General features: G+C 35.7%; 1 pseudogene; it reads right to left on the bottom strand.

The window, feature by feature from the left end:
• Positions 1-507: 507 nt before the first annotated feature.
• On the bottom strand, positions 508-31,910 carry LOC120131288 (annotated as a pseudogene).
• Positions 31,911-60,948: the final 29,038 nt, after the last annotated feature.

The raw sequence follows: 60,948 nt of genomic DNA, 5'->3' as shown, positions 1-60,948 counted from the left end.
GGACTGTTATAGCCAAAAGTCGTCTTTATTCGAATTTTGGAAAAAATAGAAAAATCCCGAAAATCACTCTAAATTGAAATTCGATATAAAATAAGCAATCTCCAAAAATCCTGCCTAAATCGGATTTAAACTGACTTCCTAATTGACAATCGAAATATTACCATAAATAGTAAAAAATATCTAAATCTAGTGATTCGGAGGGGAAAACGGCAGAATTTGAGGTTGAAAAAAAGACCACATGGAGCGTAGCTCATGCGGAGAGCGTGCGCGTCGAAAAGAGCTTTCTGGATTGGGGTCTTAGGCGCGATTCTGACACCTGTAGCCAAAGTTATGGCCAAAAGACTGAAATACTTAAAACGACTCAAATGAAGAACATGTCACAATCAATTCCCGCCTTTGTGCTGATCTGTCAATTCATGGCATCTCAGCGCCATCAAAGTGCAATCTGACAGCTCAACATCATCTGTCTCGGATCCCCTGCATCAAAAAGTAAAGGCGTTATAATATTCAACTATCGGGCATCGATGATCCAAACCCGCTGCTAAAATCAAATCCAATGCATGTCAACTCATTCTCGTTTGCATTGAACATCTTCATCTTCAGCGAGTATGAACCCTGCATGAGGTTAAAGATGTTCAGAGGTATTGTTCATAGGGGAACAAAAAGATGAAGGTGTCATTTCGTTTTGGTGATTATTAAAATGGATATCCCTGTTAACTGGTGTTATCCGCTTTTCCTATAAACTCTTGGATTACTTGTGATTGTATATTCAAGCTTCTTATAAAGGGAGAGGCCGAATTATGTTGCTGGTTTAATAGGACGCAAATAAAATGAAAAAGACCCTATGATAATGAATCAATTGAAACTTCGTATTCTACCAGAACCACAATAATCAATAAAACCTTCAAATTAAGTCCAAGGATCTTCAAATGAGAACCATTTATCATTACTTATAGAATAGATGTAATAAAAAATACAAAGAAAATAAAGGATTTTCTTTAGATAAAAATAATTGGGTAAACAAAGCGTTTAGTACCTAAACTAACACTTTTGGTATGTTTTAGTACCTAAACTTTCATTTTTTTAAAACCACACCTAACGTTTAGTTTTTATTCATTTTAGTACATATAAAAATTTATCGTTAAGTTTTGAAAAAAATTGAAAGTTTAGATACTAAAACGGATCAAAACTGATAGTTCAGATACTAAAGAGTTAAGTTTTTAACGACGGGTACTAAAATGAAATAAAAACTAAATGTTAAGTATGATTTTGAAAAAAATGAAAGTTTAGGTACTAAATGAACTAAAACTGATAGTTTAAATACTAAACGTGTAGTTTACCCAAAATAATTTAACTCCTTGAACTTTCTTTTGAGTTTGGAGGGAAGAGAAATTAAGGGATTCTGATGAGTGTTCAGAATCAGTAGTATTTGCTCGTTAATTCTTCGATCTTATGGATTTATTATTGTTGATTTGGTTGTGTTATGCTTGTTTTTGTGTAGGATCTTACTTTCCAAAATTAGTGGTAAATTAGACACATTCTGGATTTTTTTATTATTTGGTCACGGATGGAGACATGGGCACGACTCTGGGCATGACACGGTCTGACGTGGCATTTTCTAGAAGATCTAGTCAGTGCGCCTTCTGGAAGATGGACGAGCAAAGTTGCATTAGGAGACTTGTTTAAAGTTTGAATTTAGAAAAACAATTATCTTTAGGATTATTTTATTTTAATTTCTTTGTTTATCTCTAGGTTTTTAGAGGCTATAAATACCCTCTTGGGGTAAGCCTAAATTCACAACTCAGATTACAATCTTCTTGTCTTTATAGTTTTATAAATGTTCTCTCCTTTATTTTATTTTTTCAAGTATTTCGGTTTTTACTTTATTGTTTTAAGCTTTGTTTTTAAATATGCTAAGCATGGCTTTTTTCATGCTTAGCTAATCTTCTCATAAGCCGAGAGCTAAAACGATGACTCAATTCCAATGGGAGAATTGAAAAAGGCCCTAATAATTTTGGAATATCTCTCTCAATCTCTGCGCTTATTTTTCAAAATCAAAATAGTTTTCAAAATCAAAGATTGACTTTGGTCAAGAGGTTGTTGTGATTAAATGTGTGGGAGGAAGATTCGGCTTATACAAAGCACATTCGACTTCCTGAGAACACACTTGGCGAGATAGCCTTGCCAAGAGCGAATTGAGATCGGAAGTAGTGGTTATTGAAGCAACAATCCGAGTCGGTCTTCACGAACTTAAACGGTAATTGATCTATGACAATTGATGTTGATTAGATTAGTTTCCGAAGCCGGAATCAAAAATTTCCTTGGGTATTCGGTATACAAAATAGAGTCACGGGGATTGCCCTTGTAGACAAGGTAACCGACGTGAATCCCAAAGGAAAAATCTAATTCGATGATCTGAAAGCAATTTAGTCAAAGCGAAGCTTGAGGCTGATTTTACCATATCCATTTTCAACTTTAAAAATATTTTCTTTAATTCACTTTTATTATTATTTAAATATCTTTTTACCAAAACCCGCTATTTATTATTTCACGCCTGGTATAAACCATTAAGACAAAAATTTGGAATTTTTTAAGTCCTTGTGGAATCAATCCTTATTTCTCTTTACTATGTATTTCCTTATTTATTAATTAAGAAGAAGAAATTTATTTGACATCAAAACGACAGTTGTCAGATTGGCGCCGTTGCCAGGGACTTTGCCAAAGTTACTAATTTTTGTTTGTTTTCTATTTATGAACAAGACTAATTCGGGCGCATTAGTGGAGTATGACCCGGAAATTGAAGCTAGAGTTAGGAGACTTCACGCACAGACGCTTCGGGAAAGAATGAGACAACAATCAAATCTAGAATCAGAATCAAATTCAGGTGAATTCGTTAATACAGAACCAATTTCGATGGCCGATCCTACTATCAGGGAGTTAGCCGTGGCACCCACTGAACAAGAGCCTTTATGCATTGATTTTCCCCAAGGTGAAACTTCATACCAGTTAAAAACTATCCTTATTCATCTCCTCCCTACATTCTGTGGATTGCCAAACGAGAATCCACATAAACATCTAACGGAATTTCACATGGTCTGCTCCAGCATGAGACCACAGAGAGTAACCGATGACCAAATCAAACCTAGAGCTTTTCCTTTTTCCTTAGCTAATACGGCTAAGGAATGATTATTTTATCTACCCCAATTCTATTACTACATGGGCTCAAATGACTCGTCTTTTTCTTGACATGTTTTTCATGCGGTGAAAGTCAGTGAACTACGAAAGAGAATACTTGGAATCAAGCACCTTAATGGAGAGTCGCTTTATAACTACTGGGACCAGTTTAAGAAGTTATGTGCTAGTTGCCCACAACATGGGTTAACTGAACAAACACTTATTTAATACTTTTATTAAGGATTAACTCCCCTGGAAATGAAGATGATCGATGCTGCCAGTGGTGGAGCCTTGGTGAATATGACTCATACTCAGGCTAGGGACTTAATTTCCACAATGGCGTAAATTCCCAATAGTTTCGCACAACTAATGAACCTGATTGAAGGGTTTATAAGATAATTTCATCTTATTTAGAAAATAAGATAGATAAATTAATTGAAGTCGTCAACTCTCTTGTAACAGGAAAGACAGGACCAAACAAATTATGTGGAATATCTACATTACCTGATCATTGAACAGACGGTTGTCCACTGATCCAAGATGACACATCAGCTCAAGTCAATGCAGTCGGTAACTTTCCAGGACCTCCCCAAAGAGCTTATAATCCCTACGGCAATACTTATAACCCAAGATGGAGGGATCATCCGAATTTTAGTTATACTCAAAACTCAAGACCGAATAAAGGTTATCAAGCGAGACCACCTCTACCACCACAACAGCCACAAATGACATCATTAGAGTCAATTGTCAAGAGGTTAGTACTTTCCCAGGAAAAATTCCAAATTCGTACTGAAGCCCACTTAAAAGAGATAGACAAGAAGATGAGCCAATTGACTCAAACCGTAGGCCTCTTGGAATCACAAGGTAAACTTCTATCCCAAGGTAAACCCAAGGGAGAATGTCAGGGCCATCACTCTTCGGAGTGGTACAGTAGTGGCGCCACTTGTTCCATCAAATGAAGCAGTCCAAAAAGAAAATAAGACTGTTGATTCAGGATCCCAGAATAAGAGTGACAAAGAAAAAACAGATCCAACGTCATCTCCCTATGACGTGCCACCACCTTTTTCATCGAGGTCAGTTAAAAGGGATAAACAAGTTGAGGAAAATGAAATACAAGACATACTTCAGAAGGTGGAAGTTAACATACCTCTCATTAATGTTATCTGAAAGGTTCCAAGGTATGCCCGGTTTTTGAAGGATCTTTATACGACAAAAAGGAAGCTTTCTAGGGTCTAGAATGTGAATTTGGGAGAACATATCTCAGTTGTCTTCCAGTGATAGTTACCACCGAAACTAAAAGACCAAGGTATATTTGCAATACCCTGTAAAATTGGTAAAGTTAGGATAAAACGAGCCATGTGTGACCTTGGCGCCTCTATTAATGTAATGCCTCTATCTGTTTACAAAATGATTACTAACAAGCCTTTGAAGAATACAAAGATCTCAATTCAGCTTGCCGAAAGATCGGTGATCTATCTAGAAGGACTCTTAGAGAATGTACTGGTGGAGGTAAACAACTTAATATTTCCCACTGATTTTTATATAATTGACATAGAGAATGATCGCACAAACACATCCTATGATATCCTGTTGGGGCATCCTTTCCTAAGTAATGCACACACGAAAATCAAAGTAAGAAGCGAAATTTTAACCATGGAATTTGACGGTGAGGTCGTTAAGTTTAACGTGTATAAGGCAATGAGATATCCTGACAAAGTGGAAAGTATAAATTCTGTTGATATAATTGATCCTTTGGATGATGAATTTTTAAGGACTAATTTTTCCTTTGATCTATGCAGGGAGCTAGAAGTTCATGATGAGAACATATACTCTGATTATGCCGAATTGAATTTGATTTCTTCTAAACCTAAAGTTTTACCCTCTGTTTTGCAGGTGCCTGAAGTTGAAATGAAACCGTTGTCGGATCACTTGAAATATGCCTTCCTCGGAGAAAACAATACTTTTTCAGTGATCATATCGAAAGGATTGTCCGAGGAGGAAGAAAAAGATTTAATAACGATTTTACGTGCATACAAGGAGGCTATAGGATGGACCATCACTGACATAAAGGGGTTGAGTTCATCCACTTGTATGCACAAAATTAAAACCAAAGAAGGCGCAAAATCGACTAATGAAGGCCAACATCGGCTTAATCCACCAATGATAGAATTGGTAAAAAAGGAGATACAAAAACTCCTTGATGCAGATATTATATATCCAATTTTGAATAGTAAATGGGTAAGTCTGATACATGTAGTTCCTAAGAAAACAGGAGTTACTGTGTTGAAAATTCTGAGAGAGAGTTTGTAGCAACACAAGTTCAGAATGCATGAAAAGTCTGCATCGATTACAGGAAGTTGAATTCATTAACTCGAAAAGACCATTTTCCTCTTCCATTCATAGATCAAATGATAGAACGACTAGCCAATAAATCTCACTATTATTGTCTCAATGGATTTTCAGGTTTGTTCCAAATTCTAGTAGCACCTGAAGATCAAGAAAAGACGACATTCACATGCCCATTCGACTTTTTTGCTTATCAACGAATGCCTTTCAGACTTTGCAATGCACTAGCCACATTCCAAAGGTTTATGATTAGTATTTGTTCTGATTATATTGAGAAATGTATTGAAGTCTTCATGGATGACTTCACTGTTTACTGTAATTCATTCAATGAGTGTCTATTAAACTTGACAAATGTGTTGCGTCGATGCCTAGAATTTAACCTTGTTTTGAAATATGAAAAGTGTCATTTTATGGTTGATAAAGGTTTAATTCTAGGCCATATTATTTCTTCTAAAGGAATTACGGTAGACAAGGCAAAATCGATATAGTACGTTAACTTCTTTACCCCACTACGGTGAGGAAAATTCGTTCTTTCCTTGGTCATGCAGATTTTACCGTAGATTCATTAAGGATTTCTCCAGGGTGGCGCAATCATTATACGAGTTGTTACAGAAGGATAAAACCTTCAATTTCGACCAACAATGTAGAGAATCATTTGACATTTTAAAGGAAAAGTTGGTTTCGACACCCATAGTCCAACCGCCAAATTGGGATTTTCCCTTCAAAGACATGTGTGATGCTTCAGATGGAAATGTTGGAGCTGTGCTCGGAAAAAAGATCAGGAAATAACCTCACGTTATCGCCTATGCGTCACGTACCTTGGATTTTGCACAACGGAATTATTCAACAATCAAAAAATAATTATTCGCTATTATTTTTGCATTAGATAAATTTAGATCATATCTTCTTGGCACTAAAGTTGTTGATTTCTCTGATCATATAGCCTTGAAGTACTTGTTTAGCAAAAAAAATGTGAAACCACGACTAATCTGTTGGATCTTAATCCTCCAAGAGTTTGATTTGGAAATCAAGGATAAGAAAGGATGTGAGAACCTGGTGGCCGACAACTTAAGTCGGCTTCCAATCTCTACAGTTGATCCTCTCGTTCGTGAGGAATTCCCGGAGGAAAGCTTGATGTTGGCGCAAAAGGCAATGCCTTGTTTCACAGATATAGTTAATGACTTGGCTACAGGTAAATTACTATATGATTTGACTAGAGCCAAAGTAAACCGTATTAAAAGAGAATCTCGCTTCTTCATTTGGGATGATTTATTCTTTGGAAGCATTGTTCAAACCAGGTATTTCGACGATGTGTTGTTGAAAGCGAGGTAAGCTCAATTTTAAATTTTTGTCATTCTTATTTGCGTAGTGGACATTTCAGACCGAAGCGGACTGCTCATAAAGTTTTGAAATGTGGTTTCTTTTGGCCTCATATTTTCCGTGATGCTTACTTATTTTGCAAATCCTACAATAATTGCAACGTGCAATTACTTTAACTCGAAGAAATTAAATACCTCTTAATCCTATTTGTATATGCGAAATATTTGATGTTTGGGGACTCGACTATATGAGTCCTTTTGTTTATTCCTTTGGTAATTGTTATATAATTCTTGTGGTTGACTATGTTTCGAAATGGGTAGAAGCTAAAGCCACTCAAAACAACGATGCAAAAACTACTGTTCAATTTCTAAAATATTGTATTTTTTTTCCAGGTTTGGCACATTGAGAGCGATAATAAGCGACTACGGCACACACTTCATTAATCAGATAATCGATGCACTTATGAAAAAACATGGAGTAAATCATAGGATTTCCATGGCTTATCATCCACAAACGAACGGACAAGCATAAATTTCAAACCGTGAAGTAAAGATGATTCTTGAAAAAATAGTCAAGTCAAATCACAAGGATTGGAGTTTGAAATTGATTGATGCTTTGTGGGCTTATCGAACTGCATATAAAGGACCTATTGGCATGTCGCCATATCGCCTGGTATTCGGTAAGCCATGTCATTTACCTGTCAAGCTGGAACACAAGGCATATTGGGTTGTCAAGTAATGCAATATGGAATTAGAAGTGGTTGGCAAAACACGGATGTTACATATACAGGAGCTTGAGGAAATCCAGAGAGATGCTTACAAAAACGCCATAATATATAATGACAAAACAAAAGAATTCCATGATAAAAAATTTCTTTTAAATCTTTTTCTATCGGACAAATTTTTTTCTTTTTAATTCAAAGTCAAAATGTTTTGCAGGTAAACTTCGAACGAAGTGGAGCGGACCTTATACGGTAACTGAAATTTTTCTCATGGCACAGTCTAACTTGAAGATGGTTCGGGTACTCGATTTAAATTCAATGGACACAGGATTAAACCATATTATGTGAATATCCATGCTTGCATAATTAAAGATCTTGACTTAGAAGAACCTGTAGTCTGAATTAGGTCGTCAAGCTAACGATGTTAAACACAAGTGCTTCATGGGAGACAACCCATTGTTTTTTAATTCTGTTACATTTTCAATTTTAATTTTAATTTTTAATTTTGATTAAGCATGTTTCATTTAATTTTTATTATTATTTTGCATGAACCGAATGTTTTTTTAAAATTAAACAACAAAGATTTGGAAAATTATCATCCGAACAACACCAAATTCGGACACCAAGATCAGTGTAAAGTCGTGCAAAGTAGTGTAGTACCGATATTGCTAAGGCAATATCGATACCATGGAAACATAATAAAAAAATGGTACTGATACCATTAAATGGTATTGATACTACTCTATATAGTAGTATCGATACTCCTTTGATAGTATCGATATCGTTGTTTTTCTACGGCGCACGTTAGCAAAACCTAAATTGTTTTCCCCATTTTTTGTTATCTTTCTGCCGCCCCCACTTCATAATCTTCTTTTCTCTTCCTATTCTCTTTTATTGTGGACCTCACCCCTTTCCCTATCACTTTACCTTTTTAATTTTAAACACATCTTTTATCTCATCAAAAACTAAATTATACTCAAACTCTACTACTTCCACCACATACAACATAACCAAATTAAACAACCCCTTTACCTCTTCTCCAAGAACCGTTTGCCTCTCCCCCAAAAATACACATCCATCGTCCCTTTCCTCTCCTCACCGTCGCCAGCCTCAACGGATTACTCTACTCAAACTAACATATTTCAAACCATCCGCTTATCTCTACTCCACGAGGATGAGCAAAAGAAACCATTCGGACAACGCCAACGCTCCTCCACCCACCGTCCTTGGAGGACGTCGCGACTCTAATACGCCAGAGTTTGTCGAGTTGCCTAACGATTCCGACTCCGTTCCACCACCATCCCCTATTCGCCCAATGCGAGGCTATGGCCACGCTCTAACCACTCTATTTTCGCTGTATCATTCAGCGTTTACACCGACCGCTTTGCTATGCCCCGGGTTAAGCACCTCTCACCATCCGTCACCACCGCGCTCCCCATATCCATCATTCTACTTAATGCCGACAGTAGGAACGTCATCATCTCATCAACAACAGACGGGCTTCCTATCGTATTCGATTCATTAGGCGGCATCGAACAACGCTCTAGAGGTAATCTCTAATATTATTTCGGTTTAACCTTTGTTGATGTACCATCCGATTTATGGTTTTACAGAGGACTTCAATGCTGGTTTTCCACTCCCGGATCCTTCTTCTACGACATCGAGCTCTCGGCAGCAGTCTGGGAAGCATGTTTTACCGACCCGATCCCCTAGCCCGGATGATTCCCCTGCTCTTGACAGTCCACCACCTACCCACAAAAATCCTAAGCACAACCGAAGAGATTAGTCGTACGTCCCTTTCGAAGAAACTCTGCATGGGTACTTGTAATTTTCGGATGATGAATTGGAACATTTTGAGTCGATAAAACCTCATCTTTTCCATGTAAGTAAATATATTCTCTCTCAAAATTTAGAAACATTGCATTTACATGAGTCCATCTATACGTATTTTTCTTTCATTGGTTGGACTTCATATCTGATGATTAATTGTGGCACGTTTTATGAAGTTGTTTTTGAATTTTACGCCACTTTCAATTTTTCACCAAATTGTCTTCTTAATGTTAATTTGCTTGATGTCGTTACATTCTGACTATGCGAAAATTATTTTTCAATGTCTATTTTGGAGTTTAATCTTTCTATGGGGTTCATGATGGATGTCATGAATCATGCGTATTTGACAGCTTTACTTGAGATTCCGCAGGACTTCGATGCCGATATAGCCTATGAGACACTTACCGGCTTGGCTGGCCATACGTTTAACTCTCGTTCGACTCGAGCTCACATTATCCACGGTCCGGCTTTACGCTACATACATCGCTTCCTCTCCTACAATTATTCCGGCTGGAATGACTCGTCTTCATCCTTGAGCCGAGTTGAACTTTTGTTTTTATGGTGTATATCAGCCAGCCACCGGTGAATATAGGATTTTTGTTTGCTCGGGCTTTTGAGTTCGTTATTTGATCCAATCGCCCACTTATCCTTGGCTCTTAAATTACTCATTTAGCCTCTCGCATTGCTAATTTCGATGTTACAAGGTTTACTTATGCTTTTTCTACAGATGCTTTAGATGAACGATGTTTGAATTCAATGCGCCTACTTGCTGGAACCCCGAGCACACCATACTTTGTCCACCGGGTGTCATTACTCCTCGCACGAGCAAGTTTTTGTTCACCGTAATGCACCATAACCATCACCTACAATAGCTCGCCCGGATATGCAATCTCAAATTGATGAAGTCTAGAACCGCCTCCATTCCATTGAGACAAATATTACTGAGATTCTTTCCTATCTCCATCCCAGCGCCTCTCACTGTGGTAGAGGCCTTGGCCGTGGTCGATATTAAATCTAGAGAGCACTCTATTCCTTCTATAGTACTTTAATTTTTCGTTTTGAGACAAAGCATTTTAAGTGAGAGGAAGTAGAGTGTAGGTTGAATTTCCCTTTGCTTATCTTTATGTTTTGATGCTAGTATGTGTTGGTTGAATTTGTGGAAATTTCGTTGAATTTGTCTTGTTGTGCTTGTTTGGGAACACATACTTGTTTAGGTTAGGATGTTCTTGATAGTGGATAGCATGAATTATGATCAAGTTGGTATTTTTGTGATATTCCATGATTTTATTGGTTTAAATTTGATTATCTCAATGCATGAAAACAATTTGGTGAGATTTAAGCCTTTAAGAGCATATCATTTTGCTCTCATTTTGTTTGATTGAGTATGTCCAATTTGACATTGGTATTCTAGAACATGCATTTTCAATACTGTCAAGATTACACATGAACATGGTGCTTAAAATGATCTGGGCACCTTAGGATTAACCTTTCCGTTCCCCCCCCCCCCACTAAATTGCCTACCTATGTATTTTCCCTCTAGTTAACCACTTTTGAGCCTATTCCTATTTCTTTGTTTTCACCACATTTATAAACCTGAGCCTTTTATTTTATATCTCTTTTCTCCCATTTTCAGGGCAAGTGAGCAGTTTAACTGATGTATGCTCCATGTAAAAAAACAACAACAAGATTTCTAAAAAAAGAAAAACAAGAGAAGCTGTTTGAAAAAAAAGAAAAAGAAAAAAGACATGAAAAAATGGAAAATGAAACAACAACAAAAAGAAAAAAAATTAAATTCATTTCGAAAAAGGAAATTGTTGTTTCATAGGTTGTCTTTTAATCTTGTTCTGCTTAATGTTTTGAAGGAGTTGAACTTGTTATTTGTTAGTTCCTTGCCTTGAATTATTTAGCCATTTATTTAGCCTTTTCCCCAGCTTTACCTAAGCCCCATTACAACCGATAAAAGACCCTTTGATTTATGCATCGTGTTCTCATTAATAGTGGAGATTTGATTTACTTGCTGGCCTATGGTAATATTGTGTTGGTTCTGACATTGAGTGATTTGACTGAATCTCGGTAAGGTGTTGAGTTATGGGCATTAAGATTGATGAATGAATGGATGTTAAAATTGTATTTGACTTGTTCTAATTGGTGATGTTTAATTGATTGATTTTTTGACTTGAATAATTATTAAGGTGTCTACCTTGCTTCCTTGAATGTGAAACTTGACAAAGAAAGGTAAATGGAGTTTTTGACTTTTTTGATTAGATCATACTTGAGGACAAGCATGAGATAAGTGGGGGGGGGGGAATTTGATGAGTGCTCAGAATCGGTAGTATTTGTTCGTTAATTCTTCGATCTTATGGATTTATTCCTGCTGATATGGTTGTGTTATGACTGTTCTTGTGCAGGATCTTTCTTTCTAGAATTAGTGGTAAAACGGTCGCACTCTGCATTTTTTTATTATTTGGTCATGGCTGGAGACATGGGCATGACACGCTCTGACATGACAGTTTCTAGAAGATATAGTCAGCGCGTCTACTAGAAGATGAACGAGCATAGTTGCATTAGGAGACTTGTTTAAAGTTTAAATTTATGAAAAAAAATTATCTTTATGATTATTTTATTTTAATTTCTTTGTTTATCTCTAGGTCTTTAGAGGCTATAAATACCCTATTGGGGGTAAGCCTAAATTCACAACTCATATTACAATCTTATTTTCTTTCTAGTTTTATAAAAGTTTTCTCCTTTATTTTATTTTTCAAGTTTTTCGGTTTTTACTTTATTTTTTTAAGCTTTGTTTTTAAATATGCTAAGTATGAATTTTGTCATGCTTAGCTAATCTTCTCATAAGCCGAGAGTTGAAGCAATGACTCAATTCCAATGGTTTGAAAAAGACCCTTAATAACTTTGGAATATCTCTCTCAATCTCTGCGCTTCTTTTTCAAAATCAAAATAGTTTTCAAAATCAAAGATTAACTTTGGTCAAGAGGTTGTTGCGATTAAATGTGTGGGAGAAAGATTCGGCTTATAGAAAGCACATTCGACTTCCTGGGAACACACTTGGCGAGATAGCTTTGCCAAGAGGGAATTGAGTTCGGAAGTAGTAGTTACTGAAGCAACAACCCGACTCGGTCTTCACAAATTTAAACAGTAATTGATCTACGACAATTGATGTTGATTAGATCAATTTCCTAATCCGAAATCAAAGATTGTCTTGGGTATTCAGTATACAAAATAGAGTCAAGGGATTGCCCTTGTAAACAAGGTAACCGACGTGAATCCCGAATGAAAAATCTAATTCGATAATCTGAAGGAAATTGAGTCAAAGGGAAGCTTAAGTCTGATTTTACCATATCCATTTTCAACTTTAAAAATCATTTCTTTATTTTTACTTAAATGCACTTATATTATTATTTAAATATCTTTTTACCAAAACCCCCTATTTACTATTTCACGTATGGTTTAAACCATTGAGACAAAAATTTGGAATTTTCTAAGTCCCTGTGGAATCGACCATTTTTTCTCTTTACTACATATTTCCTTATTTATTAATTGAGAAGAAGGAATTTATTTGACATCAAAACGACAGTTGTCAGATTCTAAATTGTTTCAACTAACAAAAAATCCCCAAAGTGTCCATGCATGAGGTTAAAACTAAAGGAATTAGTTTTTTCAAATCGGCATAATGTTAAAATAATGTACTACATTTAAATAAATAGTCATTTTAACCTTTATTTGTTTTGGAAGCATTTTGGCCCCAACGTTTCATTTTAGGATTAAAAATTCCTAATGTTTGATTAAACAATCACTTTAATCATTATTCTTTCTTTTTAGAGAATTTTGACCCTAATGTTTCATTTTGAGGCAATAAAGCCCCTATTTTAGAGAGTTAACCGTTTGTTAACTAATATTTTTCATCAACGGAAGGACTTTTTACCTCAAAATAATGTATTTGGGGCCAAAGTGCTCGGAGGTGTAAATAAACTTAGATTGAAAGAACAAGGTTATGTTCACGTTCGTTTTTTTATTTTTGAAGGTGTTCATGTTTGGTTCATGTTCGTTTAAAATTTTAATATCATGTTCTTGTTCGCTTATTTATTTTTGAAGGTGTAGTGTGTCGAAATGGTTTCCCGAAGAGAAAATGAGGGTCTCATTTCAAAATAATTTTTTATGATGGGTTAAAGATAAAACATGGTTCGAGGAGTCAACACCAATATTTTATTAGGGTGTGGTTGGGCACCCAAAAAGTAATTTTCATTTTAAAAATATTTGCTTTAATTAAAAAAAGAAATTTATGGTTTACCTTACCAAAATTTGAGATTAGGAGTCGGTTACGTGTGGAGAAGGATTAACACCCTTACAACACCCTAAATCAGTACCTAGTCGATTAATTAGTTGTCTTTGAAATGAAATTTAAGAATTTGAGTCTAATTTAAGTTAAGATCCCCTACAAGTAATATTCTTTGAATTTTTAGGTGAAACATAATAACATTTAATTATTTCCTATCGAGAAGAATCAACCTCTTATACCTTAAAACAATTGATTCTTACTCCAATCGAAATAAAGAAATATTAAAATTCCATTCAAAAGTTTATTACTAATTCAAAATAAAAAACACCCAAAATAATTTTAAGAGAGAAAACGATAATATCTAATTATTTCCAATCGAGAATAAATGATCTTTCATGCCTTAAAACATTCATTTATTACTCCAATCGAAATGAAGAGATATTACTACTTCATCTTAAAATTCAATATCGATTTGAGTGAAAACGATAATATCTAATGATTTCCAATCGATGATAAATGACCTCTCATACCTTAAAGCAATCATTTATTGCTCCAATCAAAATGAAGAGATATCACTATTCTCAATATCGATTCGAGTATTATTATTTTGAAACTCATTGGAAAACACATGAAAAAAATTAAGCAAATTAAAAGCATATATCAAGCAAGTATAATTCATTTTTTAATTTATCAATATTTAATGAGAATAGGGATGTTCAATTATTGAAATATCTCGAGACGTGACCTTAGATTCGATCTAATAGTCTTTTCTCAGTGAATTTAATTAAAATGTATTCGATTTAATTCATGCCACTAATGTGATATACTTTCATTTTAAAATTATCGAAAATAACTTTCTTATACGTTAAGACATTACGACAATATTAAAATGAACAAATACTACCCTTAGTCAATTTATTTCGGTTCGAGTCAAGAGAGTTTATGAGGGTTTCATGTAATTTAATTTAAAATTATATCCTAGATCTATATGCAACAAATTACACATACATATAGCATGCATAAAAAAGAATAATAATCCAACATACATGTACGGTTATCTCATTGAAACAATATAAAATACGTTTACTACATACACATATATTTAGACCTCAATCTAAATAAAAACATAGAATAAATATATGATGGTATCTAGAACAATGGACAAAAAAATATATACATACATACATATATAGAACATTAGAATATAAACATTAACTTAAACAAACAAAGATCCTAAAATATAAAGTTCACATATTTTAAGTGCCAACATCGTAATAAACCCAAAGCTAAATATGAACCAAAATAAAAATTAGAAAAATTACATGCCAAATGTATAATCACGCATAAACCAAAAAACTAAGCCTAAGGACTAAAATAAAAGTATTTAAAACTACATGCTAAAATTGTAAGAAACAAAAACAATTAAGCTATGGTGGCCAAACTGTAACATGCACAAAAATTATAGGGACTAAATAATAAATAATTAAAGAAACTAAACAAGTGACTAAATTAAAATAAACATAAAATTAAACATGCGGTGTTGTAAATAAACGTCGACTAATATGCAAAAACGCGTGAAATATAGGAGGATCTGAAAGAAAATAAACCAAAAGTTAACATAAGAATATTAAAATGGTAAAATCTCAGAATAAGCACAAAATATTTAAATTTAAGTGAAATAAGCTAAAATTAGGGCCAAATTGCACACGATAAGAAGATTAAGGGACTGCGCGTGTGATTTGAACATTGAGGACCAAAACGCAAATCACCAGGGGATTAAACAACTCTCTCTATATTTTTTCAGAAATTGACGATGAGCGCTGTCCCGACCACCATCCATCACCATCTCTGGTGCCTAAAATTTTGGGGTTCATTCATCTCATCATAAGGATTCTGGATCGGGCCACGACTTTGCGAGATCCAGAGATCGCTGCAAAAATGGTCGACGACCTTTCGGCTTTTGAAGCTCTAATCTCCTATGTCCACCGTCGGATCAAGCTGGTTTCCAAGTATGTTGTTCCCCTCCTCCATATGCTTCTCCTCACTCTCCGGATTAGGCAACGGAGGCCCCAATCACCGGGGAGAGATCCAACCGAGAGGCATTTTCCTAATTTCTTCTTCTATTGCTTTGCGTTGCTAAAAATGACTTGTATTTAAAATGAAAAATTTTGTTGCTCTAAAAATATCTTTCCTTTTTTTATTCCTTTGCTCGAAAGAAGATAGGGTTGAGTTCCCTTTTACAAGTTTTTATTAAATTGGGAGTCCTCTCATTTTTTTACAAAACCAAACCCCCTATTTACATTGAGAACCTGACTTTTTTATCCTCGAATAAAGTTCCTTTTCCCCATTTTTCTAGATCTTACATGTTCATTTGTATGAGTTGTTGCGGTAGGGAGGTGATGATGGTGGAGTGTTTGGTAGGGAAGTCCCAGACTTTTTGGGATTGACCTTCTTTTTCACTTGATTGATCAGTTTGATTGATTTGATTGAATCTTGTTGATAGATGCCTGGCGAATGGAGTTAATGACGACACTGGACTAGCGAAATAGTGGTAACGATGAGCGACTCTGACTGGTAGTGGAGGCGATAGCTGGTAGAGACTAGGGTTAGAAACCCTAACTGGTTAAGGCTTGGGCTAATTGGACCCTCTTGTAATTGGGCTCATTATATGGCCCAATTGGGTCCGTTGTAATTTGGGGCCCTGTTTTGGGCTAGTTGTACAGGCATGCATAAAAAAAATAATGAAAATAAAAATAGTAGAAATAATAATAATTATATAATTAATATTAATGAAATCTACAAATGCCCCGGGCGAAAACAGATATCGACAGCTGCCCTTCTTTGTCAATTTTTGTGTTAACAAGAATAAGGCAAACACAAAGAGATAATGAGTTTTAGTTCGGTCGACTTCGTGCTTTGAAATCTGATAAGGGATTTGTTCCACTGTTTCTTAAGGGTAGATCATATCGAGAAATGTTGATTCATTCCACTTTTCTTCAGGGAGGATTGAATAGAGGTAGACTTGTTCCACTACTACTCAGGGAATATCAAATCTCGAAAGAAGATGGATATGCTCTATTTCTTCTTAAGGGAAAATCATATATGGGAATGTTGATTCATTGCACTATTCTTCAGGGAAGATTGAATTAAGGTAGACTTGTTTCAATGTTCCTCGGGGAAGATCAAATCTGGAAAATAGAAAAGAAGGACATGTTCCGCTGCTTCTTGAGGGAAAATCAGATCTGGAAATGTTGATTCATTCCACTATTCTTTAGGGAAGATTGAATCGAGGTAGACTTGTTCCACTGTTCCTCAAGGAAGATCAAATCTGGAAGAAAATAGATCTGTTCCGCTAATTCTTGAGGGAAAATCATATATAGAAATGTTGATTCATTCCACAATTCTATAGAGAAGATTGAATCGAGGCATACTTGTTCCATATTACTCAGGGAATATTAAATATTGAATGATAGGGATTTGTTCCGCTTCTTATTGAGGTAAATTCAGATCTGGGGACATTGATTCATTCCACTATTCTTCAGGGAAGATTGAATCAAGGAACACTTGTTCCATTATTCCTCGTAGAAGATCAAATCTGGAGAAAAGATGGATTTGTTTTGCTACTTTTTTAGGAAAATCAGATCTAGAAATATTGATTCATTTCAGTGTTCTTCAAGGAAGATTGAATCGAGGCAGACTTGTTTCACTGTTCCTCAGGGAATATCAAATCTGGAAAAAAGGATGGATTTGTTCTGCTGCTTATTGAGAGAAAACCAGATCTGGAAATGTTGATTCATTCCACTGCTCTTCAGGGAAGATTGAATCGAGGAAGACTTTTTCCACTGTTCCTTATGGAATATCAAATCTTGAAAAAAGGGATATGTTCTGCTGCTTCTTGAGGGAAAATCAGATATGAAAATCTTGATTCGTTCTATTGTTCTTTTGGGAAGATTGAATCGAGGAAGACTTGTTCCACTGTTACTCATGGAAGATCAAATCTTAAAAGAGAGGGAGCTATTCCACTTTTCTTGAGGTAAAATAAGATCTGGAGACGTTGAATCATTCCACTGTTCTTTAGGGATGCTTAAATCGAGGCAGACTTGTTTCACTGTTCCATAGGAAAAATCAAATCTGGAAAAAAGAGGAATATGTTTCATTGTTTCTTAAGGGAAAAATTAGATATGAAAATGTTGATCCATTCCATTGTTCTTCAGGAAATATTGAATAGAGGCAGACTTGTTACACTGTTCCTTAAGGAAGATCAAATATGGGAAAAGAGGGATCTATTCCACTTTTTATTGGGGGAAGATCAGTTCTAGAAATGTTGATTCATTCCACTATTTTTCAGGGAAGATTGAACCGAGGAAAACTTGTTCCACTATTCCTCAGGGAAGATCAATTCTTGAAAAAAGGGATATGTTCTGCTGTTCTTAAGGAAAATTAGATCTGGAAATGTTGATTCATTTCATTGTTCTTTAGGGAAGATTGAATCGAGACAGCCTTGTTCCACTGTTACTTAGGGAAGATTAAATCTTGAAAGAGAGGGATATTTTACACTTCTTCTTGAGGTAAAATCAGCTATGGGGATATTGATTCATTCCACTTTTCTTTAAGGAAGATTGAATCGAGGCAAACTTGTTCCACTATTACTCAGGGAAGATCAAACTGGAAAAAAGAGGGATCTATTTCACTGCTTTTTGAGGGAAAGTCATATCTAAAAATGTTGATTTATTCCACTACTCTTCAGGGAAAATTGAATCGAGTTCGATTCGCTTTTCTTATCTTCAAGAATATCAAATATTTTAACTTATAAAGTGACTTAATGGTCGGGAAACATGCCCCACTTCAAAGTAATACTTTCTCTGTGGATTTAGCCCACCATGTTCTTCAGGTTCTGCCTCCCTAAAAATGATTCCCTGTATTTGAGGTTGAAATTCTAGCTTCCATTTGTTGGGATTTTGATACCATGAATCTTTTCTTTTTATTGGAATATCTATAAAAAAAACATATGTTTATGTGTGAAATGCGAATGCAATGTAATTCATTTTCTTTTATGCAAACGATGTTCTTATGCATGCATAAATGTTGATTCAGTTTTACTTTGACTTTAAAGTGGGGACCTAGGTATTCTTCCATTTGATCACTAATATCTAGGGTTTACTCAGATATCAGTGTAGTAACTTATAATTTAAAGCTTGCCTTTTTGAAGAGCCATCTGATCATCTTATGTCTTTGCGTCTTCTTTGCCTCTTATTTATAATAAAATCTCATAAGAAATGTTTCACTTCTTGAATTATTGCAACTGTTATAAATATGATCTTGATGCCCTTTTCTGTCTTTGTCTTAATTGCGTAATCAGAGTTGTTTTTTCGAGACTCTGCCATTAATTAATGCTCAAATGGTCTGCTTTACAAGGTAAGCTCTGCTCAAATTCATGGTCTTCCCCTAGCACTCCAATTTGTGGGGTTTATTCTCAATGTCTTTTGGTATGTTCCTTGTTATCTCAACATGATTTGGGTTCTTTATCATACCCCAATGTGGTTACTTTCACGACTCATTCCTACTTGGGCACCAAAAATTCATCCTTAACTGGTATCACTCTTACTTTTTTGCTATATGCTGGGATATGTGCCCCTTTTAAATGAGGTGATCATCTGCTTCTGGATAGGTTACCGACAATGTCACAATGAAGTGTTACAAGTTCTATCCTCCAGTTCTTCTATTCTCTTAGACTATTTGCTTTCAAGATTGTGGAATGCTTCATTATTCTGGCATCGTTTATTCTTTTTCTCCAATAGAGACAGAATGGGCCTCACCAGCTTCAAGGACATTTTGCATTTGAGATTGTATTGTTTGAAAATATTTTTCTCCTTTCTTTTATTTTAAAAATCAAAGAAAACAGAATTTTGTAATGTATTACCCCCTTAATTCAGGCTCACAATTGAAGCAAATCATAAACATGAGTTCACAGAATATCAAAAGAATTAACAACTCTTTTAATATTTTCAAAGTTATTGCTCTTTGACAAGTGTCAAAATTGATGGGTTGGCTTCAAGTTGGCTTCCTATTTTCTAAGGTTCCAGTTATCAAAGATGACATTTCTTTCTCGGTCCTTGTGAACATTATAACATGCCTCTCTTTCTTGGCTTCGTATTTTAATCGGATGCGGACAAAATGACGCAACTAGCATAATCAATTACTATACTTTCTAGAACACTTCTATTTGGTTCTCTGAAATCTTCCATTTTTCAAGCTTCATAGACTTCCTTAGCAGAGGTAGTGCAGGGACATCAATCTAAATATAAAATTCTTGAGTGATTGTGTGAGGTCGACTTGACAATTGCAGTAGAGAAAACACCGAAGTGCCAAGTACTCGAACAATTTCATGGTTTGAATGCAATCTATTCATAAAGTCAGGGCTCTTGAGTTTCCTCTATAAATAATTGCTTTAGTTGAATAGCCCAACTTTATTGTATAATCTATAGTAATAATTTATTAACCTTTTGAGTATTCAGATTTAAATTACTTAAGCTCATCGAGAAGAATATGTTATAGTCTGCGTGTCCTTGATGGTCAGAAAATCCCATATTTAGAGTTCAGCTCCCAAACAACTTACCTATAGTAAATTCATCCACTCCACCATTCCATTTGTGAAGATTAGGATCATCATTGAACGTCCTCAATAGTAGTGTAGTCTAGCCAGTTTTGTAATGTCGTACACAAGAGATGCCCCACATTGTCCTCTCCTAAGCATACCTGAATACCAAGCCTATTGACCATTTCTTCATGTGAGAAGAAGGCTATATTGGTCCCTACATAAGAAGGGTATGGTGTTCGAGCGTATCTTCTGGGTAAGGTCAAGGGTTCTTGTTTTTATCAGTTTTTCATCTTGTCACTTTATCAAATATCCATAATTTTAATCATTTAAGGAGTTTTTAATTTAGTTGATATTCAAAGAACTACAAGATTAAAAATTTTGATTAAATGTTCGCCATATTTAAAGTAGCATAAATTCATTTGAAAATCCTTATAAAAAACTGAGAAAGAACAAAAAACAAATTCAAACAAGATACTGCAAAATGAAATAAAGCTTCATGATGGATGAAATGCTCTCTTCCTAATTATGATACCCAATTAATCATCTAATGTAGTAGCACTTGACTCAATCAGATGCTACATATTATGCTTTGACGCCCCACTTGATTTCGTCATCCACTGTTCCACCAATTCTTGTGTCAATGTTCCATTTTCAACAAGCATTTCCATCTCCTTTAACAGTAGCCTATATCTCCGTAGAATGCTCATATACCCTAAGTGGAAATCACAAACACTATCTTGATCATAACTGTGTGTAGAAGGGTTTGGTGGCACTTTCGTTGGCCTCGATATGAGGTATTGACCTTTAATCAAATTGGGGTACAAATCTGAGATAGAAGTTTAGAACACCTTCAAAGTACTTCTAGATCATGGTACTTTCTTTGGTGGACTCGAACGATTAGCTGCTCCTTTTCTTTTACAGTTGCAGGGGCTCTGGACGTAACATTCATTCACCTCATCAGCTTTCGCTTTTTGATCGGTTGGGCTTTTGGAAGTGACTTTTTAGCTTTCTTTGCTGATTGCATTTTCAATTAACTCCCCATTTTTCACAAGATCCTTGAAGTACTTTATTGAGTTTGCCAGTATTAACTCGAAGGATCTGGGAGAGAATCATGTAACATATATGATATTTCTTCTTCTAACAAGGGAGGTTGAACTTGTGTTGTCACTCCTCTCCATCTTAGGGCATATTCTTTAAAGCTTTTAGTGGCTTTTATCCTTATTCTTTGAAGATATTAACGTTTTGGGGCTAAGCATTTAATATATCGATATTTCCCCACAAAGGTTTCAACTGGATCGACCCACCTCTTGATCTGCTCTAGGTACAAATAGTTATAATATACTACAGTTAGCCCAACAAGACTATCATCGAAGTAATGAATCAACATATTATAATAATTTAAGTACACTTCCATCTTTCTACAAAACATTTTTAGATGAATTAGGGGATAATTGATGCCATCATATTTCTCAAAATTAGGCACCATAATTCATATGGGATGACCAAATCAGGAACCAAGCTGAGTTCTCTCGGTTCTAGTTCTTTATGGGAGGCGTTAAGATTTTTCATAGACCTAATTGCTTCCTCCAACCACTTGAATTTATCTTCAAATTGCTCATGATTAATGAAGCTCTTCCCTTGGTTTGAGTGGGATGCTCTAGGATAGGTTGTAAATCTCGGCGTATTAGTCTAATAACATTAATATCCTTATCAAATATTTTCTCTCTATAAACAGCCTTGGTTGCCATCACCTAGATCATTTGGTTTGATACGTCTTCTAGAGAACTCGATGTTTGATTCCTCATACCTTGTTGTAACCCGATCAACTACTCTTGCAACCGACCTTCCGATCCATTATGAGATTGCTCTATTATTTCCATTTGTTTGTTCATGATGACGAGGAAGTAGTATGAATGAATGATCTTGATATTACTTCACATAACCCTATATGTTTTCATAATCTATGCATGTAAAATGCTTAAATAAAATTCTATGCAAATGCATGTATGCAAAATGTGTCATTCTAGAGTGACCATGTTAAGACAACTTTCATTGAACACAAAGGTTTTGATACATCAAACAACTGTACATATAAGGAATATCTTTAACTCTTAATTCTCTATCTCTCTCAAAAGCCAAGTTAACTTCCACTCATGTTCGGGTGTTGAGTTGTCAATTTGCTTCAGTTCTCTTGCAAAGCCAGTTAAATCAATCAACTTGTGAGGCACATTGCTTTCTTGGGTCATAGCTTCTTTAATGACGTTGTCTTTTTCATCAATCTTATTTGTTAATTTTTGGAGATGTAGACAATGTTGATCATTATTCCTTGTAAAAAAGACTTTGTTGTTATTAAGTTCTCGTGCAAGATCTCTATAATCATTTACAATCTTCATCAATGTCTTGTTCTTGGCTCTAGTGGCTTCTAGCTCAGCATCATTCTCACGTTTGTGGAGCTGATATAAATGTTCCATATTAGCTATGGATATATTCAACATTTGATTTTAGGCTTGAGATCTTCCTAAATCATTAGCTGTTGTATTACGCCTTTTTTTGTAATCTGTTAATCATAAGAGAACTTCTTGGCTTGTCCTTAATGCACCTTGCAATTCTTCCTCCATTGTTCAACATCGTTTTTCAATTTAATGACCCCTTTTGCCCACTCCTCTGGGGCATTTCCTATACCAACATTTTTAAATGCTTGACTCATTCTTTGAAAACCATGGTTTCCATCTCTCTATTCAGTTTATAATTTTTAATCATTAAATAATGCACTTTTTCCTACAATCTACAAATCATTAACAATTATATTACCCCTTTTTCTGTAATCTATAAATCATAAGAAAACTTCTTGGCTCGACCTTCATGCACCTTACAATTCTTTCTCTAGTGTTCAACATCATTTTTCAGTTTAGTGACCCCTATTTTCCACTCCTCTGGGGCTATTTCCTATACCAACATTTTTAAAGGCTTGACTGATCCATTAATAACTATCACGCATGGCTTCTATCTCTCTTTTCAGTTTATCATATTCATTTCTCAAATGACAGACTTGAGATTCGAACCTTAATTATTATTGTTCCTCATGGATGATCCACACTGATATCCTTACTTTTGAACACTTTTGGCTCTGACCTAATAGGATAATCAGTTACCAAACTAGGTCAAACTTTCATCTCGAACTCTACGATTCCATGATCCAAAAGATGTTAGACTCGATCCTCGAAGGCAGTTCAATTCTTAATGGGATGTCCTTGAGATCCGACGTGATATTAACAATGAACATTGACGTCATATAAATTTGGATATGGAGGTTGCCAAGGTTTCACATAATGCGGGACCACCTCTCGACCTTCTAAAAGCTTATCATACAACTCCTTATATGATATAGGGACATAATCAAAATGAGAACCACCTCTAGGCTTGGATTGAACTGGAGTCTTCAAGTTTATTTCTCCTGGCGTTGAGAGTAGACTCTCAAATGTCCACGAGTTCTAATTGCCTAGATTCTTTTCATCCTTCTGAACTTCTACAGTTGTCACCATTTCCTTGGTGTCTCTAGACAACTTGTTGATGCGAATGGTGATTGTGCGTGATTTCTCATATTGGCTAGGCTTAGCTTGTTCTAAAGTAGTCCTTTGTGTACTTGACATCATAGGATCATTTTCATTGAGTTATTTCCTTTCTTTTGCAGCAGTCTCTTTTTCTTTGGCCAAAGTAACTATTCTATCCATCATATTGGACATTTTCTCTCTCATCTCTCTTATCTCATTTTGCTCTTCGTCACACATTCGATCTTTGGGTGTATAACTCTTCACTATTCTCGGAGTCTCCTCAAGATTCCATTCCCTAGCTATGTTATAGTTTACTTGATCATAAAACCCTTTGTCCATAATGAAAACATTTTACTCTAATGACCACTCACAAATCAACACCTTTTGATTATGTCATGATCATGCAATGCAAGCAAAAAGAAAAACAACATAAAAACTAGTTCAAATAAGATAACAAAATGACAAAAATTATTATAAAAACAATAATAGCAAAATAGATAAATTAATAAGCTAATACTAAACAAGAATGAAAATTCAAATGCACAAGGTGTTAATTCCAAAAGCGACTACCATAAAACAACCTTCGTTAGACCATAAGTTCTCTTTACAATAGACAGAAAAGCTTCATTTTCTTCATTTACTCGATTTACGCCTTTCTAATGATCTAATATTGTATTCATAGCTGTTGTTGGACTTCACAAAGTGTTAATCCTCTTTTCTTCGTTTTAAATCACCTACTGTGATTATTGGATCTCTGGGCCTCCATTTCCGTGGGATTTTCTAAGAGAAAAATGACCTTGATATCTCGTGAGGGTTCTTTACACTCTTGACTCAAATGGCATCTGACTATTTGGTATCATCTTGATCTTTCTTCATTTAATAGGAGTCTCTGATCAATCTTTGAGCTCTTCTCTTATCGATCAACTTTGTTCTTAAGTCATCACCCTTCTGATTTGACTACCTGGTTATGGAATTCTTATGCCGATGTGAAGACCTTATAATTTAGTCAATCACTTGCTAATTAACACCTTCTTTGGTTATTATGTGGAAATGCAAATGAAAACATAAGACATATAAAATCAGATAAAACAAAATAAATTATCAGTACCACTAAACCAAAGAGCAGAAGAAATATTTACGAAGGAAAAAGTTCCACTCAATATGGTATCTACCTGACATGCTTTTATAACAGTTCTACCCAGACATGTTTCCTACCCCATACTTGTTCAACATATAAATACCAACCTCATGCAAGCTAATTCGCATTCTTGTTTGAAAAAAATGAACCTAACAATATGATCTCTAGTTCGCATGCATTTATTCAGAAATTAAAATTACACTACAAAATTAAAATTCTCAAAAAGGATTTTCCTTGTGTACTCTTCTTATGAGACTCCTAAGGTCTGCGTAAGGCTCTATCTAGATTCTAGGTTAATTATATGTTGGTTTGATTTTAAAGTAAGAGATTCTCAAATTATCCTTATTAGTGCCCCTTGGGCTGCCAAACCCTCATTCCTGGCCCATCATAGGCTTTCAGATCAAGTTTAATTCAAGGGGACACACCTCATTATGTCCATACAGAGGTGAAAACCATCACGAGGATCATAAGGTGTGAGCCCCAGGAGCGATCTACTATCCCATATAGAGGTGAAAACTACACAAGGGAGTAGTTTCTCACTCTTACTTAAATAGGACGGAGAGAGGTTTTAGCTCATGTTATGCAAATGCAGCTGTGTAATGTGTGAGGAAAAGCAACAACAAAGCAAAAAACACCAAACAGAAGTCCCAAAAACATGAAAATTTATTTACTTTGAAAACATTAGCAAACAAATCAATAAAACTATTTAGTGGTTAATCAAATTGTAAACAAAAATCTATTCAAACCACGCAAGGGATCAAAAATCAAATTAGAGCGAACTTGTAATTTTCATTTGCAAAGACAATTAACTAGTCGAATAATGGCCTGATTCTCTAAAAGAAAACCCCAGCAGAGTCACCAAGCTGTCGAGATAATTTCCCAAGAGAAAATGGGGGTCTCGTTTCGAAATAATTTTTTATGATCGATTAATGATAAAATGTGGTTTGCAGAGTTGCCAGCAATCTTTGATTAGGCTGTTATTGGGCACCCAAAAAGTTTTTGTCATTTTAAAAAACATTTGTTTTAATTAAAACAATAAATTTGCGGCATACGTTACCCAAATTTGAGTTCGGGAGTCAGTTACGTGTGGGGAATGATTAACACCCCCAAAGCACCCTAAATCGGTACCTAGATGATTAATTAGTTGTCATTGCAATGAAATTTAAGAATTCGAGTCTAATTTAACTAAGATCCCCTACAAGTAATATTATTTAAATTTTCATGCAAAACATAATAACATTTGATTATTTCCTATTGAGAAGAATCAACATCTCATACCTTAAAGCAATCGATTCTTACTCCAATCGAAATAAAGAAATATTAAAATTTCATTCTAAAGTTCATTATTAATTCAAAATAAAAAAACACCCAAAATAATTTTAAGAGAGAAAATGATAATATCTAATTATTTTCAATCGAGAATAAATGACCTTTCATGCCTTAAAACATTCATTTATTACTCCAATCAAAATGAAGAGATATTATTATTTCTTCTTAAAATTCAATATCAATTCGAGTGAAAATGATAATATCTAATGATTTCCAATCGATAATAAATGACCTCTCATACCTTAAAGCATTCATTGATTGCTCTAATCGAAATGATGACATATCACTATTCTCAATATTGATTTGGGTGTTATTATTTTGAAAACCCATATGAAAACACATGCAATATATATATAAAGAAAGTTAAAAACATATATCAAGCAAATATAAATCATTATTTATTTTACCAATATTTAATGAGAATAAAGATGTTCAATTATTTAAATATCTCGAGACGAGACTTTAGATTCGATCTAACAGTCTTTTCCCAGCGAATTGAACTAAAAGCGCATGATCTTTTTCCCAATTTCCGAATTTTAAAATGGATTTGATTTAATTCGTGTCACTAAATGGAATATATATTCATTTTTAAATTATCGAAAATACTTTCTAATACGTTAAGACAGTCACTGTACGACAATATTAAGATGAACGAATATTACCCTTAGTAAATTTATTTCGGTTTGAGTCAAGAGATGCTTATGAGGGTTTCATGTAATTTAATTTAAAATTAGATCCTAGATCTATATGCAATAAATTACATATTTACATATAGCATGCATAAAAAAGAATAATAATCCAACATACATGTACGATTATCTCTTTGAAACAATATAAAATACATTTACTACACACACATATATTTAGACCTCAAGCTAAATAAAAACTTAGAATAAATATATGCTCGTATCTAGAACAATGGACTAAAATAAAATATATACATACATATATAGAACATTAGAATATAAAAATACAGAAACTTAAACAAACAAAGATCCTAAAATATAAAGTTGAAATATTTCAAGTGCCAAAATCCTAATAAACCCAAAAATAAATATGAACTAAAATAAAAATTAGAAAAATTACATGCCAAATGTATAATCACGCATAAACCAAAAAACTAAGCATAAGGACTAAAATAAAAGTACTTAAAACTACATGCTGAAATTGTAAGAAACAAAAACAATTAAGATATGGTGGCCAAACTGTAACACGAACAAAAATTATAGGGACTAAAAATAATTAATTAAAGAAACTAAACAAGTGACTAAATTAAAATAAACACAACATTAACCATGCGGTGTTGTAAATAAACATGGACTAATATGCAAAACCGTGCGAAATATAGGAGGACCTGAAAGAAAATAAACCAAAAGTTAACATAAGAATATTAAAATGGTAAAATCTCAGAATAATCACAAAATATTTAAGAAAAAGTGAAATAAGCTGAAATTGGGACCAAATTGCATATGATAAGAAGATTAAGGGACTGCGCGTGTGATTATCCAATTGGGGAAAAACGCCAATCACTAGGGGATTAAACGATGACATTTGCTTTGGGTATAAATACCCTTATTTCCCTTATTTCCTCATTTATGCTTTGCCACTCTCTCTTCTTCCCTAAACATTCTCCCCTCTATCTATATTTTTTAGGCCTAAAATTTTGGGGTTTGTTCGTCTCATCCTGAGGATTTTGGATCGAGCCACGGCTTTACGAGATCCGGAGTTTAACACCCCAAAATGGCATGTGACCTTTCGACTTTTGAATATTCGATCTCCTCCGTCCACTGTCGGATCGAACTGGTTTTCAAGTATGTTGTTCTCTTCCTCCATATGCTTCTCCTCACCGTCCGGATTGGGCAACGGATGCCCCAATCGCTGGTGAGAGATCCGACAGAGATGTGTTTTCCTCATTTCTTCTTCTATTGCTTTGCGTTGCTAAAAAATGACTTGTATTTCGAATGAAAATTTTGTTGCTATGAAAATATCTTTCCATTTTTTATTGCTTTATTTGAAAGAAGATAGGGTCGAGTTTCATTTTACAAGTTTTTTTTTGAATCAGGAGTCCTCTCCCTTTTTTTTACAATACTGAACCCCACTCTTTACAGTGAAAACGTGACTGTTGTATCCCCGAACGAAGTTCAATTTCCCACTTTTCCTTGGTCTTTTGTGTTCATTTGTATGAGTTATTGTGGCATGAAGGTGATGATGGTGGAGTGTTTGGTGGGGAAGCCCTGAATTTTTTGGGATTCACCCTCTTTTTCACTTGATTGATCTATTTGATTGATTTGATTGAATATTACTGACAAGTGGCCGGCGAACGGAGCTGATGTTGACAGTGGACAACCAGAATAGTGGCAATGGTGAGAGACTTTGACTAGAAGTGGAGCTGGCGGTTGGTAGAGACTAGGGTTAGAAACCTTAACTAGTTAGGGTTTGGGCTAATTTGACCCCTTATAATTGGGCCCAAGTTTAGGTTGTTTTGTTGCTCGAATTGGGCCTATTGTAATTTGGGTCCCATTTTTGGGTTCATGTATAGGCATACATAAGTAAAAAATAAAATATAATGAAAATAAAAATAGTAGAAATAATAATTATTATGTAATTAATATTAATGAAATCGACAAAATCCCCGTACGAAAACGAGTGTGGACGTCGTGAACATGTTCGTTTTATGTTTGCGAACGTGTTTATTTATATGTTTATGAACGTGTTTGTTTAGCGTTAATGAACATGTTCGTTTAGTGTTTGTTTATATGTTCAATTTTTAATTTTACTCTTTCATCTACAAGCTAAAGAAAATGGTAAAATTGTACCGTTATTGCTTAAACTCTTTAAACTTCACAGTTTAAATTTCAACTTTTACCACGTGTTCAATTTAGTCTCTATTTTCACCAATATTTAAAATGTAAAAAAATAAAAGGAAATGGAGAACCAGGTAAACGAGCTTGTTCATGAAAATAAATGAATGATTCCATAAACGAGCTTATAAATGAGCTTGTTCGTGAACATAAAGGAACTGAACATGCCTCTCTTGTGTTCGTTCATTTATTAAATGACCCTAAATTTTTTTTTGTTCAAACTTATTTATTTAGTTTAACAAACGAACATAAATGAATGTTATATGAACAATTCACAAACAGTTCACTAAGCGCTCTGTTAATTTACACCCCTAAGTGCTCCAAAAAAAGAATAGAGACCAAAGTAACTAGTTAATCAAACTTTATATGTGTTTTTTATCATTACGTCTTTCAAATTTTGGGTCTTTCCTTTTGGTTGTAACCTTTTTATTTACTTCCTCCTAATTCCTTTTAGTTTTGGTCCTAATTCCTAAACATAAAGCAAACTTAGCCAAAACTAGACAAATGGGATAGAAACAAGACATTTTAAACTCTTTGTGCTATGCAAGAACATTGATGCGAACAGATATATAAAAAGAAAACTCTAACCATTCAGCAACAAATTAGTAAAACATTAAGTAGGGACTTACAGGTGGGTGTATAACCAGGCAAAACTTGAGAGTGAGCAACCATGAAATCACCAGTAGAAACAGGGCAAGATGTCTCATCACAAAGGTCATCAGTCTCACCGTGAATGTGCAATCCAAAGTACGACACCTCAATCACCAACTTCCCCGGCAAAATTGCTCGTGTGGGGGCGTTGGAAAAAATAATTGGCTCGTGTAGGGTCTCAACAAAATTATTTCCTGAGATGGTGTGATTGTTACAGTGTCGAGAAAAGTGTCAGGAACACAATGCGTTTTTTATTTTTCATGCAGTTGGAATGTCAAAACTGTCAAGACTACCAAAGGAACAAAGTAGGAGTCGCACTGTGGTCGTCGTGTCTTCTAGATGATGCATTCTGTTCTTGGCGTCTTCTGACGTTCACTGTCTCACACGAGCAGTTTTTCCGATTCCCCCTCGAAAACAGATATTGGATCATCTGCATTACCATTAAAGAAAAATACAACCCTCCTTCAGTCAAAAGCTAAAAACACCATTGATTTGGGATGCATACTTCAAAAAACATCAACAATTATCGGACGAGACACGAAACTATCATATAATTAGCCAATAATAAATGGCATCGTGCTCCGGAACTGCAAGACACCCTGCAAACCAATATTGTATATACAACAAACACATACAGTTAGATGGACTGAGGAGTCGTCTGATACAGCGATCCCTAAAAATTTCAAATTCTAATATAATTTATATATGTTATTTGTATTTTATATTGGTAATATGTTTTTGTCTTCTAAAATTTTATAAGTTTGGATCTTAAAATTTTAGAATAAAGCACACATATGGTCCCCCGGCTATAAAATATTATTTAATTAAGTCAATCGACTATTAAAAGTTTCAAAATGGTCCCTCGACTATATGATGATGCTTTGTTGAGTCCATCGACTATTAAAAGTTACAAAATGGTCATTCAACTATTCATTGTGTTCCAAACTCGTCCTTTAATGCTAAAAATTTACTATCATCTGAGCTGGAAGTTAATATGCTAACTGAGATATGATAGTCGTTTAAGATTATGAGATCAAATTTATAATATCTTAGTCATCATGTTAACGTGAAGTTCAGACTTCCATCAATTTTTTAACGGAAAATGACGAGTTTGGAACATAATAAATAGTGGGTGTCAATTTTGTAACTTTTAATAGTCGAGGGATTCAACAAATCAATTCCCTATAATCACGAGATCATTTTGTAACTTTAATAGTTGAAAACTCAAGAAAACTACATCCTATAGTCGAGGACCATTTGTAATGTTTATCCAAAATTTTATAAAATCGATCTTAAACATAAAATCTCTATGTACTTCCCTTCGTACAGTCCCACCCTCCAGCCTCAAATTTTAACACTTAACCTCAAATAACGAATAGATTTATTGGCAAATGTTGATTAGTTTACCTGTTGTTGCAGAAATACTGAAGGTCGCAGGCGCCCCCCTAACGATTGGATTAGTCGAAATCTCAACTCCATGAACTTTTACAGCATACTCAGCGTTATCTGCGTTCGTAGATTCAGTGGCATGTTTAGAAATATTTTTTAGGGTTAGCGTACATATAATAATAACATAAATTTTTTTATTAAAATGGGATACAAATAAAATTTTAGGATAAACACAATTAGTTAAACAAGTAATTAATTGAAGAAAATTTGAATTTTACGATGAATACAAATAAATTTTCAACCATTAGTAAAATAGAAAATTAATCCAAGAAAATTCAGATTTTAAAAGTAGTACAGGTCTACTATCAGTCCTCAATAAATCCACCACTATTATTGTTTATTTTCTAAAGCATCAACTCAAAAGAAGAATTTTTCAAAAATGTAAATCAAATCAGATTCTAATATGGAGAGGTAATTTCAGAACAATCAGTGAATAAATTTCTTTCTCAAGAAAAGTAAACATAATGGGCGTGAGTTAATAATATAATTCTCAGCCATCGACAAAATAAAAAGACAATAAAAGAATATTAATAGAAGCGGCGGAGGAAGACTAACCGCTGTATCTGACGTCGTTGGCGAAGGTCAATGAACCAGACACAACGATAGGAGCAAGAGAGTTGCGATGAGCCGGTTTTACTGGACCAATTCCATCCGCTTTCGATTTTACGGAAAACAATTAGATTATTGGCAAACTACACATTTAGTACATAAGCTATCAATTTTGATCTATTTTAGTACATAAACTTTTATTTTTTTTAAAACCATGCCTAACTTTTAGTTTTAGTTTCATTTTAGTATCCCGCCATTAAAAACTTTACGGACAGGCTGACATGGCATAGCTCCAATAGACGAACGACCAATTTGAACGGTAGACCACGAGAGAATGATTAGTCGACCAACATAGTTTAGTTTCAGGCCCATCGAGGAGTGGACTATGGAGATCAGAGAATGAATAAATCGAAGAATCCATCATCAATTTGGGGAGATTGAGACGTTTTCCGATGAAATTTGGGCACAACTTTGGAATAGGAAAAATTTAGAAAATTTTGTTTTAAATTCATTTTTTTCTAGTGATAGAAAAAGATAAGATTTTATTTACTGATCATTGTTGTTGTGCTTAATGCTATGATCGTTTGTTGTTGTACTCTTGGAGACCAACATCCACTGTTACTCAAAGCATTGAGGAGAGGACGAATCTATCTTAAGAAAAATGTTTATACAAGTCTTGATGTGACCCAAATCAGCATCATGAATGTCCTTGCATCTCAAACCTTTCACAATAATCAAAGGGGGATTTTCCCTAACTTATTCTTTCTTTATACCATAGTTATGATAATAGTTTACATACATTACATTTATAGTTGTGATGATGATATTATGTAATGTATGAAGTTACTATTATGAACCACATATTTATATGATTATTTCTTATATTACTTAGCTTATATTATGCTTTCTTTTATAGGTGCATAGGCGGCCACAAATGGGAGCTAACTTACAGCTAGCATTGGAGTCCACGAGCTATGAAAACTTGACTAGGACAACTTCGGGACAGCTCAAGAACATTTTGGGACAAAGTTGCAAGCTACTCTTCGAGCTCATAGCTGACTTGAGCTGGACTTTTGAGCTAGCTAAACCTCTTATTTCAGCTGGAGAGTTGCACCATCATCACCACTTCACAGAGTACTTCAAATATGGTCTAGGTCAATTTTTTGGATTCGTACCTTTTAGCGAATAGTTTCCATTCCAAGAGGTGCCTTTTCACAAGGAGCTGTCCAAAGACTCATCTTCATGTAATTCATCTATGGCCAACTCATCTTCAGCTCATACACATGGGAAGTAGCTAAATTGATGAAAGGTTACCTTACACACAATGTGACCTTTCATAACAAGTTGCTGCCCAATTGATGCCATGTCACCTAGACGCATGATGGATGCCAAGTCACACCTACATTGCTGCCTTTCTTCATTCCATGGACAAGCCTATACAACAAGCATTATACGACCCCATTTGAGTGTCTCATGACCAGCCCACCCAGGTGCCATGCGTGTGTATCATTTAGGCACCAAAGTGAGGGGACACATACCTATTTGACCAAGCATGAGAAGACATCAAAATGGGCGGCAAATATGAACAAGCATGGGTGGCAAAATGAACCAACACTTACCTATTTATTCAAATCATTGTAACCCCTTTGTAAAGGCACATAGCCTTGCCGAAACACCACCTAAGTATTTGGCCAAACCCCTTGTAAGCCTATAAATAGGCTTTGGAATTTCATTTGTAACTCAACCCTTTTGATAATATAAACTCTTTGTGAGATTATTCTCTCTTCAAGTTCTTTAAGAACTATATCGATTAAGCAAGCTTTCTAAGTTTGTGGCATCAACCCCTTCCATTGATACTTTGAGTTCCTAATTCTTATAACTAGAGGGTTCAAGTCCCAACATACCACCCCTTACTTAAGTTTATAGTGAACGGGGGTAAGCTTTCTATAACTTTTCTTCTTCTTTGGCTTATTTAAGATACTACTTAAACCATCACCATCTCCCTTCACCTTCACGCCTACAACATCATCATCTCCATTACCATTCCATCACTATAAAGACATCCTTCAATCATCATCAAAGCAAGCATCCAACAACATCATTTGGAGCCAAATTTATGATTCATTAAAGGATATTTCTTCAACACTTCCGCAACCTACCTTTGATAACATCTCTAACATTTCATTTCATTTTCATTTCATTTCATTCATTCATTTCTTATTATATTAATCATTTCTTCCCTTTAATTGTGCATATTGCTTATTAATTCAATTGTGGCATTTGGTGTCTCTCCTAGATCGCGAAACAACAAGGCTACCAACTTCTCCACCATTGAAGAAGCTTGGATAGCCTTACATCAAGTGGTATCAGAGCTTAGTTGGATTGACAATCAAAGTGTTGCAACAAAACAAAAAGAAAGAAGAAAAATAAAAATAAAAGAGTCCCTACATCAAATTTTGAGTACAAAAAGAAAGAAAAGAAAAAGAAGAAAATTCAAAAGTAAAAGAAAAGTGAAGCAAAGTTGCAAATTACATTCAAGGAAAACACATTACAATCTTCCCAACATCAAACTTGAAAGAGGTATCTTTGTTGTTTCTTGTGAAGGAATATAGTAAGTGTTGCAACTTGGGTTATAAGTTATCTTCATCATTTTCTTTATTTAATTTCCTTTGCTTTCATTATTTTCCTTATCTCTTCTTAACCATTCTATGCTACCTTTATCATATCTATTTCTATACGCTAACCATTTCCTATAGTCGACGCAACAAACAAAGAAACTTGTTTAATCTTGAGTTAGTTCTCTAAAGGACCCACAAGATAGATTTGAGCGGAAAATGCAAACGAGACGGTGAGATCAGAAGGGGATCAGAAAAAGCTAATAACATATCCCCGAGTGCAAACACAAGTGTGAGTGGAGTGAAGTCTAAATTTTCTTTGGAGTGACCAAATGAGGCTTTTGTGAGCGTGCTGGTAAGGTTTTAATTTATTTTATTTTACTAATCATATCTCAAAGTCCCAAAGAAAATGCAGGGCAACCAAACTTACAAATGCAAGCACTCATTGTGAAATGATATGAATGTTTAGTGAAGAGTTCGATGCTCAACAGGAAAATATATATCAACGTCAGGATCTACCACCAGCCTAGAATAATGGGGTTCTAGGAGACAACAACAACTGCTCCCAGAAGAAGATGTTCTAGATAATATTGAGGATGGAGAACAAGCAGCGTACCAAGGACCCAGACGTGCTATTGTTGATGACAACTTAAGTAACATCGAGATTAAAATTCCTCAATTCCAAGGAAAGACTGATCCTGAAGCCTATATCGAATGGGAAAGCAATCTGGAACATGTTTTTAGTTGCCAAAACTATTCTGAGATAAAGAAAGTGAGATTAGAAGCCATGAAGTTCATAGACTATGCATTAATATGGTGGGATCAACTTACCCTTAACAAAAGAAGGAATGGAGAACGATCGGTCTCAACTTGGTATGAAATGAAATGTATAATGAAGAAATGATTCATTCTTTTTCATTATCACCGAGACTTGTTTAAGAAGTTACAGAATCTCAAGCAAGGCCAGAGGAGTGTGAAGGACTACAATAAAGATATGGAAGTGGCAATGATTCGAGTCAACATTGAGGAGGATCGTGAAGCAACTATGGCTGATGCCAGATACTACTTAAACCATCACCATCTCCCAACAACTTAACGCCTACAACATCATCATCTCCGTTACCATTCCATCACCATGAAGACATCCTTCAATCATCATCAAAGCAATGATCCAATAACATCATTTGGAGGCCGAATTTATGATCCATTAAAGGATATTTCTTCAACACTTCCGCAACCTACATTTGATAACATCTATAACCCATAATTTCATTTTCATTTCATTTCTTTCATTTATTTCTTATTCCGTTAATCATTTCTTTCCTTTAATTGTGCAGATTGCTTATTAATTCAATTGTGGCATTTGGTGTATCTCCTAGATCTGGAAACAACAAGGTTGCCAACTGCTCCATCATTGAAGAAGCTTGGATAGCCTTACATCAAGTCTCAACAAAAAATCTTCTTATGTTTATCGAATTCTACTAATATGATTTTATATCTAAATATGAATAAATAATTTCGTCCATCAATTCTTTATGCATATTACAAGGGCCAGAAACATTTCTAGCTAAAATATCAAATAAATCAGTTGGGGGCGAAGTAGACAATTTGACTATGTAATAATCTAAAATATGGTTTCTCTTCGAATTTGAATGAAGTCAACAAACCAAGTTTTATTGCAGAGAGAAGTGATAGATCGAACGAGAGAAAAATAACTCTCAGATGAAGGAGGAGATAAAAGATCAAATACATCTGCATTATCGGTCTAAACCATTATTCTTTCAAAATCATTTGACCAGGTGAGCTTCAATTCGTCATAGATACTGTTGACACCCGTTTTCGCCTGGAGACCGTTATTATTATTATTATTATTATTATTATATTTATTATTATTATCATCATCATCATCATTATTTTATTTATAAATTTATATATTTTATTTTATTTCTTTTACAGGCTCAAAATTACAACAAGCCTAATCGAGCCCAATTACAAGTGACCTAGTAGGCCCAAACTGAAGCCCAACAGCAAACCAAAACCTTATCCCAACAAAAATAAACCACTAGGGTTTGAAAACCTAGGGTTCCAACCGATGTCGCTGACGACGAGAGAAAACCCGTCACCGTCACTGTTTCGACGACTCAACCTCGTCATCTGAAAGTTGTCGCTTCAACAATCATCATCATCTAGTATCAATAGTAAAAAAAATATCAAATCAGAAAAAAAATCAACCAAATACCTAAACTCATTAAAAAATTCAAATTAAATCCTATAAAATATGGGTTTTAAAGAACGGGTTTAGGGAAATCATTCCCTCGGTCGTAGTCTTTTTGTGTCATCAAATCCATCTCCGATCAACATACAAAAGGGGAGATAAAAAGCAAGGGTTTTGGTTTTGAAATGATAGTTTTAGGAGTTTGCAGAAAAAATGGCAGAGAGTTTTGAGAGAAAAAAAAGGGGAGGATTCGGGTTTTTGAAAAGATAAAAAAGATAAAAAATAGACAGAAAAAATCAAAAAAAAAAGAAAAAATAGAGAAAAGAAAAGGATAGGATAGGAAGCTTACTTAAGGTTTGATTCATTTGGCTTCATCTGAGTCGTGGGGTCTAAAAAACACCAAAGGTAACCCCTTCAGTTTTGGTTTTCTGTTTATGGGGAAGAAAGAGTCGGAATAAGGCTTTAAATAATTGTTTAGGTTTAGGGGTTGAAGGAAAATGGAAAAAGTGGTCATCGGCCCCTCGTTGGATTTGTTTAGGGGCGGTCGGAGAGACCTTCATTCTCTCGTCAAAATAAAAAAGGGAAATGAGTGAGAGAAGAAGAGACAACGACTGAGTTGAAAATGAGGAAGGTTAGGGTTTTCTGAAAGTTAAAAGGGGTATTTAAGTCCCCCAAAATGACATCGTTTTAGTGTTCCAGTGTTTAAATTTTATGTGTATTTTATTCTTGTCACCATTACTGACTTTTGCTTACTTTAATTTCCTGCATATAATGTTAAGTATTTTCATTTTAGTCCCAATTATATGGGTTTATTACACTGTCAGTGCTTGTAATATATGGTTTTTACACTACATGCTATGTTATTTATTTGATTTGTTATTGTGAAACTAAAATTTCCAGTTTTATTTTTTTATTCCTATATTTTTATAATATGAATAATATGTGATTTGAATCTTGTCCGTGTATAAAATATATATTGATATCATGAAATAAATATTTGTGTAATTTGTTGAATATAGGTTTAGGATTTAATTTTAGTTAAATTGTATGGTATCCTCATAAGCATTACTTGACCCGAATCAAAATAATTTGACTAAAGGAATATCCATTTATTTTGAGATTAGGGGAAGTGATTGTCTTAAAGATAAGAGGTCGCTTTCAATAGTCTTAAAGCCTAAGAGGTCGCTTTCAATAGTCTTAAAATAAAAGGGTATCCTATCAAGAGAAATGAATAAATTGATTACGTTTAAAATTTGGGACTGAGAAAAAGAGTATGTTATTTTAATTAAATTCACCGAGAAAGGATTGTTAGATCGGATCTAAGATCCCATCTCGATGTATTTAAATAATTGAACATCCTTATTCTCATTAAATGTCGGTAAAATAATTAATTAATCGTATTTGTTTAATATATGTGTTTAATTTTCGTTTTATTTCGTGTGTGTTTTAAAATGATTTCAAAAATAAATAACACTTGAATTAATATTTAATTTTAGGATTAAATAGTAATATTTCTTTATTTCGATTAGAAAAATAAATGACTTCTTTGAGGCATAAGAGGTTATTTCTTATTTATTGGAAATAATTAAATATTACAATTTTCCCTCTTAAAATTAAAACAATATGTTTTAAAAGGAAAATCTTAAATTTAATTTTTTTATTTATTGTTATTTTGCATTTAAATTTTGAATTAATAATGAACTTTAAAATGGAATTGTAATATTTCTTTATTTCAATTGGAATAGGAATTGATTGTTTTAAGGCATGAGAGGTCGATTCTTCTCGATAGAAATAATTAATATTATGTTTCGTCCTAAAATTCAAGGAGTATTATTTGTATGGGATCTTTAATTAAATTAAATTTGAACTTGCAAATTACATTGCAAAGACAACTAATTAATCAACTTAGTACCGATTTAAGACGTTGTGGGGGTGTTAATCATTCCCCACGCGTAACCGACTCCTGAACTCAAATTTTTGGTATCACAGACCGTAAAATTGTTGTTTTAATTAAAATTAATATTTTTATTAAAATGAAAAATATGTTTATTTTGGTGCCCAATCACACCCTAATCAAAGATTGATGGCACTCCTCGAACCATGTTTTATTTTAAAAGGTCAACAAATTATTGGAGAAATCTTTTAAAAATCAGATTTAAAAATAATTTTTTTAAAGGAAAAACATCGTTTCAACAGCTTGGCGACTCCATTGGGGAGTTTTTTTAGAGGGCCAAGCCGTTAGTCAATTAATTAATTGTCTTTATAATGAAAATTACAAGTTCGTTCTAATTTAGTTTTTGATCCCTTGTTTGGTTTAAATAAATTTTATTTATAATTTGATTAACAACTAAATAGTTATACTAATTTGTTTGCTAATGTTTTCATAGTAAATATGTCTTAAAGGGATTTGAGAACTATGCTTTGTGTTTGTTTTTCATTTTTCCTCATACACTGCACAACTGCATTTGCATAACATAAGATAAAACCCCGCTTCATCCTATTTAAGTAGGAGTGAGAAACTACTCCCTCGTGATGGTTTTCACTTTCGTATGGACATAAGGAGGTGTGTTCCCTCAAATTGAACTCGATCTGAAAGCATATGATGGGCCAAGATTGAGGGTCTGGTAGCCCAAGGGGCACTGACAAGGATAATTCGAGAACCTTTTACTTTAGAGTCAAACCCAACATATAGTAAACCTCGAACCCAGGTAGAGCCTAACCCAAACCTTAAGAGTCTCGTAACGAGAGTACACAAGGAAAAACTCTTTTGAGACTTTTAATTTTTCTAGTTTAAATTTGTTTTTTGAATAATGTATGAAAATTAGAGATCATGCGATTCGGTTTATTTAATTTCCAAATAAGCATGCAAACTAGATTGCATGAGGTTAGGTTTGTATGTTAAATAAAGCATAGGGTTAGAAATCATGTTTGGGTAGGATGCTAAAGCATGATTGGGTAGCCAGCATGTGGAGTAGGTATTATTAACAAATTATATTATGCCTGATTAATTTCTTTATGATTACTTACAAATTTTCTTTTATGTTTTTTTGTTTTATTTTGTTTTCATTTTTGTATTGCACAATTCATTCCATGGTGTTGATATGTGATTGATGTCCGTATAGAAGGATAGTAATATGGAACGAAGGATTCAAAAAGAGGTAGAAGACAATGAAGATGTTTTGAGATGGTCCGAGTAGTCCCAACTAACCAATGAAGATAGCTTACAGTCTGTATATGTGTCAGATCTGGTTGGTACACCATATCAATGTTCATCAAAATGACCTGAGTGAGCTGAAAGAGATCTGTAGAAAATGGGAAGCAGTCGATAAACAGTTGTTTATTAGCTCTATGGTGACATATCTTATCTCCTAGATGTTTCGATTGACCAAAATATGTTTAGGGCTCTTTTGATATTATGGAATCTCTCTTAAAGTTTCTTTACTTTTGGCCGCGTGGATATGACATTTGCCATAGAGAAATGCTATGTTGAAAACTGTCGTTTCGGTGTCAAAATAAATTCCTTATTCTCAATAAATAAATAAAGGAAATACGTAGTAAAGGTCGATTCCACAGGGACTTAGAAAATTATAAATTTCTGTCTGATTTATTTATACAAGCGTGAAACAGTAAAAATGAGGGGAATTTTGGTAAAAAGATATTAAAATAATAAAAACGATTAAATAAATAAAAGTAATTAAAGTAAAAATAAGAAGATGAAGATTGTGAATAAATTCGGTAAAAGTAGCCTCAGGCTTCGCTTTGATTCAATTTCCTTATGATCATCGAATAAGATTTTCTCTTCGGTATCCACGTCGGTTACTTTGTCTACAAGGGCTATCCCCGTGACTCTATCTTGTATACCGAACACCCAAGGCAATCTTTGATTCCGGTTTCGATAATTGATTCTAACGACATCAATTGTCGTAGATTAATTACCGTTTAAGTTTGTAGCGTCCGACTTGGATTGTTGCTTCTATAACCGTCAATTCCGATCTCAATTCCCTCTTGGCAAAACTATCTCGCCAAGTGTGTTCCCAGGAAGTCGAATTGCTTTCTATAAGCCGAATTTTCCTCCCACACATATAATCGCAACAACCTCTTGACCAAAGTCAATCTTTGATTTTGAAAACTGTTTTGATTTTGAAAAATAAGTGCAGAGATTGAGAGAGATTATGAAGATATTAGGGACTGTTTCAATTCTCCTGTTGGAATTGAATCATCGTGACAACTATCGGCTTTTGAAAAGTTTAGCTAAGCATGACAAAAGTCATACTTAGCATTTTGAAAACAAAGCTTGAAAATAAAAGAAAAAAGGGAAAAACTTGAAAAGTAAAAAGAGAAAACTTTGATAAAACTAGAGAGAAAAGAAGAATGTAATTTGAGTGATGAGTTTAGGCTTACCCCAAGTGGGTATTTATAGCCTCTCAAAGCCTAAAAGATAAGCAAAGAAAAATAATAAAAATAATAAAAAAGATAATTGTTTTTAAATTTAAATTCAAACTTAAACTAGTCTCCTAATGCAACTCTACTCGTCAATCCTTCAGAAGGCGTGCGGATGAAGTCTTCTAGAAACCGTCGCTACTTGACCTTCTATAACTACCACGTCAGCCGCGTCGTGCCCAGAGTCTTGCCCATGTCTCCAGCTGTGACCAAATAATAAAAAATGCAGAATTCGCCCTTTTTATCACTAATTCTGGAAAGTAAGGACCTGCACGAAAATAGGCATAACACAACCAAATCAACAGTAATAACTCCACAAAATCGAAGAAATAACGAGAAAAGATTAACTATTTTGAACACTCATCAAATTCCCCCTCACTTGTCGCATGCTTGTCCTCAAGTATGATTAACCAAATCAGTCAAAAACTTCATTAAACGCTCTTTTTTCAAGTTTCACATTCAAGGAAGTAAGGTAGAGACCACAATCACCAATTGGAACACGTCAAGTGCAATTGTAATATCCATTCATTCATTAATCTCAATGCTCATAACTCAACACCTTACCAGGATTCACTCAAATCACTCGATGTGTTTGGGGTAAAGAAACTCTCAATGTTAGAATTGACACGGTATTACCATAAGCCTGCAAGTAAATCAAATCTCCACTACTAATATGCATAAATCAAAGGGTCTTTTATTGGTTGTAACGGGGCTTAGATAAAGGTGGGAAAAGGCTAAAAATATGGCTAAAAATTCAAGGCAAGGAACTAACAAATAATAATCTCAACTCCATCAAAACATTAAGCACAACAAGATAAAAAGACGACATATCAAACAACAAATTTCTTGTCGAAATGCATTTTTTTCACACTTTTGTTGTTTTGTTTTCCTTTTTTGTCTTTCATGTCTTTTTTTTCTCTCTCTATTTTTCTTTCGAATAGCTATTTTTTTTCTTTTTCGAACTGCTATTTTTTTCTTCTTTCTTTCATTCAACATTTTTTTCGATGGAGAATACAACGGTAAAATTATTCACTTGCCCTGAAAAAGGTAGAAAAGAGAGATAAAATAAAAAGGCTCGGGTTTTTGAATATGGTGAAAACAAAGAAACGGGAATAGGCTCAAAAGTGGTTAGCTAAGGGGAAAATGCATAGGTAGGCTTTTTAGTGGGGAAACAGAACGGTTAATCCTAAGGTGCCCAAATCATCTTTAAGCATTATGGTCATGTGTAATCTCGACAGTATTTAACATGCAGGTTCTAGAATACCAATGCCAAATTCGACACACTCAATCAAACAAAATGAGAACGAAAATGATATGCTCGTTAAGACTCAAATCTCACCAAATTGTTTCATGCATTGAGCTAATCACATTTCAACCAACGAAATCATGGAATATCACAAAAACACCAACTTATCACAATTCATGCTATTCGCTATCAAGAACATTCTAACTTAAATAATCATGCGTTCCCAAACAAGCATTCCAAATATTTTCAACAAGACAAAGACAATCAATGAAATTTTGACAAATCCACCAACACATACTAGAATCAAAACATAAAGATAGTCAAAGGGAATTCAATCCTACACTCTACTCCCTCACTTAAAGCGTTTTCCTCAAACGAAAATTAAAGTGCAAGAGAAAAAATTAGAGTACTCCCTGAATTTATGTCAGTTTTGCGTGCGCACAATCGTGGAGTAGAGAGGGCGGATGGCGTGGAAACTCGTTAGTAAAGGTGTAGGGGTTCAGTGATACCGTCGGCGATGAGGAGAAGAAGGGGCGACAGTTTTGCGTTTCTTTGGGGATGGCTATCGAGTTGATGGGTTTAAGTTTGTTTTCTGTCGTGGGGTGTCTGAATTGGAAGTAAATGGGGTTTTTATTTTTTGTATGGATAAAGGGGAGTTTCAAAATTAAAAGGTGATAGAGATAGAGATGGTGGGGTTCATGGTAAAAGAAATTGAAAGATAAGAGAGAATTGGGGAATGGTGGGTGGCAGAAAGATAACAAAAAGGGAAGAATTTTTCATATGGGTTTTGCTAACATGCGCTGACCTTCAAAGGGTTATGCTAACATGCGTCGTTTAATGAAATGGTGCGCACGAGTCTTTCCTTGTTCCACTATTTTGTGTTTTTTTTACCACTGCTCCTGGGGTTTAGAAATTAACACTATTCAACCGAAATTTCTGCAATTCTTCGTCGTTTAAGTTTGAATAAAATTATTCGGTTCCTGCAAAAATAAAAATAAAAATTAAATTAAATTAAACATGCTTGAATGAATAAAAATAAAATGAAACAAAAAGTAAAGATAAAATAAAATATAACGGAATTGAAAATAATGGGTTGCCTTCCATGAAGCGCTTTTGTTTAACGTCGTTAGCTCGACGACCTGATTCAGACTACAGGTTCTGTGACAGACACTTTCACTTCATTCGCTTTTTCCAACTAAGAAGTTCTTTATGAGGAATTTGAAAATTCTCACAAATATTTCTTCGGATATTTCCCAATTTTAAAATCTTGTCCAAAAAAATGGCCGTCAAAACATATTTTTACCAAAAAATGATTTCTTCAAACGACTCCTTGATGATTTCGACTTAATTTTTGGTTCCTGCAAAAAGGAAGGTAAATCTTTAGTTTTTAAAGGAGTTAAGATCAAATTTGAATCAACAACTGAAATATTTTCAACTCCCTTATGTCGTCTTTGTTATCATCCGACTCCTTGCATAAATCATCACCAAGTTAGATTTACCATCAACAAGTTACAAAATGCCAACAAAATTAATACTATGAACGTTATCCGGATATCTCATTGCTTTATAAAATCAAATTTTACGATCTCACCGTCGAACTCCATAGTAAGAATACCGCTTCGAACATCAATTTTTGCATTTGTCGTGCTCAAAAAGGGACGACCGAGGAGGATTTCAGAACCAATGTTGCTACGATCGTTTTCCATATCAATCACATAAAATCAGCAGGGAAAATTAAATTTTCTACCTCTACTAGAACATTCTCTATGAGTCCTTCAGGATAAATAATTGATTTGTCGGCGACTGAAGTGTAACTCTCGTCTCTTTCAAAAGCTTGGTGGAAATTAAATTATAGACGGAGAGGCATTACATTGATAGAGGCACCTAGATCATACATAGCTCGCTTGATTTTAACCTCACCAATTTTACAAGGTATTGAAAACATACCTTGGTCTTTATACTTCGTGGAAGCGGTCGTTGGAAAACTGCTAAACGTTCGCGCCTAAATCAATTTTCTTGACCCAAGTAAGCTTCCTTTTAGTCGTACAGAGATCCTTCAAAAATCGGCAATACCTTGGAACTTTTCGGATAACCTCGAGGAGAGGTATGTTAACTTCCACCTTCCGAAGTATGTCTAATATTTCCTTTTCCTCAGTCTTTTTATCCTTTTTAACTAACCTCGATGGAGTTCGAATCTTCTTCTTTCTTCTGGGATCTTGAACTTACCTCCTTTGGGTCTGGTTGTTCAACAATTGTACCGCTTCGGAGGGTGATGGTGCTAACATTCTCTATTGGATTCGGTTCAGTTTGTGATGGTAGTCTCCTTTGTGACTCTAATCTCCCCATGGCTTGAGTCAATTGTCTTATCTGTTTGTCCATCACTTGGAAGTGGGCTTCAGTTCGAGTCTGGAATTTTTCCTGGGATAATGCTAACCTCTCGAAAATCGATTCTAATGATGACTTTTAAGGTTGTTGCGATGGTGGAGGTCTCTCTTGATAGCCTTGATTCAGTCTCGGGTTCTGAGCATAACTGAAGTTCGGATGATCCATCCATCTTGCCATCACTTGGAAGTGGGCTTCAGTTCGAGTCTGGAATTTTCCTGGGATAATGCTAACCTCTCGAAAATCGATTCTAATGATGACTTTTAAGTTGTTGCGATGGTGGAGGTCTCTCTTGATAGCCTTGATTCAGTCTCGGGTTCTGAGCATAACTGAAGTTCGGATGATCCATCCATCTTGGGTTGTATGTATTTTCGTAAGGATTATAAGCTCTTTGGGGAGGTCCCGGGAAATTTCCGACTGCGTTGATTTGAGCTACTGTGTCGTCTTGAATCAGTGGACAACCATCTGTTGGATGATCAAGTAATGCACATATTCCACATAATCGGTTTTGTCCTATCTTTCCTGCAACAAGAGAGTTTACGACTTCAGTTAACTTGTCAATTTTATTTTCTAAGGAAGAATGAACTTATCCATGAACCCTTCGAGAAGGTTCATTATTGTGCGAAATTGTTGGGATTTGCGGCCATCGTGGATTTAATCCCCTAGCTTCTGTAGGAGTATATTCACCAAGGCTCCACCGTTGGCTACATCGATCATCTTCATTTTCAGGGGAGATAGTCCTTCGTAAAAGCATTGAAGGAGTGTTTGTTCGGTTAACCAATGTTGCGGGCAACTAGAACATAACTTCTTAAACCGCTCCCAGTAGTCGTAAAGTGACTCTCCATCAAGCTGTTTGATTCCGAGTATTCTTCTTTGTAGTTCACTTACTTTTGCCGCAGGAAAAAAACCTGTCAAGAAAAAGATGAGTCATTTGAGCCCATGTAGTAATAGAATTCGGAGGAATATAAAATAACCATTCCTTAGCCTAGGCTAAGGAAAAAGGAAAAACTCTAAGTTTGATTTGGTCCTCGGTTACTCCATGTGGTGTCATGCTGGAGAAGACCATGTGAAATTCCTTGAGATGTTTGTGTGGATCCTCGTTTGGCAATCCACGGAATGTAGGGAGGAGATGAATAAGGCCGATTTTCAACTTGTATGGAGTTTCGCCTTGGGGAAAATCAATGCACTAGGTCCTTGTTTAGTGGGTGCCGCGGCTAACTCCCGAATAGTAGGTTCGGTCATCGAAATTGTATTACCTGAATTTGATTCTTCTTCTAGATTTGTTCGTCGTCTTCTTCTTTCCCGAAGGGTCTGTGCGTGGAGTCTCCTAGCTTTGGCTTCAATCTCTGGGTTGTACTCCACTAATGTGCCCAGATTAGTCCTGGTCATAAATCAAAAGCAAACAAAAATTAGTAACTTTGGCGAAGTCCCCGCAACGGCGCCAATTTGACAACTGTCGTTCGGTGTCAAATAAATTTCCTTATTCTCAAAAATAAATAAGGAAATACGTAGTAAGAAGTAAGGGTCGATTCCATAGGACTTAGAAAATTATAAATTTATGTCTGATTTATTTAACCAGGCGTGAAACAGTAAAAATAGGGGGAATTTTGGTAAAAAGATATTAAAAATAAAAGCGATTAAATAATAAAAGTAATAAAGTAAAATAAGATGAAGATTGTGAATAATTTCGTTAAAAGTAGCTTCAAGCTTCGCTTTGATTCAATTTCCTTATGATCATCGAATAAGATTTTCTCTTCGGGATTCACGTCGATTACTTTGTCTACAAGGGCTATCCCCGTGACTCTATCTTGTATACCGAACACCCAGGCAATCTTTGATTACAGTTTCGATAATTGATTCTAACGACATCAATTGTCGTAGATCAATTACCGTTTAAGTTCGTAGTGTCCGACTCGGATTGTTGCTTCTATAACCGTCAATTCCGATCTCAATTCCCTCTTGGCGAAACTATCTCGCCAAGTGTGTTCCTATGAAGTCGAATTGCTTTCTATAAGCTGAATTTTCCTCCCACACATTTAATCACAACAACCTCTTGACCAACGTCAATCTTTGATTTTGAAAACTATTTTGATTTTAAAAAAGCGCAGAGATTGAGAGAGATATTCCGAAGATATTAAGGGACCGTTTCAATTCTCCTGTTGGAATTGAATCATCGCGACAGCTCTTGGCTTTTGAAAAGTTTAGCTAAGCATGACAAAAGTCATACTTAGGATTTTGAAAACAAAGCTTGAAAATAAAAGAAAAAAGGGAAAAACTTGAAAAGTAAAAAGAGAAAACTTTAATAAAACTAGAGAGAAAAGAAGAATGTAATTTGAGTGATGAGTTTAGGCTTACCCCAAGTGGGTATTTATAGCCTCTCAATGCCTAAAGGATAAGCAAAGAAAATAATAAAATAATACAAAAGATAATTGTTTTTAAATTTAAATTCAAACTTATACTAGTCTCCTAATGCAACTCTAGTCGTCAATCTTTCAGAAGACGTGGGGATGATGTCTTCTAGAAATCGTCGTTGATTAGACCTTCTAAAAACTGCCACGTCAGACCGCGTCGTGCCCATGTCTCCAGCCGTGACCAAATAATAAAAAAAATGCATAATACACCCCTTTTATCACTAATTCTGGAAAGTAAGGACCTGCACGAAAATAGGCATAACATAACCAAATCAATAGTAATAACTCCAAAAAATCGAAGAAATAACGAGCAAAGATTAACTATTCTGAACACTCATCATATGCCTTGATCATTGTCTGATATTGCAGTGGACAAGGTGTACTAAGCTGCCAAACACTAATTCTTTCAAGAAAACTACTTTTGATGACTGGGTTGAGTGAAGAATGTGTCGTTAGAAGCGTTAAAAAGAAAGTAGATAGTGTGTGCATTACAAGGACCGCTCTTAGAGAAGTAATTGGTTGTCATTCGAACAAGAGAAAGAAGATTGACCTATTTTCTCTGGCTATTTTTGGCTATTTATATTACCGAAGGTCATGCGGTTTGTTGATGTATCAGTGGTTGATTTGATTTAGAGATTGGATAGACATGTGGATCCTATTCCATCTATTTTGGCAGAGACATTCTGTTAAATTCATATAGATGAGAATGAGAGGATTTTCATAGGATGTGCACCATTGTTGCTAGTTTAGATTTTAATCACTTCAAAGTTGAGAGGGCACCTGGTCGAGTGTTCCTATAAGGGTTTTCTCTCTTGAAAGATTTCCTTTCTCGATAATGGTCTAGGGGTTTCACTGAAGAGAAATGGATGTCATTTTCAAAGATATTCGAGACAGTGTATATTTATGGCGCATTTCGTGGAACGTTTCTTAAAGTATACTTTATAGGTGTGGAAAATGAGATGGGGTTTTGTTTTTAGGAATATGGGGTTTTATAGGGTATGCTCATTTACAGGTTTCTATGTAATATGGGTCAAGATAGTTTATTCCTATAATATGGGATTTATCTAGATCAGAGTTCGCGTTCAAAGGAGAATAGTATAAGAGTAAAGTCAAAGGGATTGATGATGCATGAAAACAAACTCGTCGAGTAAATCACTTCACCTTCGAGTTAAAGCTGTCACAAGAATACGAGGAATAGAAAAGCAACCGAGTTAATGATAATATCTCAATGGTTAATCCTGAAAATATCAACATATGGAAGAACATATTAAAGTGATATCATGTCCGTTAGAATTAGTCATCATTATTTTGAAGCTGAAGGAAACCGTGGAAGGAACATTTCAAATATGGAAGATGAGGTGTACCAAAAAGGATTAGAATTGATATCCAAAATGGTCGTCTGATCGAATTGAAAAATAGAAAACACTCAGATTGGATTTTGATGATCTTCATCTATTATACCAATGAATGGTAAAAACTTAGATGGCCATTAGCTCAAGTAAATCACCTACTGAATGGAGACAGGAAGTAGAAAAGTTTAAAGAGAGAAGCTGGGGAAAGAAAAGAAGAACTCAAGCAATTAGACATCAATGAAGCTACTTTCAAAAAAATAGTGCATTAGAGCAACAACTGCAAGTGAGTCGAGCCCAAAATAAGAAATTAAAGGGTAGGGTCTTGAGTTTGGAGTAAGTTTTGTGACGATACCAAAGTTGAGAAGGCATTTCAAACCATGAGTAAGTTGAAAACTTGAGGAAACGGGTGAATGACCTTGAGGCTATGGTTTATGATTTTCATAGAAGGAAGTGAATTGTCGATAGTTCCCTATTAAGGAGTTAAACAGTGGAGCCATCGTTGGGAGCAGCTCAGTGGAGATTTAAGCAAGGATTTTGGATTTACTTGGGCACATGCAACAATTAGGGAGGTAGCTCAAATCTATCTGTATATGTTTAAGCCTTGTAACCAAACTTCATTTCTAATATAAAATGTTGTTCGAAGTAATCGTTCTAGAATCAACACCTAGCATTGTGCATTTACATTTTTTAATTGTATTTATTTTTCGCATTGCATTTTATTCATTAATAGTCATATTTTTCATATTCATGATAAAATCAATATTAATAAAAAGATTGTATGAAAGAATACTGGAAAGTTCTAAGTATCCGTACAATACCCAAAAAAAGGCAATGTACCATACTCGAAATGCAGGAGAGTTTCAGGAAAGCGCAAAAGGATATTCATGAACAAATGTTGAAATCTCAGAATGATCTAATGGAAAAACTCGCAAGCATGTTACAAGGAAGAAATAAAAATAAAAAAAGACTCTAACTGTCGGTTCTAATTATTGGTGTTACCACTAAAGAACCCCTATACCCTCCTGGGTTCACACCTCCGTATGTTAGAACACAATAGGGAACGACTGATCAGGCAGGAGAATACACATAAATTTACCCGACACCTCTTTTAACCCACACCAAGTTGAAGATGTCCCATATTTTGACGAGGATGGAAGAAAAGATAAGAACAAGCAATTAGAAGAGAAATGGAAACAATTGGAAGATGAAATTAGGGCTATGAAAGTGGACACTATCCTGTATGGGTTAAGACTGGTTCCTGATTAAGTGTTTCCTCCAAAGTTTAAACTTCTGGATTTTGAAAAAATTGATGGTACAAGATGTCCCTCATCTCACATCACTATGCTCTACCGAAAAATGACTAGATATGTAGGGGATGATCATCTGATGATCCATTGATTTTAGGAGAGCTTAACGGTTCAACCATACGTTGGAACAATCATTGAGAAAGACTCACATTAAGTCATGGAAGTATTTGGCTAAATATTTTCTAGAATAATTTAAGAATGTGAAGGATGTGAGGCCTAATTAAATCACACTATAGAGCATGGAGAAAAGATATAATGAAAGCTTTAGATAGTATGCTTAGAGGTAGAGGGATGTGGTTGTACAAGTTCATCATCCGTTTGAGGAAGAGGAAACCAACATGCTTTTTACAAACACTTTGAGAGCTCCTTTCATCGGCCACCTCATAGAAACTCATCCAAGAGTTTTCTGATTTGGTTATAGCAAGAGAGATGATTAAAATAACAATCAAGAGTGAAGGCTTGATGGAGGTGATACTACAAAAACCGCCAACAAAAATAATGATAATAACTAATAACGTGAGAAAGTATGGCTCCAATAACATCACTGTCTCACGTCATCCACTTGATCATATACATAAAATTCTACTAGGCAAGGAACAACAGACAATAAAAGATAGAGAAAGCATCAATTTGACTTAATCCCCATGTCTTACAAGGAATTGTTTCATATTTTATATAGAAATATTTGGTGTCACCTTACCATACTTACCAATGCCAACCTTCTACCCTAAATGGTATGCCATTAACCAATGTGAATATCAATTTCGGGACATTCAACAGAGAATTGCATTGTCTTTAAGAAGATTGTCCAAGGTTTAAGGCAAAATAATATAATCAACTTTTGTGATAGTGAGCAACAAAATGTGGATTAGAACCCACTGCCAAACCATGCATGTACAGGGGTGAATTCAATTGTTGAGGAAAGAGGAAAGAAGATCATAACAAACGTGATAAGGTAAAATCACCTATGCACTGGATATGGGGTCATATGATCTCTAACCTGAGCATTAACAAGTTGAGAGCAAACATGCATGCCAATATCACACTGTGAGGGTCCACTATACAACTAATTTGAGTTCCGAGATTTGGTGCATATAATGATGGATGACAAGGAGAGGGAATTCTACAAGAGTTGTTGAAAAGAGAAGCAGAGGTTTGTGCATCCGAAGGTTCTTCTAAGGGAGTTTACAATGCCAACTGTCTTCTAGTTATCACACCAAAAACACATATGACAGAGAAAATAACCCTAAGATGTAATCACACCCTCGTCTCAATTCTCTTACATGACAATAAATAGGTACCTTAGTGATACAAGTACAAGATGGATAATAGTGTACTTAGAGATCGCCAAAGAAAAAGTGGATGAAGTAGGCCATTTCACTTGGAGTGAGAGATGTTATTCTCCCAACCATACCAAAGAACCTGAGAAAAGAATTGGCGCCAATAAAGGAAAGAAGGTTGAATTACTGTTGAAAGATAATGAGTCAGTTATTAACGAGCCTTTGATAGAAAACGACGTTGTGGAGTTTCAGAAATTTCTGAAACATAACGAATATATCATCTTTGAACAGCTACATAAGCTAACTGATCGCATCTCGATTCTTGTAATTTACTAAGCTTTAAGGCACACTGAGATGTTTTATTGAAATTCTTGAATCAGAATTTTGTGTCGAAGAATATACCCATGGATAAGATAGATAGATAGATTGGTCGCAAATATTCAAGCTGATAATTTTATCTCTTTTTTGATTATGAGATCCCATCTGGGATAATTAGCAACCACGAAGCTCTACATATTATTATTAAGTGCAAGGTGTATGTGTTATCCTGAGTTCTAGTTTATAATGGTTCTGCACTGAATGTAATGTCATTGGTAACCCTAAAGAAGTTTCTAAAGTTTCATTCGAGCATTTGATGGAACGAAAAGAGAAGTGCTGGAGAAAATTGATATTCCTTTTACCATAGGCCTATCTACTTACGAGGTCGAGTTACTTTTCATGGACATCATGCCTATCTAATATTTCTTATTGGGTAGGACTTGGATCTATCAAGCAGGGGTAGTGTCATCCACGCAACATTGGAAACTCAAATCCATGATTGAGGGGAAATTGGTATGCATCAATACTAAGGAGGACATTATTGCTTCTATGTCCACTACTACTTTGTATGTTGAAGTAGAGGAGGAAGTTGTAGAATGTTCTTTCAGATCTCTGGAATTTATCAATGCCACATTCGTGGCTAAGGGGAGGAAAATACCAAAGCCTATATTCTCTAACTGTACCCGGATGGAATTAAAGTTGACTCTAGGAGGGAGCCACGGCTGAAAAAGCTAGGAAGCCACCTACAGGAATCTATTAATCCATTTTTTCATACTACTAAAAGAGACCACTTTGGCTTGGGATATCAGCCAACTCAGAGAGAAAAATTAAAGGGAATCCAGAAAAGCCAAGAAAAGAGAAAACAAGGTTAGGTTTAGAGCATCTCAAGTTGAAAACCTGTAAAGGGCGGCTTGAGTTGTCATTCAAATTTAGGATTCGTGCATGGCGGAGCTTCTAAATTAATTTTGAAGTTAAAAAGACTCCTGATTTGAGTAGTAATATTAAATGGTGATCAGGGTTAGGACTAGAGATTGAAAAAGGCTTGAATAACCAAAACAGAGAGTACATGAGATTCAATAAAGGTTTATATCATCCAAAATTTGGAGATTTGGTAGTACAGAGGGAATTTCACACCCTTGAACATTGTCAAAGTTCTGGAGATCCCTTTAATAAAAGTTACACTTGAGTCACTTGTGCCAGTTCAAAAGTGAGACACCTACTACATTTTCTTTTACTTTTTCCATTTAAAAGTTTGCCATGTATTTACCCAAAACTCTTTATTTATATGAATAAAAAAGGTCATTTTTTTTTTGTTAACAACATGTTACAAGTATCGTACTTTGAAAATAAAAGCATCTATATTAACTTGAGAAACATGAGATCATTGTGTAATATTGAGCAAAAAGTTTTGGAAAAGTGCAGGTGTTCTGAAGCTAACAATGGTTATAGAATGAGGCTTGCATGATGATGGCTACAGTAAATTAAAACCTAGGGTACATAAAAGGTTTAATTAAGTTAGGGTACATAAAGGTTTAAGCAAGTTAGGGGTAATTAAAGACGTTCGTCACTGATCAAGCAACTGATCGGAAATGATGTCTGGTTTCAAGGAATAAAACCAAGGTCATGTCAAACCAAAAGATATGTGATCAGGATAGTCAGTTGGGTGAACTAGTAGCGATATTTATACCCAAGATTTGATTAAATCGCAAGGCAGTTTTGAAGATTAAAATACGAAAAGTTTTCATCATTACATACATATTAGGCATTAATAGGATCATTCATAAAATGCATGATAACAATAAATGCAATTGAGTACTTACAGGTCTTACAAAAGAAAGATGAAGGTTAAAAATACTGAAACCACAAGAGAAAATTAACTAATTCAAAGTCCTAAAAAGGGAGAGGTTCAAATGACACTCAAGTCAAGGCAGATTCTCATATATGGTGGCTGGGAGACAAGTTTCCACAAGAGAAATTGATTTTCAAATATTATTTCAATTCCAAACTTTCATACAGTGAAACAAATCAAACCCGATTCAAACTTCCCTGAGGAGGAGTGGAGTGAATCAAAGTTTATGGATCTATTCTACCTTGAAGAGCAGTGATGTAACCCCCTAGACCCGGCCTATGCGTTTCGACTAAGTCTAGTGGATCACATTATGATTATTAAATACATTTTTCGAAACCGTTATTTCATCAATATAAAATCACATTATAAATAACCTGAAATTATAAACAATTATACTATCAAAATCCAACTCGTAAACATAGTACCAATAATAATGTAATTTAAAACATGTCTTCAAATTCAATATCACAATAAACCGAGCAGTATTAGCAAAAGAGTTATCATTATAAAATCCGATATTTTAAAATAAGGTCCATGTCACCAAAATAAAGTCAACTTGCCAGATAAAAACATTACAATCTGATTTACTTCAAGAGATATGTTGATCCTCCAAGTGCTCGAACCAAGGTATCTAACCAACAGTATCTGAAATGGGAAAACATTTTCAAAAGGTGAGCTAGGCTCAGTGTGTCCCAACATTTCCATAAAATCACAATAGGTACAAATCATAGTCCAGTAATCTCACAAATTCGTAAAAGAGTTTAACTTTTTGAAAATCATAGTTTAAACCCTTTTCCGGTACACCATCAGTAGTTCCCAAAATTATTTTCCATATAGCTTACTTTATGCACATAGCAAAAAGAAAGCTGACTTAAGGATAGACTCTGAAGCTTGTATCCTTAAGCCCAAGTCAATAAGTCCATATAGCTTACCCTAAGCACACAGCAAAGGAAAGCCGACCTAATGAAACATCTTGGGGCCCTCAAGAGTCACATTAGGCCCAGTTAGCTTGATCAGAGCTATTCCATCGTAATTCAATTCCAAAGTTCAATTGCACCGTGACACAATTCCATAAATCCAAAACATGGTAATCATATACCAGTTCAAACAAAAATTAGATAGCAGCCATATTCCATGAATTGTCACATTAAATTGGTGCACAATAAAACAATACCATGAATTCGGTGTACCACATATTAAACCAATAAAACAGTTCAGTAATAAGTAGGAACACACCTCGACAATAGATTCAAATAACAAATCTACCGATTGCTGGTTTCACCACGCTCTGCTATAGTTTTCGAACGGGTGAATACTGGTACACGTGGTTTAACTGATCTAGAAGAGCTGGGTCGAGCTGTCGAACGATCCGGAGAGTCTCTTGTACCTTCAAACAATAATATTTATCAGTCCCAAATCCTATTTAATTGTTCAAAGCTAAACTTCTTAAGTATATAAGCATTTTTCAGATTTGACTATCAATTTGAGGTATTTCGAGTCTGAATTTGGTCAAACGGATTGCGGAATCGGAATCAGGGAGTCGAAAAACATAAAGTATGACTTTTCAAAAATTCAAATTCTTGGTCAAAGTCAAAGTCAACCACTTTGACCGTAGATTTGGAGACCTTCGGATTCGAATTTGACAAAACGGACCACGGAAACGGATTCGGCACGTCGAAAACTATCAGGATAGGTATACTCGGAAAAGATTAACGGTCGTTTAATGCTCGGTCAAAGCCATTTTAAGTTTTGGTCAAAGAAAGTCAACGGTCAACGGTCAACGGTCAACGGTCGGGTCGGGTCGGGTCAACGGTCGGGTCGGGTCTGGTCAACGGTCGGGTCGGGTCAGACCGGTCAAACCGATTCAGACCGGTCAAATCGGTTCGAACCGGTTGAAACCGGTCAAACCGGTCAGAACCGGTTGAAAACCGGTTAAACCGGTTTCCAGCAGTCACTCGCCCTGCGGCGGCGCGTGTGGCGCGTGAGGCGTCCTCTGGGGCCCTAAAAATCTCGGAAAAATTTCTAAAAATTATTTTGAGCGATTTCGAGATACTTACAACGATCGGTTCAAATTTTTGAACGGCGGAGAGCTCGATTTCAAATCGGCCGAATCTTTGACTGCACCACCTCCTCACGCGCCGCCGTCTACGGCGGACAAGGTTGAAACCGGTGAACTCGGAACGGCACAAGGAACACGATGGTGCGGGAGGTGTCGTAAACGGAGCAACGATCAGCGGTGAATTTAAGATTTCCTCGGCGATAGAGCTAACAAACCGTCGCTACTTTGACTGGAAATTCCCGACGTTTGGCCGCGTTTCGCTTCAATTAATTTGAAGGGTTTGTTCCTCGCTCGATGATGAACACAACGGTGGTTTTAAAACGATGATCGGAATTTGGACGGCGTCGGAATCGGAGTTGGAAACTGCGTATGGGAAGGAAAATTGGGAGCATTTTGTTCTGAAATCAGAACCAAATGTACGCTTATAATCAAAGCTGCCGACAGTTTTAGGATAAATTCAAGGCTTGTCCTTGATTTCCTTCACTTCTAAAATGGCCTATAAACTCTCATAAATTTTGATTTAGTCACCAACAATTTACCAATTTTCACAATTAACCTCCAATTTCAATTAAATATTATTTTGTAAATATTCGGGTTGTTACAATTCTCCCCCTCTACAAGAATTTCGTCCTCGAAATTTACCTTATGAGAATAGTTGAGGAAACTGAGCCTCCATTGACTCCAATGTCTCCCAAGTAGCTTCTGAGGGGCCTCGATTACTCCACTGAACTTTGACCATTGGAATTCGTCTATTCCGAAGAACTCGTTCATCTCTCTCCAAGATCTGAATGGGCTCCTCTTCATATGACAAATCAGGTCTCAACTCTACTTCTTCAACCTGAATAATGTGACCTGGATCTGGACGTATCTCCTCAACATTGATACATGAAAGACATCATGAATACGACTTAGCTCAGAAGGCAACTCAGCTGATATGCAACAGGTCCTACCCTCTTCAAGATACGAAATGGTCCAATAAATCTTGACTCAATTTACCCTTACGCCCGAATCTCATACTTTCTTCCAGGGTGAAACTTTCAAAAAGACCCGATCTCCCACTTCAAACTGTATATCCTTCCTTCTTTGATCTGCATAAGATTCTGCCTATCAAACGCCTCTTTCAGACGGTCACGGATTAATCTGACTGTGTCCTCCGTATCTCGCACTAACTCAGTCCCAACGTTTTCCTATCACGCAACTCAGTCCAACAGATCGGAGTGCGACATTTACGCCCATAGAGCGCTTCATAGGGTGCCATACGAATGCTGGTCTGATAACTGTTATTGTAAGCAAATTCAGCCAACGGCAAAAATTTCTCCCAACTACCATGAAAATCGATTACGCAACCCCGCAACATATCCTCCAGAATCTGAATTACTCTCTCAGATTGACCATCAGTTTGTGGATGAAAGGATGTACTATAATCCAATCTTGTTCCCAAGCCATATGTAACGCCTTCCAAAATCTCGAAGTAAATCTCGGATCTCGATCAGAAATAAAGACAATGGAACACCATGCAATCTGACAATCTCTGAAATATACAATCTTGCCAGCTTATCCAAAGTATAATTTAATCGCACAGGAATGAAGTGAGATGACTTTGTAAGTCTGTCCACAATCACCCAAACTGAATCTTTTTTCGAAGGAGTCATAGGCAAGCCAGTAACAAATCCATAGTAATACGCTCCCATTTCCATTCAGGAATCTTGATAGGCTGTAACAAACCTGATGGATGTTGATGTTCTGCCTTAACTTGCTGACAAGTCAAACACCTAGCCACAAAGTCAGATATGTCTTTCTTCATACCAATCCAATAATACCTCTCTCTCAAATTTTGGTACATCTTATCTCCTCCGGGGTGCATAGCATATGGACTACTATGAGCCTCAGTAAGGATAGTCTGCCTCAACTCAGCATCATCAGGCACACAATATCTACCTTTAAAGCATAAAACTTCATCCTGATCAATTGCGTAATCTGAGTTTGTCCCCTGCTCTACTTGCTCAAAGATGGAAAGTAAGGAGCTATCAAGGGGCTGCTTAGCTTTGATATCATCAACCAAGGTCGGCTTAACTTGCAATTCTGCTAACAAGTGCCATCATCATATAAATTCATCTTGGCCATTAAAGACCTCAACTCCGATACTGTCTTTCGACTCAAAGCATCTGCTACAATGTTAGCTTTACCAGGGTGGTAATCAATCACGCAATCATAATCCTTTAGAAGCTCTAACCAGCGACGCTGTCTCAAATTAAGTTCCTTCTGGGTCAGAAGATACTTTAAGCTCTTATGATCTGTGAAAATGTAACACTTCTCTCCATAAAGATAGTGTCTCCAAATCTTCAAGGCAAAAATTACTGCTGCCAACTCTAAATCATGAGTAGGATAGTTACTCTCATGCGGCCGCAACTGACGGGATGCATAAGCCACCACCTTACTTTCCTGTATTAAAACACAACCAAGTCCTGAATGTGAAGCATCACTATACACTGTAAAATCCTTCCCAGACTCTGGTTGAATCAACACCGGTGCTTGAGTCAAAACCGCCTTTAATTTCTCAAAACTCTCCTGTTGTGCCTCGCCCCAGTCAAACAGCACATTCTTCCTTAACAACTTTGTCAAAGGAAGCAATGATCGAGAAGCCCTCAACAAAACGTCGATAATAACCAGCCAAGCCCAAGAAACTGCGGATTTCAGATACGTTCTTAGGTCGCTTCCAATTCATTATAGCCTCTATCTTGCTGGGATCCACCTGAACACCTCGCGCAGAAATAATATGCCCTAGAAATGACACTTCTTGAAGCCAAAATTCATACTTGCTTAGTTTGGCATATAGACGATGCTCTCTCAAAGTCCGCAGAACGATCTTCAAATGCTCGTCATGCTCTGCCTCAGTACTAGAATAGATCAGAATATCGTCAATGAAGACCACCACAAATTGATCCAAATATGGTCGGAACACCCGATTCATCAAATCCATAAAAGCTGCAGGAGCGTTCGTCAAACCAAAAGGCATCACTAAAAAAATTCATAATGACCGTATCTAGTGCGAATGGCTATTTTTGCAACATCAGATCCTTTAACTTTCAATTGATAATACCCCGAACGAAGATCAATCTTAGAGAATACAGTAGCTCCTCGCAATTGATCAAATAAGTCATCAATCCTGGGTAATGGGTATTTATTCTTGACCGTCATCTTGTTCAATTTCCGATAGTCAATACATAATCTTAGCGACCCATCCTTCTTTTTCACGAATAGAACTGGAGCTCCCCATGGTGAAGTACTATGTCGGATAAATCCTCGATCGAATAATTCTTGTAATTGGACTTTCAACTCCTTAAGTTCCTCTGGAGCCATACGATAAGGTGCCATAGAAATAGGTGAAGATCCCGGATAAGTCTCAATCTCGAACTCTACCTCTCTATCAGGAGGTAACCCAGGCAACTCCTCCGGAAAAACATCAGGAAACTCGCTAACTGTACGAATCTCCTCGATCGTGGACAATGCACCTTTGGTGTTCAAAATACAAGCAAATGAAGGCCTCATAACCCTTCTGGATCATATGATCAATTTCCATCGCTGAAACTATATTAGAGAGATAACCACGCCGTTCATCAATTAACACAACAGTCCGACCATCTGAAGTCTTCAGAGTAGCCCGCTTGTATTCGCAATCCAGCTTTACCTTGTGTTTATTCAACCAATCCATTCCAAGAATTAGATCGAACTCCCCTAAAGGAAGTTCCATAAGATCAGCGAGAAAAATTTCTCCCTGAACCTCGAGAGGACAACGCCGAAATACTTTATTCACTAATACCGCTTGTCCTACTGGACTTGTAACTGTAACAATATTTTCAGTGTTCTCGATCGGAATCTGAAGGTTTCGAGATACTGAGCTCGATACATAGGAGTGAGTGGAGCCATTGTCCAATAATGCAAAGTATGGGGTAGAATTAATAGTAAATGTACCTGCAATAACCTCAGGCTCATCTCTGTCATCACGACGTCTAGTTGCATAAACTAAAGCTGGCTGTCTAGCCTCAGAAGCTGTTGGCCCTCTATTTTGCTGAGGTCGGGCTCTACTGTCTGTCCTGGACGCTGATCCTCGAGTCTTTCCTTGATTACGATCTCTAATTGGGGTCTGTACTGTAGTCTGCGAACGCACAGGAGTTTGGGTAGTGGTCTGCTCAAACGAAACTAACTGAGGACAATCCCTCCGATAATGACCACTAGATCCACACTGATAGCAAAGACCCATATTCTTACGACACTCTCCTGAGTGTTGTTTACCACAATACTCACAAAGGGGCCCATTAATACGACGAGGAACCGCCTCGACTGACAGCTAAAGGTGAGGATGTGCAGGCCTGAAACGTGTATTGCTTCTCTGAGGGCTGAAGTACGAGTCCTCTTTCCGGACTGTGCTGATGACTCCATCGGGCCTGAAAATTTCTTAGATCGATCTTGATCAACACGCTCTCTACCAGAAGCTAAAACCTCCACCTCTTCCGCATCTTTGGCTCTGCCCACCAGCACATCAATATCTCATCCTGATGGGTTACAACTTGCCTACGCAGCTCGTATCTGAGTCCAAGGGCAAATTTACGACATCGATCTCTCTCCGTAGGTACCATACTGAATCCATACTTCAGCAACTTGAGGAACTCGATCTCATATTCAGAAACAGTCATGTCTCCCTGAACCAGATCTTGAAACTGTTGTCGTCTCTGAGCTAAGTAGCGCTCTCCCGAAAACGGCTCCGAAAGCGATCCTTAAAGAAATTCCAGGTCAAACGATCGGTAGGAACACTACTGGTCACTGACTCCCACCAGTGTAGGCATTGCCATCTAACATCGCCACAACACTCTGATATCTCTTAGTTGAGTCCAAACCCAACTGATCCATGCGTCTCTCTGTATCCTGGAGCCAATCTTCAGCTTCAGTAGAGCTCCACCTATTGTCCCCCAAAAGTTCTAACTCCATTGGCAATCAAAGTCTGCGAAATAGGAACGTCAGCTACAAAACCAGTAGCTCTGACTGCTCCCTGTATTAACTGCAGAAATTGTCTACCAAAATTCTCATCCAAGCAACTCTGGTAGACTCTGACTCAATATCGGTCGCTCCTATTATCGGTGTAGTCATGCCAATACCAGCGGCAGGAGGCAGATCCGTTGGGGTCGTAGGAGCATGATCACCTATCAGAGGTGGATCTACCCGTATCTCATCGATCAATCTGCGAATCTAGCCACTCGACCTCGTCCACGGCTAGTTCGACGACCACGTCTAGCACTCATTTTGATGGATCTCAAGTTTACTACAGAAGATAACTTAGGGTTAGATAAGCACTTGGAGTCTCAAACATAGTTAGATCTTAATACTTTGTGACATGGCCTTAGTAACTCGTTTTGTAAATATTTCAAACCGTATTTTCAATGTGGACTCATACACAGTCCGAGGGTTAAAAACCAAAGGCTCTGATACCAATAAATGTAACCCCCTAACCCGGCCTATGCGTTTCGACTAAGTCTAGTGGATCACATTATGATTATTAAATACATTTTTCGAAACCGTTATTTCATCAATATAAAATCACATTATAATAACCTGAAATTATAAACAAATTATACTATCAAAATCCAACTCGTAAACATAGTACCAATAAA

This window comes from Hibiscus syriacus, unplaced genomic scaffold, assembly GCF_006381635.1.
Source record: "Hibiscus syriacus cultivar Baekdansim isolate YM2019G1 unplaced genomic scaffold, ASM638163v2 tig00110551_pilon, whole genome shotgun sequence".
Lineage (NCBI taxonomy): Eukaryota > Viridiplantae > Streptophyta > Magnoliopsida > Malvales > Malvaceae > Hibiscus > Hibiscus syriacus.
The sequence above is the reverse complement of the archived record's forward strand: the minus strand, read 5'-3'. Positions and strand labels throughout refer to the sequence as shown.